At 51.6% G+C, this 72,089-nt stretch overlaps 1 pseudogene; it reads left to right on the top strand.

Moving 5' to 3' along the window:
- Nucleotides 1-20,096: 20,096 nt before the first annotated feature.
- On the top strand, nt 20,097-50,354 carry LOC144164779 (uncharacterized; annotated as a pseudogene).
- The last annotated feature ends 21,735 nt before the right edge of the window (nt 50,355-72,089 follow it).

Genomic DNA, 72,089 nt, shown 5'->3' with positions numbered 1-72,089 from the left:
TAATAAATTATCTTTATGACAGACACAGAGAGACAGACTGACAAACAGGCCAGCTTTGTCGCGCTTGAGTAGCCAAATAAAGACTATCGTCTTTAAAATTAGCTGCAAACAGACGCTGCCGCCACTGCTCCGCATGCTCGACTATTGCGCGACCATACCCCTCGCCGCCGCTGCCAGTCCGGGAAATAACAGATAAACACAAAACGAAAACCGGCTAGCGCCCGAGAAGCCGAAGAGGGAGGTCCCGCCGCGAGAAAGGGACAGGACAGGGGTGCTACGCATCGTTATGTTTATTTTCGTTAAGATCCCTGGCAAAATCAACACGGGTGTGACTTTAATCTCTCGTTTTTGTATGCGTGTGTGTGTGTGTTGTGCTAGAGCGCCCGACACTAATTTACTGCACCTGGCGACGTGGTGATGGCGGGGTTCATTCGCGCCGACGTCAACCTGCCCGCGGCAGACGTTAGGCGGGAAAGGCGCCACCCAGTGTGTTCCCCCTTTCCCATCGCGACGGCTGGAACAAATCTTGCCTGGGATGAACGACCCCCGGCAGACACGCAGCGATTACCGCCTGGAGACGGCGCCGCTGAGTCACCTTCCCTCTCCCTATCGGGGCGGCTCGGCTGACGCAACCGCTTCGCCTCCATTCGCCGGATTCAAACTGCGGCCAGTGATAGTTCCGATTGGAGGGATTCGAACTCCACGCAGCTGTAACGGAACCGCGGGGGTAGAAAACCAGCCCGGAAGCAGCGGCGGTGCGGTGGAATTTCATCGGACGCACTCAGTTGAGAATTGTATCGCCTTTTTCCGAGCCATGTAACGCTCTTGCTACCTTTGTATATATTGTATATAAATGCAGCCTCAAATCACCGTCGGGTCGACTATTTCATTCGTCACTCTGTTCTGCACCGCGTCGACAGCGGACTGAGCAGGGTAACGTCGCAACAATGGTGGTTGATCTGGGATGGTATAGTCCCAACAGTATTTGTGTTGGTGTTTGGATTGGGGGGGAGGCGTGGTATCGTTCGCAGTCGAGGGCGGCAGTGCACCCAGTTGCTGTCGGTGCTTGGCAGCCGTTATAGGCCTGTCCAACTGCTGTGCCATGCTTTATGAACTCGAAAACAAAGTTTGCAGACGCGTTATTTCGGAGGCGTGATAGCTTGCACTTAAGTCACTATATTTCCGTGTTGGTGCGTTGGTTGCACAGGGGAAATATGCAGCTCTTGTCTCGAGCAGCACTGATGAAGCTGAAGGCTATAGATCAAAAAGTGCTGTGGCGTCGTTCTGGGCAAGCAACATGCTTTACGAGATGTTTAAAGACGCGAGCTTAGGCTGAAAACCCAACGTCTGGCGTTGGCGTTCATCATATAAAAACGGCTCCTCCGAGGCCTTGCACAGTGTGAGCTGAAACTCGGCAGTAGTGGCTAGCGATGGATGGGTTCCCCGCCAGTACACAGCAGATGAAGGTAGGGGAAGAACATCCACCGAAATTCGCCGTCGTCGTCAGCTTCCACATTACAGTGGGGCATAAACGAGAAGCGGCGCATCGGGTTGCCATTCGAAAGCAAAGCCATTCAAAAGCAAAACGCTGCTCCAGGGGCAAGATGCCAGAGCTCTACAACAAAATATGCGATGCGAAACAAGGAGACGCACTCGCTCAACTGGGCGTTATGATGTCCGATTAACAACCCACAAACGTGCTCCGGTGTACTCGGATGTTGCATTTCTATTGCAGGGGCAAATTACAACCGCCGCGCCTGCACTGTGGGATTATATGCTTTTGTGTAAATGGTAGCATATTGTGACGGCCGCTAGGGGGCCGAGCAGTGCGAACGTACCTTCGCATGGGCTCCGTGTTTTTCCACCTCTCCTGGTGGAAATTTCCAATACAAGTGCCTTTCTGGTGTGGATCCCCTTTCCTAAGGACCATCCGCACCACCGGACACCACCCCCTGGACCACCGGTGTCTCCCTTAGTGAGTTTTCACCACTTTTGGACCAGTGCCAGCCGAGCGCCGCGCTAAGCCTAACGTCGAACGCCGGCCCGGCCACCGCCGGCGTGGTCGACCACTACGCCTACGCGTGCTCTGCGAGCACAAGGCCTCGTCGCCGTCGCACCGCTGCGGCTCGGGGCCTCGGTGGAGGCTCGGAAATGGCCGCTGCCATGGATACGAGCGGTGAACCCCACCACCACGAATTGGATTTACCGCGGCAAACGATCACCGTCGACCGATCTACCGGCCGCACCGTCGCCGCCTTGCGGGGAGGTGCTGCCGCGACGACGCGCCGCCGCCAGGCAACAGGGAACGGCATCGCAAGCGTCGCCGACTGGTGAGTCTGCCCTCAAGGCCTCCTCCAATTCCACTACCGCCAGAACGCACTTTGCCAAGAGCGTCAATGCCATGCTAGCGAAGTCGGCACGCATGCCCGCGAGCATACCGAGGAACGAGCACAAGATTATCGTCAGGCCGCGCGGCGAACTCCACGCCGGTCGCGTCAGGGCAACCGAACTCATGACGGAGATTATGGCAGCCACCGGAATTACGTGAGACGAAGCCCTACGAGACACCATTTGCCCGAACGTCCAGCAAAACATTATCGTCGTGAGCACGCCATGCGAGGTCCGCGCGGCGAAATACTCACACCTACAGGCGCTACGCGTGAGCGATCAGGAATACGAGGTCTACGCGTACCAAGCGGCCCCCGACGGCACCGCCAAGGGGGTGATACATGGCATAGCTAGGGAAGACACCCTAGAGGAGATCAGAGCCAACGTCGTCAACGAGTACGACCCGCTAGCGGTGGACGCACACCGCATCGGTAGCTCCTCGGCGGTCATTGTCCTCTTTCAAGGCCTGAAGGTGCCGTCGACGGTCAAGTACAGCGCAGTATTATTGCGGTGTAGCCTGTACAGACAACACCGCGAAGTGTGTACTACCTGCGGCAAGCTAGGACACCAAAGAGACGTGTGCTCGCAACCGCACGTACGGGTGTGCCTCGCGTGCGGCACGCGCGACCCAAGCGAGGGGCACGAGCTAGCGTGCAAACCGCACTGAAGGCTGTGCGGAGGGCCCCATTCAACCGGCGCGCCGGGCTGCACGAACAAATTCAAGACCCCGTATCTGGTGAAGCGCCGGCAGTGGGAACGCAGGGAGAAGGCCCCCGAGAACGACGACGGCAGTTTCCCGCCATTAAATCCCGCGAGAGGACGCGGGCGCAGCCGCAGTCGCGCCGAAGCGACACCAGCTGTTCCGCCGATCAAAGCGAAAGGGGGAGGAGCCGCAGCAGAAACGCGTCACGATCACGTGAGAGCGTGGCGTGGACTGCCGTAGTCAAAGCGACACCTGCTCGCCGCGGCCGCTCCAAAACGCCGCGGAGAGACGGCGAACATTGACGCCACGTCGCGAACGAGTCGCCAATCCCCACCAGAAAAGAGGATGAACGCGGAAATCGTGTCGCTGCGAAACGAAAACGCGCAACTGCGACAGCAATTAGCCGATATCAACGAGAAGCTGCAACGCCTCCTGGCCACACAGCAGCAACAGCCGCAAGCACAAGCCCACCCAAAGGGGGAGCAGGGACGGGTCCCACTTCCCCAGTCGCTTACGCCACGACACCGACCCCAACCGACGCCGCCAACACCGGCAAGCCCACAACCAACGGAGACAACCGTAAGCCTACCACCATCTTCCGAGACAGCCATGGAGGCCCAAGAATACGAGGAATCTCCGCGAACAAGATACGACGAGCAAGAGGCACGAACACAAGGTGGAATAAGTGTTGCCGTCCGGTTACGACGCTGCACCGAAATAATAGACCGCTTAGAGAAGAGAGTCGACGCTCTCGCGCATCGCATGAACGCCCGGTTCGCGGCAGTAGAGCGCCGCCTCGATGCGCTACAAGAGTTCTTATACAGGAAGCTAGGCCGCAGCGACGACGTGGCAGTAGGAGACCGCAGCCCAACCATCAACCCAAGGACATCGCCATGACCAGACAACCCCGGGCCAACTCGACGCTCACAATTCGGCAATGGAACGCCAACGGCTTCCACTGCCGGAAAGCAACGCTACTACAAATCATCCAGGGCGCCGAGAGGCCCCCGTACATCATAATGGTGCAAGAGACGCACACGGAGGACGCCCCGTCCCTCGCGGGTTACAGAGCACACGCAAGCCCCCCGAGTGCACGAGACTGCGGGAAGGGGGCGGCGCAGGGCATCTGCACCTTCGTGAAGAAAGGGATCCCGTTTGTGAAGCACGAGGGCCTCCTCGGCCGCAGTGCACCGGAATACTGCGCAACCGAAGTGGTGCTAGGGAAGAAGAGAGTCCATCCTCTTGGTGAACGTGTACAGCAATCCCGCGCATCTCCAGCAGAGATTCCGCACCATTCTGCACACGGCCCTGGCGATGGTGCCAAAGGACACGATCGCGATTTGCGGAGACTTTAACGCCCCCCACAAAGAGCTCGGGTACACCCGCACGACGCTGAAGGGCAAGGAGTTGCTGGACGAGGCGGCCGACGCGGGGTTCACCTTGCACACGGACCCCTCGTCCCCCACTCGCATCGCCACCTCGGTCACCAGAGACACGAACCCGGACCTCGCGTTCGTCCGCGTCGCCAACTCGGTCAGAGGCGGAGCAAAGTGGCGGAACACAGGCCAGAACATGGGTAGCGACCACTTCGTAATAGAGATCAAGCTGCCGACGTCCGCGCGACCCCGGGACGAGCGTCGCTGCCAGCAAAAGATCACAGACTAGAACCTCTTCCGCGCGCGCGCAGAGGAGGAGCCCCCGCAAGACATCGCGGACATCGAGAGCTGGACCGAAGACATCGTCCGCCTCGTAACGGACGCAACGACGGAGCTCGAAACGGACGAGGAACACCCCGGCATAGACAGCCGCCTGGAAAACATGTTGGAGGCCCGGCAGTCACTGCAGAAGTGATGGAGGGGAAGGAGAAACAATCACCGTCTCCGCAAGCGGATAGCCACGCTGGGACGCGAGATCGAGAAGTACAGCAGAAAACTCTGCGCCCAGCGCTGGCACGCGGTGTGTAACGAAGCGGACGGCCAGCTCCACAAGGGGAGAACGTGGCGGTTGCTCCGTCACCTCCTGGACGAGACCGGCATCAAGCGCTACCAGCAGCATCGCCTCGCGCAAGTCATGCACACGATCACCAAAGCGCTGGGAAGGGAAGAGACGTGCAGGCGCATCGACGCGAAGTACCTCCCGAGCACCCTGTTGGGAAATGACGATCCCACCGCTGGCACCACTGTTGGGAATGACTATCCCAGGGCGGTCGCCAAGGTTGTGACTCTCCTTCCTGCTCGTCACCGAGGTTGGGAATTAGCCATCCCGACGCTGTCTCCGCTGTTGCGACTTTGTCTTGCTCCGTCCGCTATCGACGCGGCGCAGAGCAGAGCGACGAAGTCCTCGAGCCGACGAAGAGTTGAAGTAACATTTATATACAGTATATACAGGGTAAGCAAAAGTTACATCATTCGCACAAAGGCGACAGCACCCTTTCACTCGGTGCTTCCGAAGAGACTGGTGCCGGAGAAAAGCCGCCGAGGAATGCCGACGATGAGAGCCTCCGGGCTTCTTTTATAGCCCGGGAGTTCGTTGTGGCCCCAAGAAGTTCGAAATGCTCCAATCAGGGCTCTCGCTGCCTGAAGTTTGAATTCCGACGAATGGTAGCGAAGCGGTGAGTCAGCTGCGCCGCCAATGGGGAAAGGGAGAGCGATGCCGCCGCCGTCTCCGTGACCTCGCCTCCGGGCGTAGCGACATGCCCTTGTTTGGGTCGTTCTCCGCTGAGAGATTCGGCCGCGCCGCAGCGTTTCGAGATGCAGGATTCGGCCGCGCCGCAGCGATGAAAGGGAGAGGCGTGACTCGGCCTCGCTGTCGGCGCGTCGCCTCGTGCAACGCCTTTGGGCCAGGCGCTCTGGCACAACAGCACCCCCGCCGCCAGACAATGCGCCGTGAAGACGAGCTGCCTCCACGTGGCTCGGATGCTGGGCGCGCTCGTTCGCCAGGCTCATCCAGGTACACCTCCAGTGCCCCAGGAAAAGGGCGACTCCACCAGGTCCCTCTCCATGAACGGGTACCGCCTGCCAGGTCTGGATCACCGGTACCTCGCCGTGCTGCCAGGTGTCTCGACCAGTTTCGTCCGGCTCCTTCGGTCTGTCCTCAGCACCGGTTGCTCATCGTTCTGGAGCTTGCAAAGAACCGACCGACAACAGGCAACACCCAGCGCAAGTAAGTACCCTCTGTCCTCCGTCAGAACACCAGACTCCAAAACTTGACAAACTCTCCTAGCTAAGTGTCTATCCCAAATTTGGACCCTCTACACCAAGAGACCCATGCGGGACGTAAAACTCTTAAAAGAAGAACTCACACTAAGTGTCAAACGTAACACACGACATTAAATGATAACTAAGGTTGATTACTTGAAATCACGCAGTGCGGAAATAATCAACTGAGGCAGCAAATGAGGGCAATAATTTTGCTCCCACCTACCTGCTACGCTAAAATCTACTCACGAAGAAACGAAACGAAAGACACGGGGAGGATGAACGCGGTCCTACTTAGAACGCCCGGCTTAGTGCGTCTGCGTTACCGGCTACAAAGCACGCAAACTTCTGCACTGCCCACACGACGCAGCCACATTCCTTTCCGTAAGTACTGTAAGCCTCTTCTTTGCAAGTTAGCTTGCGGCTGAAGTACAAAACTGGTTGTTCCCGGCCGTTCGCATCCTCTTGGCATAGTACAGCTTCCATGCCACGATCGCACTGAATAACGAACCTTTCGAAAAGCCGGGGACCGTTAGAACTGGCTCCTCGCTCAAGGCTCGTTTCAGCGCTCAAAACGCGTCCTCCTACTTTGTGTCCCATTCCACCCCAACTGGCTCTTCTGAGAGCGTCAGTCAAAGGACTAGCCAGTGTGGAGTAATCTCTCCGCTAAGTCTAGCCATATCCAGTCAAACCCGAAAAGTCCTTATCTCTGACTTGTTCGTTGGTCGGCGATAGCTTACGACTGCGGCCACTTTACGACTGACGGTCTTCGTCGGCCGCGCTACCACAACCACCTGCCTTGGTTACGTCACTTTGGCGCAACCTATGTGACATTGACTGTTTGACTGATAGTCCTGCTTCTTTGCGTCTGCTCAGCACGACTCGTGAGTTCTCTACGTGCTCCTACCATGTGCTAGAAATGCTGGCGACATCGTCGAGGTAATGGAGCGCACACTACGACAGGCCACAAAACACCCGATCCTTTAGTTTCGACTCAAGAGGCCACACGGCGCGCGTTTGAGACCGAAACTCAACATGACGGGACGGACTGTCCGAACGGGGAAACAAAGAACGCAGCGTTACAACTAGCTCTTCCCCAAAGGCTAGTTTCGTTATTCGAAGCGCGTTCTCTTTCCGCGGTCATGTACAAGCCTCGCAAAGCTGACGCCCGTTATCGCGCGCGGAGCTGACTTCAAGGCCAACACCGCGGCCGGCACGCATGCCTCGCAACCGCGTTTCCGCTCATAGCAGAAAGCTCTCAACTCCCGCTTTCGCCCTGAGCGCCTTCGTTCCACTGGCTTGGAATGCGGGTGAAAGTGCCCCACCTTGCTTTCAAGCAAGCCATCGAGAACTGGGGACAACGGAGAGTTCGCCCCGCAACGCGCGGCCACCTGGGTTTCCCCGCCGATGGGGATGGCGCAACCCGCTTCGGCCGTCGGCGGCTCCACTAAGCTTCTGCCAGAGCTTTCGGTCCGCTCACCGCTCAGCCTTCGTTGCTCGCTCGTCTCTCGTGTCCCGTTCGCAGGCTTAGCCACCACATCGCCCGCGTTAGAGCTCGCACCCGAAGGAACGCTTTCTGTTTCCGGGGGCTCTAGCGGCTTCGTCTGGCTAGCCTCGCTGTCCAAAGTTTCCCGAGAAACCTCGCTAGCTCGCGCACTGTGCTCGATCCTGTTGGAAGCCGTCTCTGAGGCCTCCTCTGATTCTGAGCGTTCTGCCGAGATCGTTGAACCCGAGACCGACACATGAACTCGATCAGCGGACTCGTACGGCCCTCTATCGGACGTCTCAGCAAGTGCGTTATCTACTTTAGGTACGCCATTGCTCTCCGAGACGGCGGTACAGTCTCTGTCAACTTCATTCGCTACGAGTCGACTGTATTTCTCTCTCGGCAGCGCTTCGACCTTGAGCTCGTCTTCGCGTAACGGCTGATCGGAAAACGGTGACAACGTACTCTCCGTGTCGCCCGCCTCCGTTTCTCCACCGAAGGGTTTCACGCAACCCACCTCAGCCGCTGGCGGTTCGACTAACCTACCGCGACAGTTTTCGGTCGGCTCGCAGTTCGGGCTAAGCTTCTCGGCGTCCTTTCGCTTCTCGCTCGCTGGGGAAGAGTCAACACTCTCCGAGAGCTTCCCTGCTTGCGAACTCGTGAGTGCCATGCACTGGCCACTGCTCGCGGACTGTGCGCGCGTTTCGAAATCTTTATTTCGAAGCGGCGTCTCTGCCTCCGCGCCGTTCTCGCTCTCTTGGCTCGCTTCTCTGTCCAAGAATACGAGTGCGGTCGCTTCGCGTTTGGCCTTGGACGCTTCGTCTTCCGGCCCTGACCTGTCCACAACAAACGGCGGCCGTTGGTCCTGACTTCTCGGACCGCTCGCCTGAACCGTTGGGCAAGTCACGCTAGGCGCCGGCGAACCCCGCCGGAGCTCCGACTCTAGCCTCATCAACTCGAGCCACTCGAGCTGCCTTTTGGCTTCCCGTTTCTGCCTCTCGGTTTCCCATTTCTGCCATTCGGCTTCTTCGCGCTCCCGGCGCTCTTTCTTTTCGGCCTCCTCGCGCTCACGGCGCTCTTTGATTTCAGCCCTGGCCTCATTGACTTCCTCAGCTGTTACGTTCTCCTTCCGCATGATCTCAAGGATCGCATGCTTCCGTTTCGCACGGCCTAAGTCAAGGCTCAGCTCCTCGCAAATTTCGATGAGTTCCTTCACTTTAAGGTCCTCCATCGTTTGCACTGGCCTCTTGCTGCTTGCCCGCGTTAGAATTCCCTTGCCGCTCCTATACTATCGAGCTACTAGTAAGGCACGCGCAAGTAATTCTCTACGCTCTTTTGTTTACCTCTCGGCACTAGCCTTGTTTTCAACGCACTTTCTCTAGGCTTGAAACAATCAAAGCTATACAGTGCTTCACCCAGCCCTTCTCTAAACTACCATAACCTGTGCTAGAGAAGTCTGGTGAACTGAGAGAAAACGTCGAGCGCTTACCACACCACGTAGTAGCCGTTGCCGGTCGATCCCGCAGCTGCCATCCAATGTTGGGAAATGCCGATCCCACCGCTGGCACCACTGTTGGGAATGACTATCCCAGGGCGGTCGCCAAGGTTGTGACTCTCCTTCCTGCTCGTCACCGAGGTTGGGAATTAGCCATCCCGACGCTGTCTCCGCTGTTGCGACTTTGCCTTGCTCCGTCCGCTATCGACGCGGCGCAGAGCAGAGCGACGAAGTCCTCGAGCCGACGAAGAGTTGAAGTAACATTTATATACAGTATATACAGGGTAAGCAAAAGTTACATCATTCGCACAAAGGCGACAGCACCCTTTCACTCGGTGCTTCCGAAGAGACTGGTGCCGGAGAAAAGCCGCCGAGGAATGCCGACGATGAGAGCCTCCGGGCTTCTTTTATAGCCCGGGAGTTCGTTGTGGCCCCAAGAAGTTCGAAATGCTCCAATCAGGGCTCTCGCTGCCTGAAGTTTGAATTCCGACGAATGGTAGCGAAGCGGTGAGTCAGCTGCGCCGCCAATGGGGAAAGGGAGAGCGATGCCGCCGCCGTCTCCGTGACCTCGCCTCCGGGCGTAGCGACATGCCCTTGTTTGGGTCGTTCTCCGCTGAGAGATTCGGCCGCGCCGCAGCGTTTCGAGATGCAGGATTCGGCCGCGCCGCAGCGATGAAAGGGAGAGGCGTGACTCGGCCTCGCTGTCGGCGCGTCGCCTCGTGCAACGCCTTTGGGCCAGGCGCTCTGGCACAACAACCCCCAGCGAACTCCACGGAGAGTGCGCGGGCGCGGACAATCCCGTTCTCGACCGCGACATCGAGGAGTGGGAGGTCAGGGCGGTGCTGCAGACTATCAACTGCAAGTCGGCGGCCGGGCTAGACCGGGTGACGAACAACGGAACCTCGGAACCTCGGCGACGGAGCCATCGCGTCCCTGACGGGGCACTTCAACCGCTGCTGGAGAGTGGGAGCGCTGCCGCGCCAGTGGAAAACGGCGAGAACAGTGCTGATACCGAAGCCGGGCAAGCCGCCCAGCATTGAGAATCTGCGCCCGATATCCCTAACGTCGTGCGTGGGGAAGATTCTCGAACACGTGCTGAACAACAGATGGCAACGCTACCTCGAGACGGAAGGGCTCTATCCCGACACCATGTTGGGTTTCCGGGAGAGGCTCAACACTCAAGACGCCATGATCCAGCTACAACACGACATCGTGGACATGTCCGTCTGCACCCAAGACAACAGGGCCTTGCTGGGGTTGGACTTGCAGAGCGCGTTCGACAAAGTCAAGCATTCCGCCATCCTGGAACAGGTCGGCAGGCTCGGCCAGGGCAGAAGATCCTACAACTATATCCGAGACTTTCTCTTGGAGCGGACCGTCGACATACACGCGGGAGACCTCCAGCTGCCGCCGAAGAAGCTCGGGAGCATCTTGAAGTGCAGAGGTGCGCTGCCTGACACGAAACGTAGGACAGGGTTAATACCACAAAAACAGACAAGGTGAGGCGCAAACGGCGTGGTATTTGTGGTAGGGTTTTTGTGGTATTAACCCTGTCCTACGTTTCGTGTCAGGCAGCGCACCTCTGCACTTCAAGATGCTAAAACACCAACTAGCCCACTCCCGAGCCTTGCTGAAGCTCGGGAGCACGGGAACCCCTCAGGGCTCCGTGATATCGCCGCTGCTCTTCAACCTCGTGATGATAGGGGTGGCGCGCAGACTCTCGGGGATCCCACAGGTCCGCCAGACCATCTACGCGGACGACATCACACTGTGGGTCCCCAGGGGTAGCAACGGCCACATCGAAGACGCCGAAGACGCCCTGCAGACGGCGGTGGACGCCATCGAAGACCACCTCGGCGGTACGGGCTTGCGGTGCTCGCCGCAAAAGTCGGAGCTGCTCATCGTCCCGCCGCCGGGCAAGTACCGCAAAAGGGAGGCCGAGGACTCGGCAAACATCAGAGTCAGAACGAGGGACGGCGCCATCATCCCTAAGGTCGCCACGCCCCGGGTCGTCGGCATGTACCTCGAGGCTGGCAGAAGCAACAAGACCACGGTCGACCGCCTCGTAACCAAGATCGGCGCGGCGGCCAGACTCGTCCGACGTGTGGCGACGCGGCACAGCGGAATGAAGGAGGCCAGCCTCCTCCGACTGCTCCAATCTTTTGCGATGAACCACGTCGCCTACGTCGGCGCGATCCAGTACTGGCTATGGCAGGAGCGGGACCGCATCAACGCAGCCATTTGCAAGGCTTACAAGACGGCCCTGGACTTGCTATGCAGCACCAGCACGGCCAGGCTACTCGAGCTGGGGGTGCACAACACCCTCGAGGAAATCAGCTAGGCCCAAACGACGGCGCAGCGCGAGCACCTCGCCTCCACGAGAACGGGCGGGCGCATCCTTGAGCGCCTCGGGATGGGACAAAAGACCACGGACTCGCATCGGCACGAGACGACGCAGCTCCAGCCAGAGGGGATGCAGCGGCTCCGGATCCTCCCGCTACCCCGCAACGTCCACCCAGACCGCAACAGCGGCCGCCGAAAAGCGAGGGCGCGCGCCCTCGCCGCGACGCACGCAAACGACGTGGACGCCGCCCGGTACCCCGACAGACCCGACGCCTACGTCGCGGTGGCGGTCCGCGCCACCACGGGTGAAGTGTACAGCGCCTGCAGCGTCCGCGCCCCGTCCGCCCGCCAGGAGGAGGAGATGGCGATCGCGGTGGCGCTGACAGACCCGCGATGCACCACGGTGCAGTCACTCGCGCTCGGCCATCGCGAACTACGCCAAGAAAAACGTGTGTGAAAGTGCAGTGCGCATTGTTAGGTGTCGTGCAGTGATCAGTGAAGCGGTGCCGGCCACCCACCTCCGGTGGTTTCCGGCGCACACGGAGATCAGAGACGTGGGCGGCGGTCTCCCCAACCGCAACGAGACGGCAGACGCCGCCGCGCGAGGACTGACCAACCGCGCGGCGGTGGCGACGGCGAGCCCGGCCGGCGGCCACCGAGCTGCCGGCGGCCCCCTCCCCCCCTCCTCCGAGCTCCGCGGCGAAGACCACCGAGAAAACGACGACGACGACGACGGGTGGTACCCGGAGCCCCTCCTCACGTACGGGGAGGTGCTGGAGTGGTACCGGCTCGGCCGCCACACCGCGCCACCGCCCCACCCGGGACTCACACGTTCGCAGGCAGTGCTGTTACGCCAGTTACAGACAGTATCGGTAATCACGCCGGCACTCGCACGCCACGTGTGCCCGGACGTCTACGTCAGTGATGTGTGCAGTGTATCTGAGCGCGAACGCGCAACTTTGGCACACATCCTGTGGGACTGTGCAGTGCATCCTGTAGAAGCAGCTGGCCTCTACGGCCGGTTGCCGGACACCATCGTCAGTGCCGCGAACTCACCGGACCTGACATCACAAAACCTTCGCCGTCCAGCAGCTCCAGGCTGCTCTCGCCAGGCAGAGGCGGAGAGAGGCGCCGACGGGGGGGGGAAAGGGCGAGTTCCCGAGTACCTTTCGCGCGCCGCTCTCGCCGACGCCGGTGGGGCCTAGTCCCGAGGGCGACGTAAACGCGTCGGGGGGAGGGAGCGGCTCTGCGTAGCCGGGATCTTGCTCCGTGCCGGGATCTCCCCTCTGCTGGCATTGAATGAAGTCTTTCTTTCTCTCGCTCTCTCTATGTGTGTAAATGGACTGCACGAGACGATAGCCCTACCGAACCTTAGCAAAAAGATTAAAAACGGAGCCTAATAAAGCCACGTGGGCGCACGTACATCAGCCAAATTATCGCTTGAATGCGCACAGCGGCATGGTGCGGATAATTTCGATGACACAAACAATGCAGTCGATTTGAGGCGAATGACGCAAATTAACCGCGACTGTTGAAATGAGCTGTTCGGCTCGCGAAATGACTACATAGCGTGACATTCGTCTACGGAAACTGCTGAATACCGGAAAAGGGCGCCTTGGGTGCGCGTAGTGCATGCATTGTTAGCAGCCCCCCCCCCCCCCCCGACTCCCCTAAAAGAACTTGAACGGTGCAAGTTGAACGAAGCAGCTACGCGTACCCAGGCCGCGTATTTGCAAACAAAAAATTGGCCGCGTATCTGCTCCTTTCGTTGCAAATGCCGTCAAAAGACGAGTCTTTATCAGCTTTTGCGAAGTAAATGCCTCCCTTCGCTTTCCTGCTCACCGCTCATGTTGTTCCTCTTGCGCCGCGCTCCCCCCAAGGTAAATATGCCAAAGGTTTGCTTAAATCATTTGAAATTTCCCGCGTTCCACTGCTCCAAACCGGGTGTCTCGATGCGAACGCTGCCGTACGGCGAAGACGCGCGTTAATCGAGGCGCCCTACTTCAACGTTTATAGAACCGCGTTTCCCGACTCCACGTGCGTTGCAAGCAGAACGTGGAACCTATCTAGTGGAACCTTGCGTAACTGTTGCCGGTTGATTTCTTAAAATGCCACCAGAAGCTATAGTGGCGCGGGTGACAGCAGGCGACAGCGGAGTGAATTCTTTTTCTGCAGTTGATGAAGTATTTATTTCGCAAAATCAAGCATGTTTGATTTTTTTATAAAGGAACACTGCAAATATTACTTCTGTGTTAATTTGTTGTCTCATATTTGCGTAATGTCTTGTTCTTCTTCAACAATGTTGACAAGTATGAACATTACACCGGACATAGACGGGTAGATGTAGCTGTGACTATATAAGACTATTGCGCAGGCATTGTTCTGCTTTGGCCGGGTGGCTGAATCGAGTCACAGACAGACAGACGGACAGACATACGCGCAGCTGCTCGCCATCCAGCGGCTCGAGGACGCCCTGGCTCGGCAAGAGCGAACGGGGGACAGTGGTTTTAGCAAAAAAACACAAGAAATACTGGGCGCACCTTAAAGGGGCCCTGAAAGGCATTTTGGGCACACAAAATGAACTAGCGCAATCGTTAGATTGGGTCGTCAACGTCATCTGTGCCAAGTATTACTCTTTTACGCGCAGCGGAAAGCTCACACTTTTGTTTCAAAGTTTGTCGCTTTTTTTTCACCCTTTCCTTCGTGTTTTTGGACGCCGCCATCTTCACATGTCTACATCATCGATTCCCCGATGTTCGTCATGAGCTAGACATCCTGCTATTGGGCGGCTTTTTCACGCACTTCCGGCAAAGAGATGAGTCGTTTGCTCAGCGTCGACTCGCCGGCTGATCTGCCAGCGTAGTGCCGGAGTGCTTGGACATTTTACGACAAACGAAACAAGTGTAAACAAACGCTTAACCGTTCGTATTGAATGCAACACGGCCATAACACGACATGAATATTCTCTTACCGGAGTACGTTCCATAAAGAAAGCGTTGAAGCCCCGTGGCACTTCTTTCGTGCAATCGCAGAGAACGCCCTGAGCCGAATGCCCGGGTTTGACGGATACATTTTTTTCCACTTCAAAACAATCCAGAGATGCGTTTCGAACGAACACAACGTCACAACATGCGTTGCAAGTCTGAACCGCGATTGACAGACGATGGGTTGCCTCCTCCTGCCCGTCGTAAATTCGGCACTCACCTCGCGCGCGGTTTGCGGGGACGAACAGCAAGTCACTTAACTCTGGCGCTCAAGCCGAGATGGCTTTTAGCCACGTACACTGCACATACCCCATGCGAGGTTGAGTCGTACATCGCTCGAGATAATCCAGACCATGGGAAGCACTATCCACCTGCAGAAGCACAACGTCGCATTTCATCGCGAAACAAAGGCGTCCACAACACACACACCATCGCCTCCTGTAATGCCAAACGCATCTCACACTTCCTAATGAGAGTGAGTGGTACGTCTGCAGTGCCCACATGTCGCGAGGTGGGGCCCCGAGCTGAACCGGGTCACGCAAGCGTAACTGACCTCTGGGGCGGTTTGTGGCTTGTTGCCAATGCAACCGATGTTTGAGATCGTCAAAGAAAGGCGCTCGCTCCAGCGCTAGAAAGCTCAGAGCCGCGCCGGAGCATGTTTTGCCAACGTTGCCGCTCTCCACCACGCGTCGCCCCAAGCTGAACTGGTCACATGATTGAAGCATTTTGTGCACGGGTTCTGTATCAGTTTAAAATGTCTTTTTCACATGGCGCCGGCAGGAATTACCACCACCGCAAAAGAAGACCCGGCACCAGAGGGGCCACATCTGATACGGCGCTTTTTGGATAAACAGTGCGCGGTGCATGAAAGGGACCGAGCGCAAGATCTTCCCCAGCGGCTGCGAGTTCGCCGCCGATTAAAAGTCACGTGCTCATCGACTGCCGAAAGCGCTTCATTATACGTGGCTCGTTCGGCTCCTGCTTTTTTGCAAAGTTTCCGGAGATTTTTCGATAGTGTTCCCCTGAACTTTCTGCATTTTTGGATTCGTGAAGTCAAGAGGAACACGCTGATACCCGACTTTTATGGGTGGGTGGACGTTCGTGACTTTTATGGCCGCTTTTCTAGCGACCACGCCGTGACTGTGGAAACGCTAACCGCGCTCGTGCGGCGAGGCATCGCTCGCCTGCCTTTTCTCGCCGGGAGCTTTTTTCACGGACTTTGTGATGGAGTGCGAGGTGGAAGGGGAGCCCTTAGCCCCCGAGAACTTTACTAAAGACTTCGGGTGGCAGCACGTTGTCTCCCGACGTTCTTCAGTGCGAAACTCGGCCATCAACCAGATTGGCGGCAATGCGAGCGGGCTTAAGCCTAACGCCGATTCGAACGCTATGGGCCGCGCCGACCGCGCCGACCTTAAAAGCAAGATCATTCTAGGGGGCAGGATGCCTCCGCTGCCCAAAGAAGAAGCGAAGATCGTCGTGCGGCCCCGGGGAGGCCTGTGTATCAGCAAGGTTGGACCTACTGTCGTCGCCGACGCCATATGGCAAGCTGCCGGGCTCGGTCTGGCGACGCGGGAAACTGACACGATGTGTCCCAACTTTCAACAAAATATCATGGTGATAAGCACACCCAGCAGGGACAACGCTGCATGCTACGTCGGCATCAAGGGCATCACCGTCACCGGTCAACGCTTCGAGGTGAGCGCTTACGAGGCAGCACCCCACTCCACGTGCAAGGGCGTCATTCGAGGCGTTCCTCTTAGCGACGGACCCGCGGAGATCGAAAAAAAGCTGGTCAATTCAAGAAACCCCGCGGCGCTCGGCGCCAAACGAATCAAGAAAACTACCACCGTAGTGGTCCTGTTCGACGGGTACAGGGTGCCTAATTTCGTCTCCTACGGCGGCAGAATGATCAGGTGCACTTTATTTCGCAAGCAAATGGACGTGTGCTACAGCTGCGGCCGCCTCGGGCACCGCTCCGATGTCTGCCCTTCGCCTAACGATGCCGTCTGCAGGGGATGTGGAGAAGCAAACCCCGACGCTCAGCACAGATGCTACCCCAAATGCAAGCTGTGCGGTGGCGGTCACCTTACGGCCGCCAAGGAGTGCAAGCGAAGATTCCAGACACCGTACCTGGTCAGGCGCAGACGGGGGGAACGCTCCCGCGCCGCGGAGAGTTCGAGACAGACCGTCACCTTCAACGACTACGATTTTCCGTCCATGGAGACCTCGAATCAAGCTCAGCAATCATCGTCTCAACGCCCATCCGCCCGCAGCCGCTCCCGGTCCAAGGGGAGATCCAGATATCGTAGCCGCTCCCGGGGCCGTAGCAGGAGCCGTTCCATCTCCAGGATCCGGTCCAGGTCGAGATCCCGAATCCGATCCAGTCCCAGGTCCCCATCCGGATCCAGGGGCCGTTCGGTTTCCAGAACCCAGCCAGCATCCGGACACCAGCCCGTCTCTACACGTGGCGGGAGGCAACCGTTCCTCGCTTGGGCCGATTTGGTGCGTCCCAACCCCGGCGCCAATACTGGGGCCGCTCCGGGCGCTCGTAACAACCCGCTCCCAGAGCAAGCTAGGGACGCGGAAGTCATTCGTTTACGCAAAGAGAACGACGACCTTAAGAAAATGATCAACAGGCTAGTTAATGAAATGGCAGAAATCAGAAAACTCGTTTCGAATACGTCGGGTAACGGTGAGGCAGTCAGGGCCACCGAGACTCCAGTCGCGGCTCCGGTAGACGGTACTGCAACATCCTCCAAACGCAGGGCAGTGGTTGATCACACATGCGAGTCGGGAGTGTTGACCGCAGAAGTTGGCGAGATTAAGAAAACGCTCACTGCGCTCGCAGACGGCCTCAAACAGGTCACCGCTGACGTCAGCCTTCTTAGCGACAGCGTTCGGCAAATTCAGGTTGCGCTCGGGGATCCCAACAGGGGCCTTGGAGCTCTCGCAGATCGCATCGACGCCAATGAGGCGCGAATGGCTTCACCTGCCACTGTCGTACATCCTCTAACCGTTCCCACCGTACTGAGGGAAGCTACGCTTAAGTATCCCACCAACGCGGTGACAGAATGTCCCATTTTTAGCGCAACCTTAACTGCCCCGCTAGGCGGTAGTCAGTTTGATCAGCCCCATAATGGATAGGTCCAAAGAAAGTTATCGCATTTGGCAATGGAACTGCAGGGGGTATTCTACCAAGAAAGCCCCTCTGCAACAGTTTTTCAGGTCTTTGGCGGTTAAACCTCAGGTAGTCGCACTCCAAGAAACATTAGTCTCCGCCGCATCGCTTCAAGGCTACAGAGCCGTATCGGGGCAGCCTGGTGGCCGTGGTATTTGTACTTTGATCGATAAAAGGCTAACTCATCTCACCCACGACCTCAAGCTGGCGAGCGGTAGACTCGAATACGTCATGGTGGAGGTACTGCTCGACGCGCCACAGCGGAATCTGCGAAAAAATAGCGTCTTCGTCCTCAATATCTATAGCAACCCTAGAGACTCGCGCCAACAGTTCAAGACCATCCTCAAAAAAGCGACCGACCTGACCGGCCCTCGACCCTTGGTCGTCGTAGGTGATTTCAACGCCCCGTACGGCCTCTGGGGTTATGTCTATGACACTACCAAAGGGCGCAACTTGTGGCAAGACGCCAACGAGATGGACCTTACTCTGGTAACAGACAAGGCTTTTCCCACACGCATCGGCAACTCCGCAACCCGAGACACTACACCCGACCTCGCCTTCGTCAAGAACGTGGAGGACGTGGGATGGGAGAACACGGCCATGGAGTTCGGCAGCGACCACTACATTCTCGAGACGCATTTCAAGGTCGCTCGGAGTAGGGTCAGGGAATTCACGTTCGTCGATTGGGACCATTTTCGCAAGATTCGGGAAGAACCCGGGAGAGCGAGTGCACCTGCCAGCCTCGAGGAATGGTGTGAAGGCATCCGCAACGACGCTTCCGCGGCCACCAAGAAAGTGGTAACCGATCTCGACGTCGAGCAAATGGATAGTAGGCTTTCCCACCTGATCGCGGCCAAAAATGCCCTGCTCCGCCGATGGAAAGGTCAAAGACTCAATCGCAGACTTCGAAAGAAGATTTCGGAGCTCAACAAGGTTATCGATGACTACTGCAAAGTGCTGTGCAAGCAGCAGTGGGACGAGCTCTGCGAATCAATCGACGGACAGATACGTAACGGCAAGTCCTGGGGCATGCTGAAGCACCTTCTCGACGTAAGCGGCCCCAAGTCAAACCAGAAGCACACATTGGCCCGGGCCCTTCACGAGGCCACATGGACTCACACGGGCGACGAACTAGTCTCCAAACTCCTTCAGAAGTACCTGCCCATCCGGCACAACGGGGATGTGGTGACGCAACTCCCGGACTACCGAGGCCCTCCTCGCCCCGTACTGGATGAAGACTTCTCCGTTGCCGAGGTCAGACAGGCCATCTTCGCGCTCAATCGCAAGTCTGCGCCGGGTCCCGATGGGGTCACTAACCGAATGCTGCGAAACCTTGACGCCCCATCGATTGCCTTTCTGACCAACAAGATCAACGAGGTCTGGAAGAATGGCGTTGTTCCTGCAGAATGGAAAATGGCCTGCACGGTGCTCATCCCAAAACCCGGCAAGGCCCCGAACATCGAGAACCTCAGGCCGATTTCTCTAACGTCTTGCGTCGGCAAGGTAATGGAGCACGTCGTCCTTAATAGGATTAACAGGTACCTCGAAGACAACGGGATTTACCCGTTCAACATGATTGGCTTCCGAGTCGGACTCTCGACGCAGGATGCCATGAAACTAATCAAGCATCAGATCGTGGATAGCCGTTCCAGGGACGTAAAGGCCCTGCTCGGCCTGGACCTCGAGAAGGCTTTTGATAACGTGCTCCACACCTTCATCGCCAAAGCAATTTCGGACCTGGGTCTCGGTTCCAGATTCCACAGGTACGTTATCTCTTTTCTAACTGACCGGAAGGCCACGCTTCGCATTGGAGACTTCCGCTCCGACGAAGTGCCCCTCGGAGGACGGGGAACTCCTCAGGGCGCCGTAATCTCCCCCATGCTATTTAACATCTGTATGATTGGCCTTTCGGAGAGGTTGGCACGAGTCGAGGGCGTCAAGCATACCATCTACGCTGACGACATCACCATCTGGTGCTCCGGCGGCTGCGAGGGAAGAGTTGAAGAAGCTATGCAGGAGGCGATCGATGTGACCGAGCAGTACCTCCGCCCCACCGGACTTCGTTGCTCCCCCGCGAAGTCGGAGCTTCTGCTTTACAGAAAGGAGAAGGGAGGCAGACCCAAAGACTAGAAGCCAGTCTCCGAAAGCAACATCACTCTTCGCACCAGTGACGGGGGGCTGATACCCAGGGTCGACGTCATTGGGGTCCTGGGCATGTTTGTCGAATTCAATGGCGGGAATGGAACGGCTCTCCGCAAAATCATTGCAAAGACGGAAAACGCTTTCCAGCTCGTTCGAAGAATTGCAAACCGACACCGGGGCATGAAGGAGGACAATCTCCTCAGGCTGATCAATGCCTTCGTACTGTGCCACTTCACGTACACGATTTCCATGCACAACTGGCTCAGAGCGGAACGAGACAAGCTCAACGCTCTCATCCGTAAAGTAGTCAAAAGGGCTCTCGGATTGCCCATCTGGACTCATACAGAGGATCTCCTCAAGCTGGGGTTACACAACACCGCCGAGGAGATTGCCGAAGCCCAAGAACGCGCACAACTCGCTCGCCTGAACACCACAGCAGCAGGCAAACGCATCCTCGAAGAGCTAGGCTACCCTTCAGCAGGATCCTCGAGGAGCAGTACCCCGATCCCTAGGTGCATTCGAGAGAAGTTCATAGTGGCCCCCGTGCCCCGAAACATGCATCCTGTCAACAACGAGGGCAGACGCAAGGCAAAAGCAGCAGCGATCCTCAAACAGATCAAGCAAAAAAACATTATAGCAAGCTTCGTTGACGCTGCGGAGTACAGCAATGGGAAGACCTTTGCCGTCGCTGTGGTCGACTCCAGCGGAAATATTTGTAACTGCGCTTCCATTCGCACATCAGACCCCCAAGTCGCTGAGCAAGTCGCCATCGCCCTCGCCCTGCTAGACGGTCGTGGGTCAGAGATCTACAGTGACTCCAAAACGGCAGTGAGGGCTTTTCAGAATGGCCGCATAGCTGAGCAAGCTGCTCGCCTTCTTAGCGTTTGGCGTACAGATGCTCTCACGCATCATTCAATTCACTGGTTCCCCGCTCATGTAGGATCTCTTGCGGGTGCTCCCCCGAACCTCAATGAGTCTGCTAACGAGGCTGCGCGCGACCTCACTGACCGCGCTTCCTCTGTAAGGAGAGCTGACTCGCCTCCCCCTTAAGGCCACAGGGATGCTCCCGCTACTTATAACGATGTCACGAAATTTTTCTACATGTCTAGAAGGGTCTTTCCACCCCCTCACCCCAAGTTGAATAGGGCGCAAGCCGTTTCCCTTAGACTATTACAGACCTGCACATATCCGTGTTTGGCAGTTCTACACGAAGTTTACCCCGACGTATATCGCGACGACGCCTGCCCGTCCTGCGGACAGACCTCTACTCTAGCTCACATGCTCTGGGAGTGCGGGTCCGCACACCCCAAGTTCAGCAAGGAGGAGTGGGACTCTCTTCTGCGTAGCCCCGCTCTAGACAAGCAAATCCTGGCAGTCCAGCGTGCCCGCGACCGGACCGGTGGGCTAGACCTGCCGATCCCGACGTGGGACTAGCCGGGTGCGCGACGAGCTCGCGTCATCGCCGGACCCTCAATAAAGTTCTTTCACTCACTCACTCACTCACTCACTCAAAGTCACGTGCTGCACTGCAGCAACGCACACCGCGAAAGGGCAAGGCCAGGCCACCGCACACATGCGGCCAGATTTTTCGTTCGCTTATCCACCCTTGAGCGGAGTGCGGAATTCATGGTGACAACAAAACTTGCCCGTAGCAGACGGCAGTCGGAGGAGCGTAATGCGGAAGTACGTCACCGCTGACTAGCGCAGCATCATGGGAGGGAGTGCTCGCGCGCCGTCAACAGTTGAAAAGAGGAGGAAACGCGGCGCGAAGATAATGCGCGGTTTTTGACTTACGATTTCTCAGCTTATACTCATCGCTTTAACAAAATTCTTGCGGGAGGAGATTGCTAATACATTGTCTTATTTGGTTACATGTACATCCATGCATCGGCGGAAGGTATTTCACGACCCCTTTAACAATTTTTGCATAATCTTGAATCAAATTAAGCGTGCATTGCATTCAGCGGATGAGAAACCGACAAAATGGAAAACGAAAAACCAGACGTTGGCGCGCAAACCAAAACCTGCTTCGTGTATGCAACGTACGTGTGGTTTTTATTCCCACTGTCCTCGTTTCTCGTCGAAGTATGCAGCACACGCTAATTCAAATTACGATGCTATGTTCCCATACATTCTGTCCGAATTTTGAAGCGTTTCATTGTTGTTCCTTTTGTGTAGGAGCCAGTAACATTGCTCAAGCCTGATCGAACCAGTGGTGTGTACTTCCCGAAGCGCAGTCTTGGATGTGTGACGTGCAGTGCCTCGAAGGTATGTATGCATGTGTTTGATAGGCGCGTCAATCTCGCGAGTATGCCGTGTGGGCGCATCAGAGTTCTAGCTCTTCGTACAAGTAAGTTGCATTGCGTTGGGGGAGATGAATGGGAAACGCACGATCGCTTCGGTACAGAGAACGTAAGGATATGACGGCAAAAAGAAAAGCGTTGAACCGGGAGCCAAAAAAAAGAAGGAACAGCGAGAGAGAAAAGGTATAAAAATGACGGCGGCGGAATCAGCATCCGAGGTGCTGTGAAGGTTACGCGGTATTTTGGGCCCATTATAAGGAAGCACCAGGAGCAACTGTCGGTAAAGTGTACATTGAAAGTGAGGGAAAGAAGCTGCACATGCGACAAATAGTATGTGGCAGCGCATAAAGCCATTAAAAATTTGAAAGCCCACAAATAACGTGTTCAGACAGGAGGGACACACACAAGCACTTACTCGCAACTGCTATTTTACTGAAAAACAAAATTTATACACGAAAACAAATCATAGATTAGAGAAATATGGTGCCGATCAGCGCGTGTTCCTGCCTGTGTAGAGTGATAGACAATTTGCTGACGCACTTGTCACTATGTTCACTGATAATGAAGGCCTCAACCAGTTCCATGACTATCTGATCATTATGCCTGTACAACACCGCAGTCTCATCAAACAAAGGGTGACACCCACACTTTTTATAGTGCGCAGGAAGATTTGCGCTCATTGAATTCGTTATCGTGGACAAATACTCACTCAGATAGACGCTTAGACAGCGTCCTGCCTGGCCCTCATACAAGGACTTAGAATGCAACTAAATTCTTTAGACCATGCAAATCGTATGGTTTACAGTGCCCATGGTTAACAGAGCACTCGTTCCTCCCTTTTTGGATGATCCTTGTTATTAACAATGCGGGAGAGGTTGCCCACTTTTGCTTTTGCGAAAATAACACATAGTACGATTTGCTGTGTGTTGTAGTGGGATGTCCAGTGTGTTCTTATTTCGCGTCGCCATCTTTTACGCATTTTCTTTTTCAAAGATGTATTCTTGGCTCACCCAACTCTCGGTTGTGCTGACACAGTATTCAATCTTGTTCCTGCAGCATCTGCGTAGGAAGGGCTTCCACTGAAAAAAAAGACCCTAGAGGGCAAACCTTGGTATACATCCTTTCTGAGTACCCATGGAAAGCTGGTGAATGCCTCCAGAGGTGGCTCTTTTTCTGGTCCACTCGAAATTACCAGCACACAGCCTGCGTCTGCTCGCAGGCCACCCTGGTACTGTGACAACCAAATATGTAGCTGGGACCTAGTGCCCTAGTCTCGACTGCACAAATTAGCGGGGAATTGGGAAGTCTTTTCTGATTGGCTTTCAGTTTTGGTCACGTGATTCTGGGTGACAAAGCGGTTGTGTGTGCTGCCGTCATCTTGACGTTTCATGACGTTTACGGGCACCAGTTCTAAAGTTTGACTTATTTCTCTTTACTGAAAGCGCATAATTTTTGGCCGGAAATAAAAACCTAGACTAAATGCACCGGACATGACAACGTAAGCCTGTCCTTGCTATTCAACAACAATACTGCTCGTAATACACACCCTCTCAGTGATTGGCTGAGAAGGCATGACGTAATTTAAACAGTTGGTAGGAACGATTGCGTCACACACTGGCAACTTCAGCCTGCGTAAAAGTGACTTAATGTTACGTAACCGCTTGAAAATGGCGCCTGCTTTTGCCGCGAAATAGGGCAAAACATTTCCCCGACCTTCGGCGCCGCGAAATGTCTGCGAATGCGCAGCAGGCGCAGTTTCGCATGACGCGCGGTTTAGAGCATGTTTTATATGAAAACAAAGAGTAGTTTTGACTGTTTACAATTCAACGATCACGGAGCATACAAATAACGTGCAGTATTTTGCTTTTATGTTTGGCAATAAAATAAAAATTATTTGTTTGGCGCAACCGCAACACAAGTCTCTCATGGCAAAGAGAACCCAATGCATAGTAGTGTTCAGGCTCCTCTTAGTAAGCTGCTGGGTCACATGATCGAGCTCAAGAGAAAAATAACAAAGAAAAGTGACCGTTTTGTTCATTATTGCGCTTATTGAAGTCGAGCTTGACGAATGAGTGAATCGGCGACATCGGTACGCTCCGAACTTATCAGGCGTAGCGCTTCGCTACCCTTATGTGTCATGCAAGCGATTATCGCGGCTGTCTTTTTCTGTGATCACGCCATGAACTTGTAACATAGCAGCAGATGATAGCGTGGCGGCGGTGGCGGCCGGGATGGTGATAACGCAACAAAGCTTGCATAGAAGCAGAGAGCCCCACGATGTTACTAAAAGCGATTGAAAGAAATAAATATATACGGTAAAAAAATTGTGTGATGTTCTTTAGCTTGACATCCGCCTTTCGATCGCTTTTGGATCAACGTTACTCGTTCGCCTTGTGGAGTTGAGGCCAATTTTTACCGGTAGAAATGTGTTTCCCTTGCCCACCTCAGCTACCATCTAAATTTTTATAATACAGGCTAAGGGTTTTTCTATCTTTTATTGGCAATATTTGATACCTTAGTAGCAATCTTTATGAGTGAAGCGTCAAATTACACTGATTGTTTTCATAGCTATACGTGCAATACGTCACTGATTGCTTACGTTGTGCTTACGCAAAAAAACATGGCGAATTGCCTGGGAATTTGCGAGTTCGGAATAAGGCCCCTAGTTACTGACGGGAAGACCTAATAAAAAATCAACTACCCATCTGTTGAAACAACAAAGAAAATTGGATGTGAAGCTTTCCAAAACCAAGTCCAACACCAAATTAACCAGTCCAGTACCGAGCACCTGTTTCTTTTCGGGACTGTTTGCTGCACTGCAAGTGCACTGTCTAGAGCTTTACTGATCCAGGCAATCCATGACCTTCCACAGTGCACAACCATGGTCGCTGTTAGACGGAGGTGGGCATTTTCTACGTAGTTTTGCACATCCATACAAATCCAATTTGCTTCGACTGTGCTTGAATGGCGCGATGGGACAGGCGCCCGCTTCATAACACGAGGACTCAGGTTTCGTTCAGATCACAAGAAGCGTTTTAATGTTTTTTTTTATTCCACGCGTGGTCGTCATCATCTGATATAGCTGCCTTTCCTGCAGTGCATTTTGGGTGGACTACAGACACATCAGGGAGAGATGCCGGAAGCTTTACTTTAGTAAATAAAGCTGTACCAAGCACAGTATGTGCGTGAAGCTTAAGCATTGTACATGAGCCAAGCCAGTGAGGAGTGGTTATAGGTTAGATCCTTGTCAAGAAAGATCGCAAAAAATGTGGTTGATCCCTCTTCAATAGAACCGGCAAAACACGAAAGTGAAATGGGCCTTCACAGGAGCACTTGAATGTTTATTGTGCATCGATATGAACTTGCACATCGCAAGTTCATATCATATTGCCGCGAACCATACATTGGGTTTGTTTATTTGTGTTTTGCTTTTACCGCCCGGCTGCGCCGGTCTGTGTTATCTCTGCGCCAAGGGAAGCGCGTGTTCCATTCTTTCTTTCTGTGCCGCATGTGTTATCTGTTGTGATAGGGAGAGCATTCCGATCTAACGTGAACAGCCCAGAATAATCTTCTTGGATCTACTATGTTCTCGATGCGAATCGACGTTTCGAGAACCACGCGCGCCAAAAGATAAAAAGCCTGCAGTGCGGACGCCGGGCATTCGATTCGACTACACTCGCCTGTGCAAGTCACTTTGTTAACCGCTGCTTCGCCACCTCTGTATTCTTTTGAGTTGTTAGGGGAGCACAAGTTCGCTCCAATAAACGTGTTTCTCATTCAACACAACTGCATCGTCCTTGTCTTCGTGACATCTGGTGGAGGTGCTGGGTACGCACCCTTCATGCCCACTACAACCTCGAAAAGCCGCCAAGCCAGTCCAACAAGAGCCAGCCCCCGCCTGCAAGATTTACCGCCCGAGTTCGGTTTGATGCCAGAAGGGCCCAAGAAAAGCAACGCTGCAACCAACACCATGGTGCAAGAAACAACGTCGCCAATCGTCCTGGAGCAGCCCCGGGAACCGCCATCGTTCCGAGCAGCCCCCGCAGAAGACCCAGAAGAATGGTTGGAGAAACTGGAGCGCGTCCGGAAATTCAACAGGTGGGACAACGCAGAAACGTTCCGGCACGTTTTCTTTTACTTGGAAGATTCGGCTCGCGCTTGGTTCGAGAACCACGAGAGCTCCTTGACAAACTGGGCTCAGTTCAAAAGCGAGTTTACTAAGACCTTCACTACCGTCGTGCGGAAAGAAAGAGCCGCCCTTTTGTTGGAAACGCGCACGCAACACCCCAACGAAGGTGTCGTGATCTTCGTTGAGGAGATGAAGCAGCCATTTCGCCGCGCGGACCCCGAAATGACGGAAGAAAAGAAGTTGCGCTTCCTAATGCGCGGAGTGAAGGAGGAACTGTTCGCTGGACTTGTCCGAAATCCGCCCAAAACCGTCGCCGAATTCGTGACCGAAGCCAGCACCATTGAGAAAGCCCTCGAAATGCGTGCTAAGCAGCATGACCGCAACTTTGTTGGCGCGGCCAATGCGAACGACTTTGGCAGCACGCGGATCCCGGCCTACAGCCTACGCGAGACTATCCGCGCAATAGTGAGAGAGGAGCTGCAGAAACTTCTCCCAACGCCGCCGCAGCCCCAAGTCGCTTCCCTCACCGACGTGATTAGAGAAGAAGTGCAACAAGCGTTGGGAACTTCTACGCCATTCGAGGTACCCCGAGAGCCACAAGCTATGACATAATCTGCGGCCGTTCGTCGACCCCGCCCTGCTCCAACACGCCGTCAAGAGGCCCCGCCGTACCGCCGCCCACTGTCACCCGCCCGACCCCCGGTAGCCCGAAACCAGACGCCGAGGAAGACGGACGTATGGCGAACTCCCGATAACCGTCCTCTGTGCTACCACTGCGGAGAGGCCGACCACATTTACCGTCGCTGCCCATACAAGAGAATCGGACTGCGTGGTTTCTCCGTCGACGCACCTCGCCCTCTACCTGGCCAACGACCACGTGAGATCGACGAGTATCTATCTGAAACCAGCCGTGGCCCAGCGCGTTTCAACCGTTCGCCGTCGCCCTACCCCTACCAATCGCCGAACCGCCGTAGCAACGCTGACTTCGCCCGTGGAAGGTCCCCCAGCCAACGCGGGGGAAACTAAAGGCGGCAACTTCTGGAGGTGAAGTTGCTCTACGGCGAAAAACTAGAAACCCTCCAACGACGCAAGGACGCGCCGAAGACAGTGATTCACGACATGCCCTCATCCCGACGACCCGACCTAACCCTGACGAGACTCCCGAACACGACGACAGCCACACGGCGCGACGCGTACCCGACCTGACCGAGACGTCCGTTGAGAAGACGACGACAACGACGATGCACAGTGCCCGACCATCAAAACGTACAAGCAGAGATACGACGCCCCGACGAACCCGGAACTCGAGGACGACTGCATCTGACGTCAAGGTGTCCATCGACGGCTTTGACGTAGTCGCCCTCGTAGACACGGGAGCTGACTATTCGGTAATGAGCGGACCATTTGCGTCTAAACTGAAGAAAGTTATGACCAGATGGGACGGTCCGCACATACGCACAGCAGGAGGCCACCTCGTGACGCCAAGTGGAACGTGCACATCGCGCGTCACCATAGACGGCACAACGTACCCTGCGGCGTTCGTCGTTCTGCCTAACTGCTCCCGCGACGTGATTCTCGGAATGGACTTTTTGACGGACAACGGCGCAATAATTGATCTGCAGACCAAGTCGATAACATTTTCCTCCAATCACTCCACGACGCCGCAGCCGAACCCCGATCACCGTGCTGCTGTCACGATCGCCGACGATCACATCACCCTGCCACCCCGCGCAAGCTTGATGATCGCCGTCTACTGTGAGGATGCTGCTTCTGACATCGACGCTATCGTAGAGAGTGATCGAAGGTTGCTTCTCGACCGCGGTGTCTCCGTCGCAAGAGGCATTGCGCACTTTAAGCAACGCCAATCTCACGTTTTGGTCACTAATTTCACCGAAGAGTACCACCATTTAAACAAGGGAGCTGCAATTGCGTTCCTCGAAAAAACGCAAAAAGCAAGTGATGTGATCGCAGTCGCCGACTTTGAACGCACACCCGTAGAAACATTCAAGCTCCCGCAGCCATTCGACGTGAATCCGGCGCTACCGCAAGAACAACGGAAAAAATATTGGCTTTGCTGCGTCGCTATAGCGAATATTTTTCGTCGAGCGCAAAACTACGTCAGACCCCTCTAGCGAAGCACCGAATAATAACCGAAGATGGAGCCCGACCTACCCGACAGTCACAGTACCGCGTCTCTTCACACGAACGGGAAGCCATCCGGACTCAAGTCGACGACATGCTGAGCGATGACATTATACAGCCATCGAAAAGCCCCTGGGCTGCGCCCGTGGTACTCGTAAAGAAAAAAGACGGCACATTAAGGTTTTGCGTTGACTACCGGCGACTGAACAAAATCACGAAAAAGGACGTGTACCCCCTCCCCCGAATCGACGACGCCCTCGACCACCTCTGCCACGCGAAGTACTTCTCATCGATGGACCTGAAGACCGGCTACTGGCAAATTGAAGTGGACGAGAGAGACCGAGAGAAGACTGCATTTATAACCCCAGACGGCCTATACGAGTTCAAGGTGATGCCGTTTGAGCTGTGCACAGCACCAGCGACGTTTCAAAGAGTCATGGACACTGTGCTAGCTGGCCTTAAGTGGCACACCTGCCTCGTATACCTCGACGACGTAGTGGTATTCGCCCGGACTTTCGACGAACACCTTGCAAGGTTGGAGTCTGTACTCGAGGCCATTCGTACGTCGGGGTTGACGCTGAAGCCTGAAAAGTGCCGTTTCGCATACGGGGAACTCAAGTTCTTGGGCCACGTCGTCAACGCCGCGGGAGTCCTACCTGACCCGGCAAAAACTTCAGCCATTGCGAACTTCCCAAGGCCGAAAGACAAGAAGGGCGTGCGGAGATTTCTCGGGCTGTGCGCATACTACCGGCGCTTCGTCGCAAACTTCGCACGCATTGCAGAGCCACTCACGCGCTTGACGAAAGATAGCACCCCTTTCAGCTGGGAAAACGACCAAGAAAAAGCATTCGGCGAGCTGCAAAAACGCCTGCAAAGCCCGCCCGTGCTCACTCATTTCGACGGAAATGCCGAAACGGAAATGCATACAGACGCCAGTGATATAGGCTTGGGTGCCGTCCTTGTCCAAAAGCAAAGCGGCGGCGAAAGGGTAATCGCCTATGCTAGCCGTGGTCTGTCGAAGGAGGAGAAAAACTATTCTGCCTCTGAGAAAGAGTGCCTGGCTATTATATGGGCGATTTCAAAATTTCGCCCATACGTGTATGGAAGGCCATTCAAGGTTGTAACAGACCACCATGCGCTGTGTTGGCTCGCCAATTTGAAGGACCCCTCTGGCCGCTTGGGCGGTGGAGCTTGCGCATGCAGGAGTTCGACGTTACAGTCGTTTATAAATCCGGCAGGAAACACTCCGACGCCGACTGCCTGTCCCGCGCCCCCGTCGACCCACCACCACAAGACTCTGATGAAGACAGCGCGTTCTTCGGGATCGTGACGGAGAGCGACCTAGCCGCCCAGCAGCGTGCCGACCCCGACTTACGCGTCATAATCGAGTACCTCGAGGGATGCAACGTTGCCGTTCCTAGGACCTTCAAACGCAGCTTACCAGCATTCAGCCTGAGAAACTCCGTCCTTGTGAAGAAGAATTTCAGCCCCGGAACAAGAGCGAATTACCTTCTCGTCATCCCCGCGGACCTTCGTGACGAAATTTTGGAAGCGTGCCACGACGACCCGTCTTCCGGACATCTGGGCACAGCCCGCACTATTGGAAAAATCAAGGCGAGGTACTACTGGCCCGGCCTTAGCTCTGATGTCACCCACTACGTCTGGAGCTGCCGTGACTGCCAGCGACGAAAAACGCCGTCGACAAGACCCGCCGGACTTCTGCAACCGATCGCCGTCCCATCGAGACCATTTCAACAGATTGGAATGGACCTTTTAAGCCCGTTCCCTACGTCACGATCACAGAACAAGTGGATTGTCGTAGCGACAGACTACATGACGCGCTACGCAGAGACCGCCGCTCTTCCGAGGGGGACTGCACAAGAAGTGGCGAAGTTCTTTATAAGCCAAGTTGTGCTGCGACATGGAGCCCCGGAAGTCCTAATCACAGACCGCGGAACGGCATTTACTGCGGAGCTGATGCAAGGAGTATTACGCTACAGCAACACGGATCACCGAAGAACGACGGCGTACCACCCCCAAACGAACGGACTAACAGAACGTCTGAACAAGACAATCGCAGATATGCTGTCAATGTACGTTGACGTTGAACATAAGACTTGTGACGAAGTGCTCCCGTGTGTCACGTTTGCGTACAACACGGCTATCCAGGAGACGACACAGCTGACGCCGTTCGAGCTTGTCTACGGTAGAAGGCCGACTACGATGCTCGACGCCATGCTTCCGCACGTAGAAGACGACGACCTCAACGCCGACGTCCACGGATATCTTCAACGTGCGGAGGAGGCCCGCCAGCTCGCTCGAGTTCGTATAACGGACCAGCAGCTGGTGGATGCGGGCCGCTACAACCTCCGACGCCGAGACGCCGAGTACCAACCAGGGGATCGTGTGTGGGTTTGGACTCCCATCCGACGACGCGGACTCAGTGAGAAGCTCCTGCGACGGTATTTCGGGCCCTACCAGATTCTACGACGTGTTGGCCAACTTACCTACGAAGTGAACCCCGATGGTGACTCCGGCACATCACGACGACGCACGCGGCCTGAAGTCGTCCACGTGGTTCGCTTAAAACCTTTCTACGGACGATGACGAACATTTATTTTCATTTGTTCGGACTGTCGCTTATGTTAGCATCGGGTCGATGCACTCTTAGAGGGGGGGGGGGGTAATGCCGCGAACCATACATTGGGTTTGTTTATTTGTGTTTTGCTTTTACCGCCCGGCTGCGCCGGTCTGTGTTATCTCTGCGCCAAGGGAAGCGCGTGTTCCATTCTTTCTTTCTGTGCCGCATGTGTTATCTGTTGTGATAGGGAGAGCATTCCGATCTAACGTGAACATCCCAGAATAATCTTCTTGGATCTACTATTTTCTCGATGCGAATCGACTTTCGAGAACCACGCGCGCCAAAAGATAAAAAGCCTGCAGTGCGGACGCCGGGGCATTCGATTCGACGACACTCGCCTGTGCAAGTCACTTTGTTGACCGCTGCTTCGCCGCCTCTGTATTCTTTTGAGTTGTTAGGGGAGCACAAGTTCGCTCCAATAAACGTGTTTCTCATTCAACACAACTGCATCGTCCTTGTCTTCGTGACAATATCGTTCAAACGCATAAACGTTAGACATTAGATTGCACGCGCCGGAGCATTGCGTAAATTCGACTGAAACCACAGGTGATCGCAAACCATCTGTGCGAACGAAACCTAACGGGTTGTCAGCGAATCGTTTGGTGAACGGTCCGCTGCAGCGAAAGGGGCAGCGGACCGTGTCCCGAGCGTGACGTTCGCAAGTCAGCCTCGTTGCTTCACAGGCTTCCCCGCAGCTTACGCCCTTACGCTGCGCGTCCTCCGTACACGTAGGCGCTGGTGTCGAGGCACCAACTGTCGGAGCTCATCAGCGTCATCATGCACTACTTCACTTCGCCTGTCTTAGACGGGAGCACCATCTGAAGGAAATGATATAAGGCGCGTTTGTCATCCCATTGAAGAATCTGTTCATAGCGCAGTCGCGAGCGCGTTTTGTAACTCCCGTTGGGGCGAAACAGTTCGCGGCTCAAATCCCGGTACAGCCGCGTCAAACTTTTTCTGGCGATGTCATTTCCTTGACGGATATGACGTCGTGAAGTCTTGGTGGACCCCGGAATAAAACACTTTCGTGTTAAAAGTTCAATGCGAATCACTCAGCTTGTAAACTTGTTAAATCTAAACTTTACACATTATTATACAAGTATTTCATGCTCAGCTAAGGAATGGTGGATAGATGGGGGTAACAACTGGCCAAAAGGGCCGCTAGCATGCAGTTCGTGTGTCTATATAAATATCTTAAAAAGTACTGGTATGAAATTTTCGTGTTACGTTTCTCACTGCTATGGGTGCCTAGCAACCCAGAAATCAATGTTGAATTCCAATGGCAGATCCGTAGCGGTCACTGTGCTCCACTGCGAAGCGCGCCGACTGCGCGAAGAGCAGGTACTCCGAAGCTGCTTTTGGAGTGCAGCCGCTCCTGCCGGAGCAAAGTGCCAAACCGTGACGGGAACAGGAAATAACCAACATTCTTTGCGTCGCGCCTTCAAGACGTCGTCCGGTTCCCGCGGGCGCGTTCATCTGGGTCTGCGCGGCTGGAGAAGGCACGGAAGGCGAGCGGGACGCTCTGTCCGGCCAACAACAGATCGAGGTCGTGACGTCACAGTCAAAAGTCACGTGGCAAACACGTTTTCGTCACTTCCTGGGCCGTGGGAGTTTTGTTTGTTTTTACTTTTATCACATGTAAAGGGACTGTGCATAGCATTAAGAAGCCATGCACTGCGGTAAGGATTTTTACCCAAGGCTTCAGCCAAAGCATGTTTAGGCGATTGCCAAAAGCATTGTCTGTGAGTGGTACGGTCGCTTCGCCGTTCTTTTTTTATTGTTGTTATTGCGCCATTTTGCCCCTGGGAATTTTTTCTGTGCCCGAGTTGGTTTCTTTCCACGTAGATGATACCCGCGTGATACGTTGTCGTGGCCGGTTACTTAAATCAAGTAAGTGTATCGTCGAAGTGTCCCTCGGCATCGCGTTGTCTGTTTCTTTTAGCCAGCTCACGAATGAAGCCCTCACCATGAGCCCTCGCCAGTGAAACGGCGACAACACGACGACACCGATTTTTTCCCTAACAATAGAGGGCGAAGTCCATATCCTACAAGAAAACAAGTCACGTTGCCGTCAGCAACAACATGCAGCAAAAGAGTTCACCAAGCGAGGATATGCCGTTCTGTGATGCAGTGAATTCAGTGATGTGGAAATGATTGTGTGCATTGGGGTGCCACGCTGGACGTACCACATTCGGCTTGTTATTGCAGTGACGATGATGATGGTTGCATTTTAATGGCGCAAGGCCAACTGGGGCAAAGAGCGCAAAAAAAAGGTTAGCTACCACAGATTAAAGTCAATACTAAAAGTGAATAGCACCAGAAGAAAAAACAAACAAAGACAATGAGGATGGCTGGTGTAGAGGGCCAGGTTGTGATTATGCATGATACGATATGAGATTCAGAAATTTAACTTCTGTTAAATTTCTGAATCTGCATCTGAAATTTCTGAATCTGTTGAATTTCTGAATTGCAGTGACAGGCAGAAACGCAAACGAGACGTGGTCGAGATCACTGTGTTTCGGTACATCTACGAATTCCACGGTGACAGAGAGAGAGAGAGAGAACGCCTTTAATGAAAGCTGAAGAGGTCAGTCCCATTAACGGAGAATTTGTTTTATGGTAAAGGCGAGAATAGTCATTGCACTTAGCTTGCTATCGCCCTTGATGTCTGCGCTCTTGATGGCTGAGTGCGATGCTTGCACGGGCGGCAATTTCTTGCAGGCAGCTGTATAATGCGGGCTTCAAAATACAAGTGCCTTACATACATACTATTAGATATTGCATACATACTATTTTACATTGCCTAACTGGTGAAAACAGCAAACTTTAAATCGTAAATCAGCGGGAAGCTGAAGGCATGTAAATTTCGATAACTGCACGTCGCAGGCCTTACAGCTACAGCAAGTGGTGAGCCTGTCTTATATGCACCTCCTGCAGTTGTAACTGCCCTACCTGGCCTAATTGTACCCAGTGATGGTACAGGACAAGAATATTAATAGATAAGCCAATTGCAGTGTCGTGGTATTTTATCGTCCCTCTGTTTTCTTAGTGAAGGAACACACCCAGCTCAGTATCATCACAAACTTAATAAATCACAGCAAAGCGAAGTTCACCCAGCTGTGAGTGGTCATAGCGCTGTATTCTTATTTTTATGGCGACCCTTCTGTTATATCGCGGCGGAAGCCGCAGAAGAATGACGAAGCGACCACTGTCGTCGACGATCACCAACCAAAAAACTGAACTTTTATTCAGAGGCATGCATATATATACAGAGGTCACCTGGTGGCAAGTAAAGACAACATAAACCAAATCGAAACCGAAACACTACATATTCCCCTCCTTAAAAGACCAATGTTAGTAATTGTTGTGGATTAGTATTAGTACGAAAATACACAATATTTACAAATATTTACAACCACACATGGCATGTGCGCTTCACAATAATGTCTGATGTACAACTATGCAGCATACATTCGACGACAGCTATATAACAAAAAAACACACAATTGCAGAACCACTGAAACGTCTCAACAAAGTCCACGTAGCACTCAAGTTGTGTCACTGCACCAGTCTACACACAAACACACCAGCTACACACGGTCCCCGTATCGATCCGGAGGTCTTCTGTTCCTCGGTGGCTGGACCCGACGTTGAGGTACTGGGTGCTTCGACGCAGCTGGCGCTGAAGCTTGTAGCGTGGGCGTAGCTGGTGAAGCTTCGGACTGAGCGATTGAGGAGCGATCCTCGGGTCGCTCAGGCGACCAAGGCGGGGTTGCAGGTTCGGAGGCAGCGTTATGATGCGGATTCCACGCGGCTGATGGCGCAGGTACCTTAGATAACTTCGAAGCGTTCCAAGTTCGTCCATCGTCAAGCCGGAACGTTGATGGGCCTTGTAGGTGGACAACCTTCTGTGGGTGGCTAAACGCGAGGTCGCCCTTAGCAGATATTCCGGGTTTCTTAATTCGCACAAAATCACCAACTGACACTGTTGTCTTCTTCGCGGCCCTGCGACGGTCTGTGTACTCTTTGCTGTACCCTTGTTTGCTCTTCACGCGTTGGCGTAGACGACAGAGTTCGGAAGCAGGATCGCTGAAGAAAGTTGGTGATGGGTGGCCCACAACGTCAAGACGTGTTCTCGGTAGCCGCCCGTGTAGGAGAACGGATGGTGCAACACCCGTAGTGGCATGTGGCGTGCAGCGATATATAGCCAAATAGTCTGTTACCGCTTGACGAAGCGGACGTTGCTCTAACATTGCAACCTGTACGAAATCCTTGAAGACACGGTTGAACCGCTCTACAAGTCCGTTCGCTTGAGGGTAGTAAATGGAAGAGTGCACGAGACGGATGGCGCGATTATTGAGGAACTTTGTGAACTCCGCAGAGGCAAACTGGGGCCCATTGTCGCATACTATCACGTCCGGGTAACCCTCACGGGAGAACACCGAAAGCAAAAAGTTTATGACGGTGCGGGATGACACTTCACTGCAGAATTGAACTTCTGGCCATTTCGAAAAGTAGTCGATGAGTGTAATGGCGTATCTGCAGTCGTGCGGTGCTCTCTGCAGAGGGCCGACGATGTCAACGGCCAGCTTCTCCCATGGGCGTTCTGGCAAGGGTACTGGCTGCAAAGGAGTAGCAGCAGTCTTCGCACTTTTGTCAGCCATCTGACATATTCTGCAGTTCTGGATGGAAAGTTCCACCTGTCTATCCATGCCTGGCCACCAGAACCTTTCTCTTAGTCGAGCTTTTGTCCGAACTATACCCGGGTGAGCTTCGTGGGCAGCAGCGATTACATGCGGCGTGAGAGACAAAGGAACGACGATTCGTTCTCCGCGCAGGAGCAAGTTGTCAACGACCGACAATTCTCCGCGCACCAAGAAGAAAGGCTGAAGTTCGCTTGAGAGCGTCTTATGTGCAGGCCAAGATGTGGCGACATAAGTCGCGACTAGCTTCAAGTTGCAGTCTTCACGAGGGGCCTGTTGAAACTGCTCCTTGGTGAGGCAAGGTAATTCAACAAAGGACAACCTCCTCGAATGACGCATCTTCCTGCGGAGACGGAACTGGAAGGCGAGAAAGGGCATCCGCTACCTGGTTTTCGGACCCTTTCCGATACTCTACAGTATAGTTATAGCGAAGTAGCCGTTCCGACCAGCGTGCGATGCGAAGGGGGCGGCGGCCAGTACCTTGCGAAGAGAGGAGAGAGACCAAGGCTTGGTGGTCTGTGCGCAACGTGAAATGCCGTCCCCACAAGTACGTATGCCAGTGCTCGCATGCCCAAACGCACGCAAGCGCTTCACGCTCTCCCACTCCGTATTTCCTCTCCGCAGGTGAAAGCGTTCGCGAAGCAAAGGAAACAGTTCGCAACCTGTGGCCATCGACCTGCTGGAGAACAGCACCCAGTCCGCAATCGGACGCATCAGTGGACACTACGACCGGAAGGGACGCATCGAACATCTGCAGAACTTGGCTGGACGAGAGCAGAAACTTTATTTTGGCGAAACTGGCATCTACCGCATCAGTCCAAATGAATGGTTGGTTCTTTCGGAGAAGAGCTCGCATAGGTTCTACCACATCAGCAAGACTGGGAACAAACTTGGCGTAATACTCGACCAGACCAAGAAAAGAACGGAGACTAGTAGCATCAGTTGGCGCAGGAGTATTTATAATGAAAGAAATTTTTTCCGGCAGTGGAGAAATGCCTTGCGCAGTGATCTTGTGTCCCAAGAAGGAAAGTTCTTGTACGCCAAACACGCACTTGTCGTTTAACTTGAGCCCGGCTTCCTTAATGCGCCGTAGTACAGCGATCAGGTTGGTCAAGTGTTCCTTTTCATTTCTCCCAAACACAATGATGTCATCGATATAGAAGAGAACACCAGAGCATCCTTGAAGGATTTTGGACATCATTTGTTGAAATGCAGCGGGGGCGGACGCCAACCCGAAGCACACGCGTTTAAAGCGTTAGAGACCATCGTGAGTAATGAAAGCGGTCAAATCACGGCTTTCAGGATCGAGCAAAACCTGGTGGTAGGCTGATGCGAGGTCAAGCTTCGAAAAATGAGTTGCCCCAACTAGACTGTGGAGGAGTTCTTCGGTGTGTGGAAGAGGAAAGCTATCCGTCACTATGGCCTTATTAGGCTCCCGCAAGTCGACACAAACACGAATGCCTCCATCCTTCTTTTGAACAACAACAATCGGAGAGACCCATTCTGACGCATTAATGCGCTCTATCACATCCAACTGCCCGAGCCGACGAAGTTCTTCCGATACCGGAGCTCGGAGTGAAAGGGGAAGGCGGCGAAGTTTTGCTACAGTAGACGGAACTGATAGCCGAACTTTGACACGATGCACAAAACCCTTGGCTAGGCCGAGGCTGGTGTCGAAAAGACACGCAAACTCATTGCACAACTCTGCTGGAAGGCATGCAGTTGAAATTGTTTCCTGGCCTGGGGCTTGTACGTCGGTAGCACTGGTAGTTGACGCGGTAGTCTCAAGGCAGCGGAGGGACGAGCCGTCAATCTGGAGCTGAAGGGCCTTAATGGCGTCAATACCTAGCAGCGATGTGCCTTGCGAAACAACGTAGAACAGAACCGACGCTTCGCGTTCCTTGTATACAACCTTCGATAAAAAGCATCCTCGCACGGGGATAGCTTGTTTCGAGTAATCTAGCAGCTTCACACGGGGCGCGAGCAGCAGCGCATGCCCGGCAAAATGCCTATCGAAAAGATCACCCGCCAGAATGGAAACCGAGGAGCCCGAGTCGATAAGAAATGTTAACGGCGCATGCCCGACTGTTACCTCGACGTGAATACCGGCACGGCTGGATGCGGTCACCGACAGAATGCTCACAGCTTCGTCGGGCAAATTCTGGTCGCTAAGCTCGCGGACAGGAACGTCCTGTTGCTTCTTTTTGCATACTGAACTAAAGTGCCCAATGAGCCCACAATTATAGCAACGCTGACCTTTCGCTGGGCAGCGGGATGACGCGGCACGATGCTGGCGCGAACCACAACGGTAGCAGTAAGAAGAAGAGGTGGGTGGGCGCGTACATGAAGCAGGTTGGTGGGTGTCGGGATGCGGGCGCGTTCCGGTACGAGGTGCAGGCAGAGGCGTGTCGCTACGCGAAGGACGGGGGCAGTGTTCATTTCGACTGCGGTCGTGCGGCGTTGAGCGAGAGCTTTTTGATATACGCTGCACGGTGCCTGAAGCTATTTCTCGAAGGTCCTCACTAGCCTGTTCGATTTGTGACGCTAATTGTATTGCTCGGAAGAACGAGAGGGTGGAGCCCTCAAGAAGAAGGCGTTCGCGAATGTGCTGGGACGAGACCCCTTCCACGAACTGGTCACGAAGCGAGTCTTCAGGTGAAGCAAAAGAACATGCAGCGGCGAGCGCACGTAGTGCCGCAACGTACTCCTGGACAGACTGCCCTGGTTGCTGAATGCGACGGCGAAAGCGGTGCCTTTCTACGACGACATTACTTGAGCTTGTGAAATGTTGCTTTAAAGTCGCTACAGCTTCGTCGTAAACAGAAGGCTGAACGGCGGCGGCCTTGCTAGCTTCAGTAAGTTTGTCGTCGGCGGTTGACTCACCGGTCTGGGAGGCATCCGTTGGAAGCGGTAGACTGGAGAAGACACGTTGACCCTCAACGCCGAGGCTGTGTAACAGCAGGGCCTTGCGACGTTCGGGCGGAAATTCGGACGCTCCGGATGCCAGTAGGTAGTTTTCGAAAATGTGGTGCCATTGCGTCCACGGAAGAGGAGGGCGGCCGGGTTCAGGCAGGAACGGGGGCGGCGGAGCAAGCCCGATGCAGCTCATGGCGTCGAAAAAGTGCAGGCGTGGTTACGCCCCCCGAAAAAGACGCATCCTCGTCGCCATTGTTATATCGCGGCGGAAGCCGCAGAAGGATGACGAAGCGACCACTGTCGTCGACGATCACCAACCAAAAAACTGAACTTTTATTCAGAGGCATGCATATATATACAGAGGTCACCTGGTGGCAAGTAAAGACAACATAAACCAAATCGAAACCGAAACTGAAACACTACACCTTCCCTAACCAAAACACCTTTTCCCATGGCGTTATACACCCATGACTACTATTTCCGAGAGCGACTTTGGGTTGCCCATAGAAGCAGCCATTCCACTGAGAGAAGGAAGAGTGACCTATGCAAGCCATCCCCATCAAGATGCCAATAGTCTCCTGCACTCATGCTATTGTCACTCCAATCGGCTTTGGAACTCTCAGCTGTGCATTGTGCTGTCAAAACTGCAAATGCTCAACGCAGGAAGAAACATGTACACTAGCTAAATCAGCGCAGTAACGCACCGGGGCAGGAAGATGATTTGAGTATTCCAGCATATTCATGGTCAATATGTTCAATATTTCTATCCGGTGATTGCAGAGACACAGCCTGAATGCGTCTAACCACTTTGCCAACCACATTTCCCCCTCACCATAACAGACTCCTTGCCAAATTACTGCCTTCAGGTCCTTCTGCTTTCTTAAGACTAAAAAATCTCTGCCCTCAAAGTTGCCGATGCATCTGCTCCCTTCCTTGCACTGTTTCCGAGAGGAGGAAGTTTCTGTCCAAAGGCTTCTAGTTGGAGTGGCCCTCACACTTTTTCAATCTGGACACATGTGATCCCCTGTCCACAGAAATCCATATGCATGAGTCACTAAGTTGTGAATTTTCACAATGTCTTTGCACATTGATAGCAGGTATAGGTTCTAAAGAGTTGACTGTGATGGTATGTTTGGGGGCATACGTAAAACGAACTCGACAAGCCTGAAAAGGCATTTTAGGGCAACAAAAAGCCAATATGAACAAGAATCTAAAAATAGGCCCTTATAGGCACTATCAACCGTTGATTAATTATATTCCTGTAGTTCGTGCTTATATGTTGAACAAAGGTTACAGAGACTCGACGAAACAAATGGGAATTTCGCATAAAGTACCGATCTCTAGTTATAGTTTGTACATCAGGGCATGAGCTGCGTCACAAATATTATCATGTGCCTGTGCATAACTGTTTTGGGTGATATAATTTGCTTTTTTTACTGATGTTCGCATGGTTTCTGTATATACACGATTGTACTTTACGAGTAATACTTAGTTGCACTTGTTCCTGTCATCCTTTGTGTCTTGTCAAAATTCTGCCTGTATATATGCGAGTGTATTTGACCAATAAATCCTAGTTGGAAGTAGCACTTGGTCATGTCATCCTTCTTTGTCTCATCCAAATTTTGCACTTTACACGTGTAAAGTCGCCCAAAAGTTCACGTTGGTCAGCTACATGACAGATCCAGTACATCACCCACTAAAATTCTGCATGGCTTCACCTAATAATTAGGCCGTAAGCTACAAGTGAGACTAACACTAACCATCCAGAGTTAACATCTATGGAGAAAAAGCGAGTATTATATAATGCACAAAAGAAATGGGAAAAGATACGAGGCTGTTTGGGCACAACTTTTTATTGCAATTGAATTTCCTGTAAAAAAGTTAGTGTTGGGTGCAACAACGCCTCAGAACAAAAGTTGGCTTCAATGTTTGTTTCAGTGAAGTTTTTTCTGAGCCGACATAACAAGCACAGAGTTAGGTAACGGCACTGTATATGAAAACTATCATGCATGGTGGTGCGGCTCCTATACTCAATAAAGTGCAAAGGCTTTATTAGAAGAGAAAAACTGCATGCAGTGACCTTAGGGAAAGTAAATATCTTCATTCAGTGGTTTCTGCTTCACCTAATGGGAATGCACTGTGCCCTTATAACTGCTGAAGGTGGTACAAAAACAATTCAGCTACTACCAACACATCCACTGAAAAAAAAAGTGCTGGTGATCCCTTTTACATTACTGTGTCTGACGTGTTTGAGGAGTTTGCAGCACATTGTGGCAAATTTTAATTTTTGTCCCCAGTGCAAATTACAAAAGGCACAAATTGCGGCTCGTTGAATATTATGGGTAGCTTTTGAATGGACTATGTATTAGGTGTGGGCGATTGATCGATCAACTTTCCGGTGAATGCTTTAGTTGCGATTAATTTTTTATTCGGTCGAAGTCTTGTGAGCAAACCGAAACAGGAGTACCGCGTTGAAAGTGTGTGCATGCCGAGGACCATATTTGCGTTCAAATAACCTGCCTGACGTTACAACAGAAAACAATGCAAGTATGCTCAGAGATGATAGCAATTAAAACTGCTGGGATGGAGAAGCATTTTATAATTATTAATTTTATTATTATTATTATTATTGTATGGATTCCATTAAAATATTATGTTTGGCCATTTTTCTTTCGAAACCAACACTTCCGATTAATTGATTAATTAACAGATCCAAGCTAGCCAGTTAATCAAATTAAACCTATTACCCGCCGCCCAACCCTATGTATGCAACCTGCATCTTGAGTTTATTCAAAGGTCAGACAGTGTACATCATTACTACAATACTGTTCTATGAGGAACAACACTACCAGCACACAGGAATTAGAATACCCAGGGGTAGATTTCACAAACAGGCAGCCAGAATGCAAAGGAAGCCAAGTAAACCAGGAGAGGCCATCCACTTAATAAACAGCCATCGGTTCCGTTCTTGTGCATGATGGATAAAGCCTGCCACTTGACCTTATTTCAACTGTGGTATCAAAACAGCTTGTCCGAGTTAGTGCTGCTGCTTCCTTTTTTTTCTGCCATGCTATAGGCACTCGGTACGAAATGAAATAATATTTGATACCACTACAAAATGTCTGAACTAAAAGCCCGCAACCCTCCTAGTTGTATTTATTATAGGAGCTTCTGTGGAGACCAGGGCTGCGAAGATATGAAATTCTGCTTTTAAAGCTGTTTTATTGGAATAACTTTTAATAGGAACAAATATTTTCAAATTAAAGTGCTCTCCTAAAGCACCTTTTTCTCCGAAATGTGTTTTGTTGAGTTGGTGTATGATATTGACAAAATAAAAAAAATATCAGCGCTACATCAACAGCTTATGAAAAGAACGGATGACAAATACGCCAGCTGCTTGCCTTTCTCGTCCGTTGTTCTTGTAGTGCTCATATTTTTTCAACTCCTTCATTGAACCGCAACGAGGAGGCGGACCGGGCGGCACGCGCGTTCACCAGCCGCGGCGCGAGCCCGAGCCCCCAACTTGCGGCGGAGGAAAACGGCGAGGTGGTTCCACTCACCACCTACAAGGACACCCTGGAGTGGTACCGGACTAACCGCCGGACGCTACCCCCACCCCACCCTAAGCTGACGCGACGCGAAGCAGTGGTGTTTAGGCAGCTGCAAACACGTGCGCTGATGACGCCAGTAATAGCCAAACACATATGCCCGGAGGTGTACCCCAGTGATGTGTGTGTGATGTGCAAGAAGGACAGGGTCACGGCGGCCCACATCCTGTGGGACTGCAGAAGACACCCGAGCGAGGCCAGTGCAGCAGAGACGTTCCCGCCGTACCTTGTCAGTGCGGCGGCGTGCAAAGACTACGTCATACAACACATGGCCGTCCAGCAAGTGTCGGACGCCCTCAAGCTTCAACACGCGAAAGTGTCACCCCCACCCGGGGGTAGGCATGAGTAGGTGACGGAAGCCGAGTGGCCGGCTGACACGACGTGAGGCCGCGTCGCGTTTGCAGGACAAATAAAGATGTTTTCTCTCTCTCTCTCTCTCCTCATGTTCTTTAGCCGCACGTCACAGGTGCATTGCGGCAAAGCCTGTCAGCGCTAGCGGTGAAAGCGGCGCTAGTTAGCGGTGGTCGATCGGTAATCCAAACTTTTTATGGGCCTGGTACTGGTACCACAGCGGAGTTATGGTGGAGTCAGTGACTGCCGAACAGGCAACATGTGCAACACGCTTGAAGCAGATACGCGGCGCGTTCATCAACCAACAGCTCGACGCTACACTTAACAATCATATAAGCAACCGTCCACGACGTTGACTCTCGGCTACGTTGACACAAACTCGGGCATCAAACAAACGCCAAAGCGAACCTACCGCTGCGGAAGGGCGTACGCACCTGAACAATAGTGATAAAAACACCTTACCGCAGCGCATAGCTTCTTAATGCATTGCGCAGTGCCTTCGCGATAAAAGTAAAAAAAAAGCCCATGGTCCAGGAAGTGACGAAAATGTCTTTATCACGTGACTTTTGGCTGTGACGTCACGCCCTCGGTCTGTTGTTGGCCAGACAGACCGTCCCAAAGCGAGCACTGGCCGGAAGCGCAGACGTCGGCGACGTTGGCGACCTCACGCGGCAAACGTAAGCGCCCTAGTGAGTTCCTGCCGACTCCGCAGATTTCGGCGGAGCAACTTTTCTTGCTCCACGGAGCGATCTCGGCTGCGACGGTGCTCCCGATCTGCCATTGGAACAGTATTTGGTTGCTCCCGATCTTCCATCAGAATGCGTCTGCTCCAGACAGAGCAGAAAAGTTGCTCCGAAAGTGCTCCGGATCTGCCATTGGAATTAAACAATAGAAGGGAACATTGGATGGTTAACCGCACGGTAAATAATTATTTTGAGTCTTGTTTAGTCGTGGCAGTTTCGGCTTCGACAAAGCGAACACCAAGGCGGCGGCCATGAGAGAGTGGCAGTCTTGATGTCACTTCTCGTTGCATCATGGTCAGACTGGACGTGCGCGTTGAGTGAGTGAGCACGCCCAAGCTGGCCGTGGTCGCACGCGCCTAGGCCGCACGAGATCAGTTCGAAACTGTGACAGGATACACAAGGCTGTGCAGAATTCGCCATCAGCAGCCGATGTGCTGGTTAAGTCACTGTAGCCCTGATGTCGGCAGGTTGGGGCGAAATGCATGGCGAGGCACTCCAAGCGTCTTGCTTACGGCAGTCTCAACAGGGTATTCATTCTGAGCTTTCTGACGCATCCAGTGATTACAATTGTTTTAAAATATGTTTTACTGAACGGTTGCTATCCAAATCTTTAGATACAAAGGAAAATTTTCGCTAGTTATCGCAGCTTTGATGTTTAATGTCAGTACTCCATTAAGTAGAGCCTAATCAAGTTATGAACGTTTAATAGTGGGTCTACTCCTTAAGGTATTTTTTTAGTTGTTTGAAGCTGACCTTTTGAATTGGGGGTAAAGGGAGGCCGTAATAATCTGGCCGCGAATTTCCGGCCATCAGTATTTCTAAGTCGTTCTTCAAAACATTTTTTCCTCAGCACTTTTCCTCAGAGCCGCAGACGAAGGCCATAGAACCGCCGAATTTATCAAGAATCAAGTGTCGAATTTCGCTTCCAAGAAGCCAGCGTACAGTGAATCAATTCTGAGGGAGTGCGTGCTCTGGAAAGCGTGCTCCAACAAAGGTTACGAGTATGTAAGAACAAGAGGCCTGTTCAAGTTGCCTTGTCGTGCCACACTACAGAAGTACATCGGGCACTCAACAGATAAAATAGGCGTCACATCACTCATAGCAGAACGCCTCCGCGCGGAGTTTCAAGCGCTACAAGTCGAATAAGAAATCTTCTGCTCCCTAATCATAGATGAAATGGCGAACAGCAGAAACTTATGTATGATCGCCAACTTGATAAGGTTTTCGTCCTCGTTGACATGGGTCCGGAACAGCAATTATGTGCAACACCTGAAGTGTCAAACAGGTTATTGTTCTTCATACTCCGAGTGCTATCAACTGCCTATGTAATACCAGTTGGGTACTTCTTTACCCGATGCCTCAGAAGTGAGCAACTTCGTTCTATGTCAATGAATGCCATGAAGGCAGTCGATGATGTGGGTTTCCGTTGACAAGGATTGTTACCGACAATCACCACTCAAATGTTGCGCTCTTAAAGAGCCTTTCCCAGGACAGAACGCTTGTGCATGTAGTGCCACATCCATTGAGACAAGGTGATCCTCTTTTTTTGTCTTTTGATCCGAATCACCTCATCAAGAACCTCAGAAATAATCTTGTGGAAAGAGAGATGATGGATGGAGGTAATCTAATTCAAGGTGGACGGTACTTGAAGAGGCTACTCAGCATTCAGTCACAGCTATTCGTAAAGCCAGTGCGGTTCCTAACACAGTCACACGTTGAACCGTACAAACTAGAAAAGATGGAAGTGGCAAGGGCTACCCAAGTTTTTTCCCCAGTTGTAATAGCAACGCTTGAGTTCCTACAAGAAAACCCGCAATGCCACCCTGATGCGACAGAATTGCAGGACTGTTTGCCCACCATCTCATTCATGAAAATGGTGTCGAAGTGGTATGACCTTCACAATATTGGCGCTTTGAAGCCGCGCTGTCAAAGTGAAGAACCATTCTACTTGATCGACGACGACCGTCTTTCGTGGCTAGAAGTAGACTTCGTCACGTATATCGAGGAAATCTAGCTTTCTGTTGCACAACAAAAAATAAAACGACGAAAGAAACATGCGAGGCAACGATAATGACAACGAGGTTGTGGGGTTCTACATTTCACACACTAGTGATTTCCCACCCCGCAGCCATCCGCACTCAGCAAACATTCCTTGCGAGCGCAGGCTGCGGACGGGTTCGTTGTTTGCGGAGACAGACAAAGGCAGGAGGCGGCGAGGGCAAAACATCAATGGCAGCATTTATTGCAAAGTGCAAATCAAATACACTGCATGCAGACTGATCGTAGGCCATAACGGTAACATTGGGAGCGAGGCATTAAACAACGCTAGAGATCGAGATGGTTCGACTCACCGATTGCATACCGGAGCAGCGGAGCGCTGCTCGTGCGAGCGCGGGTGCAGTCTCCCAGCTCGTCCGGACGCGTCCTTTGTGGCGCGTTCCCCAGGTCAGGACCAGCGCGCCGAAACGTCCGCGCGCTACCGGATCCCCAAGACAAGAGAGCGTCCCCTCGTCATGCTACGTCCCACCAGACTTCGCCTTACGGTGGCGCTAGTATCGAGGAAGAACTGGTTCTCGGGTAAGGCAAAGGGGAAAAGGGTCAACGCTTCCACCAGGGCGGAAACAAACCGTCCGGTCGCTGGCGCCCTCCCGTATGGTTCCCGTCGCGTGAGCGAGGCGCGTGTGCACGCCGGCCGCAACGGGAAGCTAGCCAGAAAAGGGGTTCGCGTGAAAGTCGCGATCCCCACATCCCTCCCTCCTAAATTCCTTGCGTACGCCGGTGAGAGCTGACTACAGGACTAGAGGCGACGAAAAGTTCGTTCGTCGATTAAATCGTTAGTCACTGCATCGTGTTGCCTACGCCGGCTTCCACTCGTCCAATGCCACCGCTGGTAGTGTACCAGCAGGCCCGGTCGTCGCCCGCTGATGTCTGCAGGCGGGTAGCTCCGGGAAGAATCGCACCAGCCAACCCAAGCAAGCGTTGCTCAAGTGGCGGCACATCCGTGATGGCCCGTGGCCGCCGAGCGACCAGACTGCCGACTCTCTCAGCCAGGCTGGTGACGGCATGCCGCACCGCACCCCTTCAGCAGGCTCGGCAGCTCGCCCGGAACAGTAGACAGCAGCATAAACACGCTCCGTCATGTGGTCCAAGCCGGGGTGGCTTAGCTGCACAAAGAAACTCCCCGCACCTTCAGTGTACGGCAGAAAAAATAGCTCTCCGATCGCACCGCCTTTGTGGCGCGATCCTAACGACAACTGCCGAGTTGTCAGCATTGCCATCGCTCTGTTAATGTCAACAAAGCCCAATAAATAGTCCAAACCCTACAATGTATAGGGCAGGAAAAAACAGGCTGCAGTAGCCCTTTGATCCCATCGATCATGTGGTTCGATGTCGAATATCACAACTGCCAAGGCTTCGGCATAATTACCAGGTTGTTAGCGTCAACAAAGCACGCCAAATTGTCCTAACCCTGCAGCGTGCAGGGTAGGGAAAATACGAACTCGATTGCATCGATAACGTGACACAATCCGATGGTTCAGCTGCTAAGTTTCTCAGCAATGCAACCGCTCTGGAAATGTCCACAGAGCTAGAACCTGTTCTAACCCTATACGGTACAGGGCACAAAGAACACACACGGTCGCATCGACCGCCCGGCGCGATGCTTAACCACACAAATGCGAAAGCAGTATTTGCTCGCATCAGTAACACTTCATTCATACACATGAACGCGGAAACAGTATTTGCTCCCAACGACAGCCCTATGTTCACACACATGAACACCGCTTGCGTAAAAATGCTGAAATACGTTTCAACACACTGGCGCTTAGTTTACGTGAACAGAGCTTGGTCTCTCGAGCCGAACAAGAGGGCTCCTGCGGCGTTACAATCAGCGGGCGCAAAGTTTGCCTCGCGTAATTCTCCCCGTCAGTGGAAGAGGGATAAGGCCCCCCTTCAGTCCCGTCGCCCGCGTGGCGCGACAACAAAAACAACTACGCTGCGGAAAGCAGTTTTTCAAGCAGCGAGGGGTCAAAGCAAGTCTTTCCTGAGGCGGGAGAGATTCCTTTCTCTCGCGCGAGGCGATCAACAAAAGAGGGGGAGCGCTCCATGCGCCCTCGCATTGTTCCCAAGGTCGTGCCTTCTCCGGGAGGACCGGCTGTGAAAGCCTTCGGGTCACTCACTTCGGCAAAAGACCCGCATCCAAAAACACAACAAAATAAAACAGACCAAACGAAAGAAACCCTGAACGTGCCCGTACGTGCAGCCGTGAGGAGACATCTGCTTTTTAGGGTCCTACACGCTCGCTGCAACACAAGCAGCTTATGAGCGAGCGGCGCCTACCGCATTCCGCAGTATCGGAGCGCCCATGCCAGGCTGCAATACCAGCTAGCCTTTTGCGGCACACGTGGCCCAGCCACACGGCTCCCAGAGCCTCGACTCCCGGAGTCGACAAAACAAAAAGAAAAACTCGGACCCAAATTGCAGCTTCCGTACACTCTCACTTCGGGCTGACACAACGGCGCGGGCTCCCGGCCTCGCATGGATGCAAACTCGGAAACCCTCGTTTCCATAAACAACAACGTCCCGACAAAAAGTCGGAGACCACGTGTTAACTGGCCGCGATGTCCTGCCATACACACGATTGCTGCAAACTCGGCGCTTAACAAATTAAAAACGCCGCAGCAATAAATAATTCGCCTCACTCTCAGGAAAGTTGGCCTCTGCTAATAACTCGCTCTAATCAGTTAGGCCTGAAGTCTGTTGTCTGTGCTCGGATCGTCCGACGCCAGAACAAAGGATGCTGCCGTGCCTCCTGCTCGTCTCCGCAAACAAGGCCTCACGTTGGGGCGCCAGATGTGGGGTTCTACATTTCACACACTAGTGATTTCCCACCCCGCAGCCATCCGCACTCAGCAAACATTCCTTGCGAGCGCAGGCTGCGGACGGGTCCGTTGTTTGCGGAGACAGACAAAGGCAGGAGGCGGCGAGGGCAAAACATCAATGGCAGCATTTATTGCAAAGTGCAAATCAAATACACTGCATGCAGACTGATCGTAGGCCATAACGGTAACATTGGGAGCGAGGCATTAAACAACGCTAGAGATCGAGATGGTTCGACTCACCGATTGCATACCGGAGCAGCGGAGCGCTGCTCGTGCGAGCGCGGGTGCAGTCTCCCAGCTCGTCCGGACGCGTCCTTTGTGGCGCGTTCCCCAGGTCAGGACCAGCGCGCCGAAACGTCCGCGCGCTACCGGATCCCCAAGACAAGAGAGCGTCCCCTCGTCATGCTACGTCCCACCAGACTTCGCCTTACGGTGGCGCTAGTATCGAGGAAGAACTGGTTCTCGGGTAAGGCAAAGGGGAAAAGGGTCAACGCTTCCACCAGGGCGGAAACAAACCGTCCGGCCGCTGGCGCCCTCCCGTATGGTTCCCGTCGCGTGAGCGAGGCGCGTGTGCACGCCGGCCGCAACGGGAAGCTAGCCAGAAAAGGGGTTCGCGTGAAAGTCGCGATCCCCACAAGGTCAACTGTGGCATTGATTCAACATCTATTAGACAACAAGTAGGTTTCCCTTTTTTCACCTTTATAGCTTTTATCGCAGTTACGTATATGTGTACGACTTAGGTATCAAACAAACTTTTTTCCAGCTTTCGCTACGTCTTGACCCGTGCCTTGAACAGCTACCCCGTGGAGTCCCTCTTCAGTTGCTTTCGACAGTTTAACAGAGGCAACGACAGAGTTGATGCAAGAACCGCGGTCTTGAGAGCCGAAAAGCTGTTAAAGGTATATTTGGTGCCCGTTGGAGAGCACACCCATGTAACCTACGCACTTTTTTCCCCAGGTTGGAATCCTCCGAGCTGCTAAGAGTGGAAACGCTCCCCATAGCTCCGAAACAAATGCACCTCTAAAACTCAAAGCCCGAGAAGCCAACACCGCGGCCGTGCCACTTGCGGTCATCCTCGGTACTAAGCGGCTTTCCTGTGAGCTGGAAGTTTTAAATGTTTCGCTGGCTGTACCGGATGACCTCGAACTAGCACGCCTATCATAACTGGCCGGCTACATCGCGCGTGCATGTGAGGAGAAGGGAAGGACGGTTATTTTTAAGCTTTGCATTATTTACTGCATTCTTTCGAACGCGGCGCTAGCCCGTCAGCCAGTCGTAAACAATGTTCACTTCACTTTCGCCTTCCTCGAATGTTAGCCATAATATGTGAATCAGCAGTTCTCCCTCTTTCTCATTATTTTCTCCTTTTGCCCTCCCTTTCGGCATTAAAAACGAAGGGCAGAGTTCCAGGCTGACCTGGAGTGAGGAAAAACTCAGGTCAGCCCGCAGACAGGGTTCCGGCCCGAATCAGGACGCGGGTCCCGCCCCGCCGGTGTGCGACCACTGTAAGGGTCCACACCAGATATACGTGTATACCACTCTTTTTTGCCGCGGGATGATCCATTCCCCACTGTTACGAAATTTCGATAATATTTTTCTTTAGCTAAGCGAAATAACAAAGCAGCCTACATACTCCGTCGCATAGTACTTTTGGGGCAAATTTTACTTGGCTTGATTTTATTATTTGCAGTTGCCCTGTGAATCATGCAAGGTTCTCCTGCGAGAGCCGAAACCGTGTGGCAGCATCTACGATTCAGTAAGGAAAATTGATAACGGACAACTTCGGTATCCCAACATGATGATCGTGAAAATTTGCAAACTCACATGCGACTTTGTCAGTGAAGTGATGAAAGACACTGAAGTTCGAAGAAGTGGAAATCTGTGTAAACTTCTTCACTCAGCCCTCCTCCCACATTTTGTTATTTGCCCTGCACTACGGTGTGGTTCGAGCAGCCCTCAGCACACGAACCACCTCGGTGATGTTTTTTTTTAAGAAAAGCTGCTTTGACCACTACTAGCTAACTGGGCAGGGAATGTGAGTGCCACTGTGCAACGTCTGGTAAGGCTGGCACACAAACCCCTCTCCAGAAAAGTTGTACGCCTTTGAGGACCATGGCAACTCCACTTTTTTTTACTTTATAATGCAAGCAAAATTGTTCTGCTGTATTAGAAAATTTACTGATCTTTTAGAGATTGTAGAGCTTCAGTTAATAAACGCACGTTTCATTGTAAGCACAATACCCAGCATTTTCATTATTTCCACATGCACAGGAAAGAAGACATAATGTCCCATTACCCGCCGCGGTGGCTCAGTGGCTAAGGCGTTGCGCTGCTGAGCACGAGGTCGCGGGTTCGTTTCCCGGCCGCGGTGGCCGCTTTTCTGATGGAGGCGAAAAGCAAAAACGCCCGTGTGTACGAGATTTCGGCGCACGTTAAAGATCCCCAGGTGGTCAAAATTAATCCGGAGCCCTCCACTACGGCGCGCCTCATCGCCTGCGTTGCGTCGGCGCGTTAAACCCCACAATGATCATCATAATTTCCCATTCAACTAACGTCGAACGGAAAATATGCAGAAGGATGCTAATTTAGAGTTATTACAGCTACTAAAATACTGTAGAATGAATTGAAAGCTTATGTAATGCACTGTCGCGCCAGCGGATAAAGGCAAACATAAAATCATGGCCTTTATTCAAAAGTGATTTTAACGAGAAGCTAAAACGTTGTGCTATATTTAAATACCATAAAAGGGGTCTGTGAAAGTTCTTTCAAGTCCTTTTGTAAAATAATATGACATACGTGTATTAACCCTGTGGCCTGAGGACGGCGCAAACCTGTCATAAGCATGAATTTAAAGTTTACTGCCGCCGGGGCGGGCTGGCTTAGTCGAGGCCACTCCGTCTCCTTTAGTAGCGATAAACCATTTGCCACAAGGGAATAGGTCCCGTTGTGGCGTAGAACAAAGCACTGAGCGGATAACAAATTCAAAGTGTCCGCTTGCAACACGAAGAGTCGCGAGCGCCTTTAAAACATCACGGGAATTCGCGCGCGCATCGCTACTCCGCCGCTGTTCACTGTCCTTGACCGGTGGCGCCGCGGTGGCAGGCCAATGCTCTCCCGCTGTTTCCGGCGTACGCAGCAGGCCGCACCTTGTGCGCTTTGATCCAGCGGCCGTGTGTGTGTGTGCGTGTGTGCACACACACACACACACACACACACACGGCCGCTGTGTGTGTGTGCACACACACAGTGTGCACACACACACACACAGTGTGTGTGTGTGTGCACACACACACACGGCTGTGTGTGTGTGTGCGCGCGCGCACGCGCACGCACGCACGCACACACACACACACACACACACACACACACACACACACACACACACACACACACACACACACACACACACACACACACACACACACACACACACACACACACACACACACACACACACACACACACACACACACACACACACACACACACACACACACACACACACACACACACACACACACACACACACACACACACACACACACACACACACACACACACACACACACACACACACACACACACACACACACACACACACACACACACACACACACACACACACACACACACACACACACACACACACACACACACACACACACACACACACACACACACACACACACACACACACACACACACACACACACACACACACACACACACACACACACACACACACACACACACACACACACACACACACACACACACACACACACACACACACACACACACACACACACACACACACACACACACACACACACACACACACACACACACACACACACACACACACACACACACACACACACACACACACACACACACACACACACACACACACACACACACACACACACACACACACACACACACACACGCACGCACGCACGCACGCACGCACGCACGCACGCACGCACGCACGCACGCACGCACGCACGCACGCACGCACGCACGCACGCACACACACACACACACAAACAAAAACACGACAAAGAGAAAAATTACTACATTTGGTAAATGTGATCAATTTCTGCATGACGATTATGAGAAGTACGTGGGGCGGCCGGAAGACTGTTCCAGCGGGATCCCAGGCAGCACAGGACCGTTCGGCCTAACTCAAGCCGATGTACTTTGGCCAGGGATTTTCTATCCGGCCTTTTTCCGGCAGACCTGTTCGGGCGGTGTTCAAATGTGGGCCTTTTGGCCGTATACGGCCGTACTCCTATGGCGATCCAACGACCAGTCTCCGTCGGCCAGTCGACCGGCTTACGTTCATACGGCCAAATTCCCACCGTAGGGCTCCGGCCATGCAAAAGCAACCCGTGTGCGGCCGATGTACGGCAACCGGAGGAAAGCCGAGATGCGGCCGTTGGCCTCCAGCCGGTTTAAAGGTGTCGGAACTTCAAGTTCAGCCATGCTACGGGCATTGGAGTTCAGCCACAGTACGTTAAGTGTACTGACGCCGCTGGGAGACCACTGCATGTAGCGCAAGCCGATGACTCAGACGCACTGTGCAGCAGCACAAACCCACCATTTTGGGTCCATTGCTCCCACATCAAGACGAGCCCGCGCGACGTCACCAGCCATCCAGCCTCCAGCGCAGCCCAGCTTATTGATCAGTCTCAGTTGACAGCAAAATTCATTTATTATACCCTGGTTACAACTTTTCGTTCCTTTAATTGCTGTGCCACTTTTACCGTCGGGTACAGAAAATATTAATTTCACTGCTATAGCTGGAATAGCTGTATTGCCCAGGTCCTGATATCTCCTGTGCGGTGCAGCCGTAAAAAAGGGGGAGGGGGCGGAGGGAGCTTACTTCCGTGGGTTGAATTTCACAAAGATGAAAGTGTCGCTTTTAATCAATTTCTTTTAGGACAATTTTCCCCGACACTTCCTTGATCTGACTGAGCCAACTTTTGTTACAACAGTTGCTTGACCAGTTAATGCTTATATAAAACCACCACGAATGCCTTTACAACGCTTTTTCGTACTCTACAAAGCATTCAGCAAGATTCCATATAATCTCCTTCACACACAAAGTATGTCTAGGTTTTGTTCATTTCTGTTTGAAAGAAATTTTATGATCTATCAGCTTTTTTGATGAGCTTTCACATGGCTGATTCTAGCAGAGATCGAACAAAGTACCTTCATTTTCAATCTGTGTCTAATGTTGTTTTCATGAGTTACGTGCATAGCACTTAATAGTTCAAAAGAACTTAATTTCTCTCTGATGTCGTACTTCGTAAGAAAAATGTAGACGTGTTGCGAATGCCGCCTTGCTTCTGGTGGCTGCACTTCTATCCCACTTTGTTTTTATGGCGTAAGACAAGAGTTTCATAATTTGTTTCAAACCAATAACATAGCAACGGTAATATGCATACAACAAGCCTTGCCTACGGTTACAAATAAAACAATCAATATTTCATTGGTCGAGTTTCAATGAGTAAGGCTCTCGGCCTATCGGAGCTGAACTTGCGGTTCAGCCCTATGTATACACAACTCCCTCGAGCTTTAGAGTGTAACATGGCCTTTTTCGCACGTGCCTCGAAAACAGCACCAGCCGATCTTTGCGCTCTAACCGTTCCAGTGCCCACGTTTTCACACTTTCAGGAGCGCCAATCGCTGCGTGTTAGTCCTTTTTGGTTACGGCAATTGACACTCCGGGTAAATACGTTTTGCACCCTGCTGTTCCCATGTGTCAAAGGATGCCAAAAAGAAGCACTTTTCACCGGGTCTCTGTTTACTTTATTTATTTATTTTATACCTGCTTCCCCTTTGCATGCACTACATCAGGGGATGCATAAAAGAAAGCATCAAATGTGAGACCAAATAACAAAATAATTCAACAAAGCGCTGTGAAAATCGTCATTGAAACAATGAATACAATCGTAGGTGGAAGATAATTCTACACTCGTATTGATCTAGAAAAAATGAATTGCGCAAGGTGTCAACTTAAAAAAAACGTAAACAATTTACTTCACGATTGTGATCCCACTTAGGGATATATCTTAGGGATATAGTATCGTATATATCTGTACACGGCTGGATACTTATTTGTTTAGTGTTTTTTGTACATTATTTCTTATGTATACAATGTTTGTACAATTTGAACATCTTTGAACATCCAGAAGTACCACTTCCCTCAATAATGCCCTCTCGGCTATGAGGGTACCTGAAATAAATAAATAAATAAATAAATAAATAAATAAATAAATAAATAAATAAATAAATAAATAAATAAATGTAGAATGGCGCTTGTATACGATTCTCCTTATCGATTCCGGTTTCCGAATGATAGCTATTATAAAAAAATTTCAAACTGCGGTTTCGTCTGCGTTTTTTTACGTCTGCTTTTAAGCTGACTTTTGCTTTTTCTCACACTGTGTTGACTACCACAATTACCTCAAAATAATCGCACTGCCATTCTGTACGTTTTCGAGCGTATCGACCAGCTGTTTGGTGTACTTATCCGAGCAAACACATGCGTACTCCAACATTGAGCGCACACGACTGGTGAAATACGGTTGTTCTTTTGAGTTACATACAGGTTCGCTGAAATTTCGTCTCAGAAAACCCAAAATACGTGCAGTCTTAACTTTTATGCATTAAAGGTAACTAGTTCACCTCAAACCACTCGTTATATAAACTCCTAGTTATTTATGTTCCCTGGCTGTTCTTAAAGCAGCTTCATTTACGCTATACGTATTCAACTAGTATGAACGTTTTATTGTAAAGGGGACGTGAACAAACGTTCTAACATTCAACGACATTTCTGAATTGGCACACTAGATGCTATTACATTTGAATGATGATTCAGGTATTCAGAATCATGTTCATTCTATACAGTCCTGTAAACTACACAGTCATTCGCGAACATTTTGAACAAAGATTTGAGGCCAATCGTAATATCATTTATATATAACAGAAACAAAAGAGGGCCCGCAACTGAGCCCTCGGGAATCCCTGAGTCCTTGGGAACATATCCGAAAGAACAACCGTTGAGAACGACCGACTGTTGTCTGAGAGAGGGGTACTGGGTTAGCCATGCAGTAACCGATTCATTCAGTCTGTAGCCTCGCACTTTACTAACAATTTCACATAGAACAACGTCGAATGCCGGTTTGAAATCCAAGAAAAGACAGTCAACCACCTTACCCTTATCGATTTCTAGAGCTAAATCTTACGTGAACTCAACAAGCTGAGTTGAGAAAAAAAACCTTGACGAAATCCGTGCTGGCTAGGATGCTGTAGATTATTTTTGAGCAAACGCGTCATATCGCAAGTGTAGCTGAGCTCACCTTCATACACCGAAACTAAATGAAAATCTAGGCTTCGTCATTGACAAGGCTCTGTATTTATCGGAAATTTTAAATAACGCTTGCTTTTAATCAGGCAGTCGAAAAATCAGACGAAGTAACGTAGTGCAGGACACGATGTTTAGCCTACAAAATTCCCAAGCTTAGATGTGATCAATATAATTCAACATTGTGTTTTTGCATTATTAGTGTCACAACACAAGAACTGGCGGTAACTTGCGCTTTTGCGCGCCCTTGCCTTTCTTTGGTGGGGAGTCCTTCATAATGCGCTGGTTAAGCTCCTGCGTGGTGGCAGCTTGCTCGACGCCCTTGTAGGCCAGTTAATTTCCGAACCACGGCCGTATCCAGTCGGACAACTCTGACGCGTCGATGTCTACAATGCTGTCTGTTTGTTGAGGGGGCGAATACCGTCGAGCTGGTGCGTCGAAGAGGCCGGCGGGCGAGGCGTGGTGGCGCTGCGGCTGGCGAGGCTTCGCTGACCCGTCGGTGCGGCACAGTCTTCTTGTGGCAATAAATGTTATTCCAATGGCCTAAAATATTAACTGGTAAGGTACCGCGTGTCCTTGCCCCTTGCCGGTTCACCTATTACCACTCACAACTGCTTGATAAACGAAGTTAGTTCCTTTAAAGCGTAGAAACACCGAGCGGATGAAAAACGCGTCTGAATCGCTCGACTCCCTAACGGCTTTTTCAAAACGCCAGTTTCTAGAATTCGTGCATGGGTTCTCGGCTCCCAGACGCGTGCCGTTGTTCGGCTGTACACCGCTTACTGAAGTAACGACGGATAACTTGAGACTTTACATCGGCTGATCTCCAGCTGAACACTGGTTGCCAAATATTTTGTGGCCGTTCGCTTGCATACATTCGGCCGAAGATCGCTAACCGAATCAAAAACGTACATTCTGGGGCCGTACGTAGGCCGGTCTCTTTTAGAACACGGATTGCCCGAAGAAAACGAATATTCTGCACCGGACGCGTGGTTCACCGCGTTGACTGCGAATGCATGGCAGCCGCACTCCGGCCGCTCTCCTTCCGAACACCAACTGCCACAAGTATACGAATATTTGGTGTTCGGTCGCGTGCCGCGCTTCGGCTGAACACCGTTTCTCAAAGGGAAAACGGATTCCCTATGGCGTTCCGTTGGCTGTTCTTTTTCTGTACATCGGGCGCCGAAAGTAAATTGAATATCTGGCAGCCAGATACCTGCCGCTGTGTGTCTGAAGACGGGCGGCCAGAGAAATGCCGAAGTGCTGGAAGCCGAATTTTGGCTGTTTAACGGCTGAACAGTGGCTGCCAGAACCTGGATGCTCGCCGGACATGCCAGAAAGCGGCCATAGATGGGCCGGTCTTGGTCCGCACTTTCCGTGCTGCCTGGGATATTGCTCCCGCGAAAAATAATATTCGCGAGTATTTGTGTGCACGAGCAATGGGGCAAATCTTAAAATGGTGGTATATGGCCTTACACGTCATGGTAAAATGGGAGTAAGATAAGTCGATGTGTCCAGGCACATTTTGCACTTACAAATACAGTAAACCCCGTTGATGCGGATTTCACGGTACCGGAAGAATGACCGAATCATCGCGAGTATAGTCATAACAACTTAAAAATGCTTTCAACATCACCAAACTTCTATTTTTTCAAGTCGGTGATTGTCCTTTGCTGAAGCAAAAATGGTACAAACGGCCCCGGAAAAAATGGTCCCGAAACCTATGGTCCCGGAACTTATAGTCCCGAAACAAATGGTCCGAACTTCAAAATAGGAACAAATGGTCCCGGAACTTATGGTCCCGGAACTTATGGCCCGAAACAAATGTTCAAATGATTCCGGAACAAATGGTCCCGGGCATCTCTTCCGGCAAATAATTCCACAAAAACTTACGTTCGCTTTTTATTGAAATTTGTTGCATCTTGCTGGAGACTTGTATCGCCTTCTCTAACAAAAACTGTCAGTAAACCATCAGTTATTTTAGCATGCATTTTTGTGCAAATGCAAATGCATTGCGTAACACAGTTTTTGTCGTTTTGTGTGTTTTCGTCGTTATTTTCCAGCTTTTCATTTCATTCTTCGCTTGTTGCAGATGTTTGAAGATGCATTATTTTGTTTAGTTTGCAATATTTCCTATTTCTTTTGTATTGTATTTGTCAAAATTCCGTCCTACAATTTTACGCTATTGTGAAAATAAACCGTTACATCCGTTAATTATATTTTTTTGAACGAATGCAATGCGTTGCAATGTCCCAGTTATGGCGTACTCGGTAAAGAATAATCAAAATTAAAATAATGAAATATTATTCTTCCCAACCGCGGGAGAGCGGAATTGTGCTCATTATGCGTTTGAATATGCAGATGGTAAAGCAGGCGTGGGACATAAATCATGAGTAGTTTACCTTATATTGCTTTCACCATTCAAAGATATTTCCGCGACATTTCTGCTCAACCGCCGTCTGTTCTTCGGCAAGTTTACCCTGTTTTCAACTTTTTTTATTTAACCGTTCGTCACAGCATACCAAGGGGGAAATTGAAAGGAAAACCGGAAAAAAAGAAGTACGGTGAGAAGAGGGCGGCTTTATGATCTACAGAATACTTAAAGGCAGGCCTCAGAACGAAGGTTCATCGCTTTCTTATGGGCAAGAACTTCAATACTACTAGGCGTTTTCCATAGTTTTCCCTGTCCCCGCCACTAATACAGGCACGGCCACACTCCACTCTCCCCAACGTTACTAGATAGGTTCAGTCTCCCTTCCTGCTCAGAAAGATAATTTTTGAGTCCGGACGTGTTCCTAGAAGGAGCACGTGTCGCGAGACGCCGCGAGTAAGAGGGGTTCGGTGACAGGAAGAGTTCCGAGACATGGGCATGCCTGATCGCGACTAGAAAGCTTGTGCAGCATCGGCTGGGCCATCGGTCCAACGCGACTGTCACGACATTCAGCCCATTGACAATTTCTTCTAAAGAGGGCAACGAGGGCCAGCTCGAGCAAAAGAAATATTCTACCGAAGCCAGGTACTTACACCCCGTCCCCCGTCCTTCCTATTTGATCTCTGCATTTTAAGGGCGTCGCAAAACGGCCAGTCTGGCGGCGGCACATCAACTTGCAGCATTCGTTGGCTTTTCATTGAACCATGAGAAGTGACTGTCTTTGCTTCTCGCAATTTCTGGGAAAGTAAAGCCGTCAGAAAGACGCGTGAAAACATGTTTGTCTATTTGCGCGAATAAACAGCATATATTTGTGCTCAAATGCAATTTCGAACTATAAAGTTTGTTGTTGATGGTGGGTGACCAGTTTCTATGAGCCCACCTGCTCACGCCGGCAAAATTAACAAAGCATTCCAGCCAGCAGTCTTCTAAACCTTGCAGCAAGATAGGAGGCGTAATAATAGCTACATTGCGTATCTTCGGAGAAAAACAAAAGTATTTAAGCTGAAAGTTGCAAAATTGTCAAGGTACAAAATCTTGATTAGTGCCACTTCACTTGATCCGAACTGCAGACATTAGAGAGTTTAGCAGTACGTATGCTCCGGCCGTTCCGTTCGTTACGTTGCTACCGGGATTACCGGGACCCGACTGCGCATGCGCCATTTGTTCCGTACGCGGCCGGCGTCTCTCCCGGCGCTATGCTTCCGTGTTACCGTATCCAGAGCCCGCAACCGGCTTGCGTTGCTCTGGTCGGCTCGGGTGTTAGGAACTTTAGGCTTAGCGTTCTGGCAAATATTTGATCGCCGCTATCTGTGCAACTGCGAATGACACTCCGTAACACATTTCACCACACTATCATCCCCTTTCTCGCTAGTGAAACTTTATTTGAGCTACAACTGCCGTGAGCGATCGGTGACCGAGACATCTGCGTGGCCTGTTTCGATGCTTCCGCGCAGGTATCGCCATCTCTCGGCCGCTCGGCGCACCGCGCGCCGCGGCATCCACGGCCGGTCAGCATAGGCTTGCATCGCGGCAGATATCTGATCGCCGCTTTTAAAATAAGCCCTGAGAACAATCCCTAGCACAATTTTTCACCACACTAACACCTACTTTCTCGCAGGTTGAACTTCGTTTTAGCGATCAGTTTGATTCGGAAGAGCAGCGACAAGCGGTTGCTCCCGTGGGCTGCGTGGGCTGCGCCGGTTCGAGCCGCTGAGTGTGCCGAGCTGGCAGGCGCTACCGGCGTGTGCGCGGACTGTTTCCGATGCAAGAAACGCTTCACGATTGCCTGCTTTATCCATTTCTTGCGTACAAACGCGCGGAATCTACAAATTCAGCTCAGCGATCGTCGTAGTTGACCATGGAGCAAAAACAGTGGGCAGAGCGGCGCCGACGAGGCATCGCACACCCGCATCGGGCCATGTGTCTCAAATTCACGCGTACGACTAGTCGTGGTGACAGTCGTAACGATCAGTCGCATACGAATCGCGTGTACCAATCGTACATGTGTCTAGCGCTTCAATCGGGCAAGGTCAAGCCCATTCCTCCACGTGAACGGCGCGCGACCACGTCGTCACCTGCGCTCGCTCTGGTGCCGTCGCCGCCGCCGCCGCCCCAGCCTCACAATGCGTCCGACGGAGCGCGATTTATTTTAGATTTGCAATGCTTTAGGGGAAACTGCGTTGTTTATTTACGTATTTTTAGCGGCGTGTGGATTTTTGCACGTACTCGGCTAATCAGCCGTCACACGGAACGAACGGTACGACGCTACGGAGTGCTAAAACACGTTTTCCGTCTCACTCCACGGAAAGAACCCGGTACGTACGTGCGCATGCGCAGCCGGGTCCCGGTAAACCCGGTAGCAACGTAACGAACGTAACGAACGTAACGAACGGACTGCTAAAACTCTCTATTGAACCATTTCAGATGGAGAGAAACGTAACTCAGCTTAAACGCAATAAACCATTCACCTGGTAGAAATCTTTTCTGAAGTAGCGATAAATCGGCGAGCGTGATCCACTAGTGCAGCTTTACGTTGTCTAATATTCAGCGGTACCGGCCCATTCACATTTTTGATACTTCACATACCCTAAATAATAATGTCACTGTAAATTGGCTCCCTGCACAGGCTCAAGGGGGACTCGCTTCTCAAGCTTTAATAAATAAAGGAACACAAGCAAAGCAAGCACGGGACAAGATAAACGTACGATGACAAATTTGTATGCAATATTTACCTCAAGTAAATTCAGCCGTAGCAAATATATTATGTCTAGACAGATGCAAAATAGGCTGTGCACAAATACAAACATTTAAATATAAATACACTTACCCTCTCCCTCCTTCTCTCATACAGGCGCTCATGCATAGGGAAAGTAGTGGTGGAATCATTTTTTCCTTGTTTGAAGTTGGGACCATTTGTTTCGGAACAATTAGTTACGGAACTATTTGTTACAAGGCCATTTGTTCCGGGATAATTTTTTCCGCGACCGTTGTCGGCCAGACTGATGGCCACATCGATGGGAATTCTGCCTTTCACTTCGTTCTGGACCAGTCACCAGTGCCACGTGTTTTTTCTTTGTGCCTCTGAGATGTACACAACCTCGTACAAACCCCCTTGCGATCTCGAAGATTTTAGGTGCGCGTTCGATTTCTGCTACGAATCCGAAATAGCTGACACGCGGCCATAGCGGAATGCGTTGCTGGTTCCCAAACTGAATTCGGCAGGAGTCTAAAGTAACCAAATTTCAGCCAAATCTGAGCAAAATTAATGAGAAATTTAACTACAAAGAATTTTGGACTGGACAAGATTCGGATTTCGAATTAACCGACATTCTGATTTAAAGGCGGCCGAATTAAAGGGGTTTTGCTGTATCGGAAAGGAATCGAAACCTCTAGCTTTCATTCATGATTTGAGAGTTGGGATTGTTTTGTTCTGCATGACTGTGTGTGTGTGTGTGTGTGCGAGGGGGGAAGGTTGACTCTTCCATAGAAGTTATAGATAAGCGTAACCGCTTGGCTTGGAATTTGCTGAAATTTGTTAACATATCTTGTTTTTTTTGTATCCGGGTTCCAGGCCACGGAAGCGTAATGAAGGCGAGATCTGGTCAGAGACTATAAGCCAAAAATTTTATGCTAGGCATTATCGTTTGAAGTGTGCATCATTTAGAAAAGCAGTTAGTTATCTGCAAGTAGGCGAATATTTACGTCCTCGTTAACACAGATTGTTACGTGATTAATATAAATGGGGAAGTATCTGACCGAGTCCACTTCGTTGGGGGCAGTGGAAGTGACAGTGAGGGAATCAGTGTATTAGTAAACGAGATAAAAAATTGTCCTCGGTAAATTCATTTGCTATTTTCAATTTGTCCCGGGTGGCTTTTTCACCGATGTGAATGCAATCAAGTGTTTGTTCTGTTTTTTCAGTTAAGGTGGCGTCAAAATTTACATACATCGGTTTCCACGAAGTGCGAAAAATTAACAGTGTTCGAATGAGAAGTCTTCCGGTGACGGATGGACTCGTCTCCGTCTACGCCTCATAGAATGAAAGCCAAAGCTAGTGCATTAATGCCCACTCTAGCAGTAGAGTTCGTTGGCTTTTGTCGTGACTGTATAAGTCGCCGCACTGTGCAAGTATTTGTGGTGGTCACAAATAACTGTCTTTGGAGTGTTAAGGCCCAACCACATGCAGCGCACTTTCAGCGTTTTCGCGTGCCGACGTTGCCCCGCGTCAACGCGCCTGTCGCCAAAATGCGTCGCCAAAAATGCATGGCGACGCGAAATGACGCGCGAGCGAAGCCGGTGTCTCTGCTCGCCAGATATCGGCATCGACGCAGCGCCAGAAAGCATATGAATGCGGGCGGCAGCGTCCGGCTTTTCTGTGCGTCTCGTGGTTGGGGTCATTCCTATTAGCAGAAAACAATCCATTTATTTTTAACCTGCGGTAATCGGCTGCATTGAGACACATTGCAAGTCATTTCTGTTCTGAAGCGCTCATTCATTTGCGGCTAGTTTGGCATTTATCGGAGAGATCGGGGATTTGCGATAGCTCTTTGTGAGCTAAAAGAGGGATTTTTGACTACATCGCTTGTAGCATTAGCATGAATGGCCCTGTCTGCAAGATCGGTGCGTGACGCGCTAGCGTTAGCAGCGCCGGGATTCTAGCGGCGCATTCCATTCCATTCGCGGCTTGCGTAGGGGAGACCGAGGATGCGCGATAGCTTTTCTTGGCCCAAATAAGGGACCTTCGGTTGCATCGCTTGTAGCACGAGCATTATTGGCCTCGCCTTAGAGGTAGGTGTGTAAGAAACAAGCCTTATCACTGCCCAAATTTCTTCAACACGGCCAAAACAAAACATACCCGACAATATTCGTTGGCAGCCTATCTTAGTACACCGATTCCTTCACCTCCGCTATGTGTCCTGGCGTGGTCGAAAGATGGAGAGTTGGGCTGGTTGCGCTTTCGTTTTGAAAGTCCATGTTGTAATCTTGCAAAACCTCCGTTTTTTCCTTTCTTTTTTTTTTGCTGTGAGCGTTTGATCAGCTTTTTTTTTTTTTGCAGAGTAAACAATGGATGCCAGAGTAGCTTGCCTCTTAATCTACAACTGACGTTCGACCCTAGCCTCAGTAGCAAGGCAGCGCTGAAATGTGTTTTGCTTACGCTTATATGAATCAGTCCGTACATAACATCGAGGTAGTGTACCAAGTTGCTAGTAAATAAATTGTTCGACGTGTGCTTTGTTTATCAAGCTCTCTTATTTGTTCAGATTTGACGGTGATAACGCGAAACACTATTTGCAGGAATTCAAAATTGGCCCGCAAGCATTCGTAGCAATGAATAAGGTAAGGCAAGTGTATTTTTATGGCAGATCTAGGGTTCTAATTACTGCATTTAGGCAATCGGAAATAACTCCTCATAAACGGTCAAAAATAACTTTAAGAGAATGGCAGAGTTAGTACAAACGTGCCCACCAACGCACGTCGACGCAGCGGCTGACGCGTGACTTCGCCGCTCTCATGCGGTGCTAGAATTCAGACCACGCACTGAAGCCGCCCCCTCCTCAGCCCTGAATACGTCACTGCACATGTTTACTAAAAAAATAGCACGTAGCCGATCCGCGATATGACCTCGTAAGTGTAGTTGCATTGTGTACTTCGAAAGTAAGAAAACTTCTAAAAGTGCAATAACCGCAGCCGGCATGATGATGATGATTGCTATTGGTTTCCCCTTTGAAGCGGGGTGATGACATGTCATCTTACCGAAGAGGACTAACATAACCATGTTTTACACTCTTGGTTTAATACTAGCGCTGCTTAGGGCAGGCACTAAAGATTATTGGGCCCGAAATACTTTCTTTTCCCCGTTACAGGTGGTAACTGGCAAAAAAAAACTGGCATCATTGGCATCTTTTACTGGATTTTTTGTTTTCCCGTACAAAGCCCTGGCGAGATCGGTGGAATGCGCGGGCTAGCACGAAACACTAATAGGCGTGGGCGTGAAACCCCCTTCGGCGGGTGGGTGGACAGGTGCTCGTCTTTTTTCCTTTCCTCTACTAGTAGCAATGCCTTTGAAGGCAGGAAACCGAGGAAACGTGTTGTGCGAGTGGGTGAGGAGGGATTGAGGGGCTGATGGGGAGCAGGGATTTATAGCATCCCCTCAAGGCCCCCTTACACCCCCCAGGATATCGACACCCTCCCCAAAAAGATTGCACTACCACAAGCACCCTGCCCAGGGATTTATACACACACCCCAGGACAATTTCTACCCCCCCCCCTAAAATCTAAATTCTGGATAAACCCCGGATAGGGAGGCCTCATCCTTTACGTGGAAGAGATTCGCTGCGAGCACCGAGCCGCCAGTGTGACTGTGAATGTCATGACGACCTCAGCCAGTAGGTAGGATCCCCTATTTGTCTGTATTGTGGGAGCTGTGTAAAATATGTGCACTTTTTATTGGGTTAGCTCATTTTTGTATTTTTTTTCTTTCTATTCTTCGGTTTTTAAAATTCGGTTGGACCATTTACTTTATTATCTATCTCATTTTACCTCTCTCTATTTACAATCTTCATTTACGCTATTATCACGATTAAGCGTGTCAGCTCCGACCATACAGAAGCCGGGTTCTGCCAAGGCCGCATAACCACCCGCTGGCCTAAAATAACGCAGAATTGAGAACAAGAACATACGTAATAAATTCATATGAATTTCGTGCCTGGAACCTTAACGCCAACATGCGCGCAATTTCCCCCGGGGGTGAAGCGAAAAACAAGAACGAACCCGGGCCCGAGCCCACGCCGCGGCGCCATCGCGGAGGGGTTTGTAACCAGAGCCGGCTGACAGATCCGCGGCCTTTACGGGCCCTAATACGTTTGTAGTACCCGCGAAAGCAGGATACGAGCTAATCTACACAGCCGCTGCTGGAAGCGCACGCATGCCTCTTCCGTACGCGCGAATGTGATTTAAAAAAAGCAACACAGTAAACAAAGCGAATGCCGCGCATGCACGCCTCAAACGCCCGCGTATTTGGTGCGGCGAGTCGGGCACAGAGGAATCGGCCGCGACGGCACGACACAAAGAAAGCGAGGGACGGAGGGGGCAAAAAGGAAGACTGAAAAAAGGAAAAAAAGGCTTTGTACATTAGGCGAAGGTGTCACATAAACTGGCGACCACCTGTCATCGCTCTTTTAGCGGATAGGTCATTCCTGGACTGGCAACCATGGTACAACGGCCGAAAACTTTGCGGGTACGCCAGCCGAAATACTACCCATTTTTCCCATTCCACACCGCCACACCCCGTAGAAGAATGCCACGTCAGTGAACTATTCCTACTCCCAAGTCGAAGAAACAAGTTCATACACTGTCTGACGGCCAGCCTCCCATCGACTTTCAATTCCGCGAAACAGGCACTCCTGGTGAGAACCAGCTTCCACTACAGGAGGTTGTTTTAGAAGACGACGAGAATCTGTCTAAGCCACGCACTTCTGCCAGCCACTGCGAGTGCAAAAAAAAAAAAAAATACACAACGCACACCCGAACACACACTCGATTTCAAAAAAGATGCTGTTGTTGGTGCTTGAGGCTCAGCTAACCGCAACCAAAAAGCGGGAGGAGAAGCTTAAGGTTGACGTAGTGAGCACTAAACAGGCACTGGCAATGCAGGCCTTCCAGTTAAGCCAGGCACGTGCTGAACTCGCTAATGTCCAGTCAGAGTTAGCACATGTAAGAGATAAGCTCAAAGCAAAGCGCCTGGAGTTCAACATGCTTCAAGATGAGCTAGTCACTGACCACCATTGCTTCCAAAATTTGAAGGAGGAGTTTGAGCCATTCGGAATTGAAAAATTCCAGCAAAGTAATGACGACATCCAATTTTACACTAGACTGCCTGACTACGAGACTTTAGTAGACTTGCTCGAGTGCCTGGACACTGGCGACAAAGGCGAAAATATAACACGCCCCCACAACACCAGCACCCCACAGAACAAAGGTTATAGGGGCCGACCACAAAAAGTCAGCATACAGAACCGGTTGTTTATGGTTTTCATAAAGCTCCAGCTTGGCGTCTTTCACCAACATCTTGGACATTTCTGTGCTTTTTCCACGAACACAGTGTCTAGGCCATTTTTCGTTTGTGTGCATTTTATCTACCTCCAGCTGGGAGAGCTGACTTTATGGCTGATGTCCGTTCTGCCGGGGAGACGGCACTCTCGCGCACATTATTGGGGAGTGCAAAAAACTCAAGACACCCCCTACACCCATCCCCCTTCCCCCAATTCTAACCCGCTCGAGCAATGGGAGACCTCACTGTCCAGCTCTGACCTCGCCATTCAGCAAGAGCTGGTGGCTCGAGGAGAAGAATTACTGGACACAAATGGGTCCCGCGAATAGGGAACCACCCCATCTGGTGCCTGCGCGCACCATTCTTTATTTGAAGCTCACTCACTCATGGCTGTCGCGGACAGCTGTTGCCTCGGGCTTTTGTGGAGAAGTACGCATCCGCGCGCATCTTGCTTGGTGCGACAGAAATAAGGTGCGAAGAGCCAACGTCATTTGTGAAGCAGTCTCGCCTAAACTATAATTATAAATCAACACACACATTTAAGGACCTGGTTGGAGTGGCTCCTCATGGGTACGGTGCGTTTGTTTATGAGGTCTTTGCGTTATTCACATCACACAGGGAATGTGTGATACAAAGTGGTTTTCTGGAGCGAGAGTTCCGAGGAAGGAGACTTCGTTATGGCTGACAAGGACTTCCGAATTGATGACCTTGTGGAGGAAATAGGTGCGAAGCTGAGCCTTCCACCCTTCCTTCGGCGCGAGAAATTCATAGCCGAGGAGACCCGAGAAACCCAGGACATTGCTGCACTTAGGGTACATGTGGAAAGGCGGATCCAGCGTATCAGGTGCTACCACACATGTGATCGTCCAGTTCCTATTTCGTTGGCTAATTGGATGTGTATGATCTGTGCTACCTTGAGCAACTGGCAGTCGCCTATAATGCAAGAGTCTGAATCCAGGTAGCTGCAGTGTGCATTACAAATGCCCATTAAGGATTTCTGTTTATGCACTGCTCAGTGGACCAACACGCATTAGCCATTGAGTTCCTGACTCTAGTTTGAGGTATAAAGTTGCTTTTTCAGATAATTGTTAGTGTTTGTTAGAGAACCAATATATATTATTTGGCGTTTAATTCGCTGACGCTACACCTGAGCAAAGAAGCTCACCATTGTGGAGGGCTTGGGATTAATTGGGCCACCTGGGGATTTTGAATGAGCGGGGAAATCTTGACAGTTGGGCAATTTCAGTTTTTGCCTCCGTCTGAAAAGTCGCCACTGTAGCTGGGAATCGGACCAGCGTTCTTATGATCAGCAGTACATCGCACTGAGCCACTTTGGCGGGAGATTCAACTGGCCTATTGGAAAATTTATTCCTTAGACACAAACTCCACTTATCAAGAGTGCGGCCCTTCCCGTATTTGTTGCTAGACTATCTGGCAAGAAGAGAAAAGAAAAAAGAAAGGAAAGGCCGGGAGGTCAACCAGGTGTAGAGCCCGGTTTGCTACCCTGCACTGGGGGAATAGGGCTCAGGGAATGAAAAGGGGGGGAGAAGAGGAAGAGATAGGAGTGGGAAAGCGTGCACTCTAGTCCCGTTTCGGGCACTATAGTCTTTCAAGCAAGTTCGTTTCACTCAGGAAACGTAAAAGGGCTTTCGTCGCCTTCTGCGAGGTCGATGGTGAAGACCGATGACTAAGAATAGTTTCCACCGTAAATGGTCGACTGTCCAATCGGCTCAGCGCGGTGGCAAGCATGCTCCTCTCCGACGAGTATTCGGGGCTGCGACACAGCACATGTTCTATAGTCTCTTCCGCCCCGCAGGCGTCACAGTGGGCGCTGCTGGCCATCCCGATGAAGAAGGAGTAGGCTTTCGTGAAGGTCACTCCCAACCACAGTCTACAAAGTAAAGTTGACTGGGGTCGAGACAGCCCATACGGAATACGGCGCTGAAGAAGGGGATCCTGAATATACAGACGGGGATTCGAAAAGTCCGGTGTGTTCCATTGCTGCATGGTAATCTTGCGTGCAAGGGAGCGAAGCGTCCTGGCGGCATCGGTCCTTGAAAGCGGAAGTAGAATGGTGCGGTCGCTCTCATGGCCTGTACGGGCAGCTTCATCCGCCAGCACGTTACCGATGACTCCGCAGTGACCTGGAAGCCACTGCAAAATTACGTCATGGCCGGCTGTGATGACTTGATGGAATTTTTCTCTAATCTCTGTCACCAGTTGGTGTAGGGGGCCGTAGCGCAGGGCTGCGCGTAGGCTCTGTAAGGCAGCCTTGGAATCCGAAAAGGTCGCCCAATTTTGAGGAGTAGCTCCGATGATATGATCAAGAGCCTCACGAATGGGTCTTGTCATCATTGGCCCTTCAACAGCTTACGCTGCTGTTACTGCATGAACGGTACAACGACCAGAAACATGTGTACACAGATGGCTCAGTAACGTCATCCAGTTCGGCAGGTGCAGTGTTTGTGCCAGCAGATTTTGCAACAACTCGATTCCGTATTGGCCATACCACGAGCTCGACAGCTATAGACTATCTGGCAAGCTGGTTGCAGCAAGACAAGGGGAGGTGTGGTGGAGTCTGTACACAGTGCAATAAAGTTCCGTCACATTGCAAGTTGTTTTTGTTGATTGCACGAGTAGTCTACTTTCCATATCAAGTGACACGCATGTTACAGACATTGAGTATATTATTGGTTCCTTGTTAAGATGTGCCTAATGAGGAAACGCAATACCCATTCTCTCATGGACACTTTAAACTAAGAAAAGGGTAAACACGCACTAAATTAACAGTATACTGCCCAGCTGCAGAAGTGATAATTTTTTGGCACTGCCACCCGCCGGGGTGGCTCAGTGGCTAAGGCGCGTTGCGCTGCTGAGCGCAAGGTCGCGGGTTCGATTCCCGGCCGCGGCGGCCGCTTTTCTGATGGAGGCGAAAAGCAAAAACGCCCGTGTGTACGATATTTCAGCGCACATTAAAGATCCCCAGGTGGTCAAATATTATCCGGAGCCCACCACTACGGCGCGCCTCATCGCCTGCGTTGCGTCGGCGTGTTAAACCCTACAATCAATCAATCAATTTTGGCACTGCCACGGGGCAACCTCCACTGCTGCGGCAAATGAGTGCACGCCATGTGCTGGCGTGCTTCTTGGAAGCCCTTCGACTGCAGAAGGACAACTGTCCGCAGCCTGCCCATCAGGTGGCTGTAAGCAACCATTCCAGCAGGGCATTCACAGTTCCCATCGACCACTTCCCCGTGCTGGCCAACTGCGGCTATCACGCTTTACGCTGTGGTGGCGTTCCGCTCGGACAAACACGAGTCCACGGCTGGAAAGAGATATATATATATATATGGCGGCGCTAGTTGACCGGCCTCAGAGCTCTTGTAAATATAAACCCCCGCTTTAAAGTCGAGAGAGAAGCCGCTGTGGGGATAGCGTAATGGCGAACGCACCGCACCGGTTATGCGGAGATGTGGGTTCGAGTCCCGCTCCCGGAAAAACGGCGGATTTTTTCTCGACTTATATTTTCGCTTATTTATCAATGAATCAAAGAAACGTGACAAGCACACGTCATTCGGCCCTATTAAATATTTCGAAAAAAGCCGAATAGCACTGGCAATGACGACTGCAACCTTGATATGTATCTTTACCGAGTCCCTCGTCCCGTATCTCTCTGTTCTGCTACATGCATTACGAGGCACTGGATCCAGCAGTTCGGATATGCCAATTGCTAACCCCGACCTCCGACCGCGTTCTGCGTGGCGGCCGCTGGGAAAGAAGACGTTCTACGTCTCCCGCGGTAGTCGAGGGGCGGCGCTAGTTGACCGGCCTATTTATCAATGAATCAATATATATATATATATATATATATATATACATATATATATATATATATATATATATATATATATATATATATATATATATATATATATATATATATATATATATATATATATATATATATATATATATATATATATATATATATATATATATATATATATATATATATATAGCCCTTACTGCAGCAGGAAGACGCTAGATCAAGTGGGGGAAGCGGGACTAGAAGGTGGGATGTTTCTAGCTTGGGACAGTTCAAACTGAAGCTGGTTGGCTCCTTACGAAGGCGGAAGAGTTCACGTCCGATTAGGAGAGCAGGCTCACGGCTCTAAACTGTTCGCCCTAGACCGCTTTGTAGAGAGTAGTGCGCAATTAAAGTCAGCGTGCTGGGTTCCAGTGTTCGAGGGTCAATGTATGAGGAGGATGCATTTGGAGGAAAAGAAGCGTTCACAATGGGACGAGTTATCTTAACTTGCATGTGCTACAAATGATACAACCGATACAAACCCAGAAGCTGCAACATGCACCCCTAACCATACATCGTTTGTTAGTAATGGTATGTCTTAAAGGCCAACTGCACTCAAAATTTCGACCGCGCGAAATCACTGTTCCTGCATAGTATGACTAAAAAGACCGCGATGTACGAAGCGCGAGCTGTGCGGACCGGGCGACGCGGCCGCCTCGGCCAGCCAGGAGGAGAGTGTGAGCGCGCGCGTGCGGGGGTGTGGCAGGCGCGCGGAAAAGCGAGCGCTTGTCCCGCGAGCACGACTCCATGGAGGAAAAAAAAAAGCTTAGGAGAGGCCCCCAGCTATCCCCGCTCATTGGCAAAAGTGTGGAGGAAGTCACGTGTTTTTGGCGGCCATTGGAAGTCGCGTTAGCAACGGCGTCCTAGCAACGGCCCGCCCGCCGTCCGCCAGTCATGGAGGAAAGGCAGCGCCTGCCTTGTCGTCCGATTACGGAGATGTCTGCTTCGCTTTGCTGCGCTGTGGTCTTGCGGAACTCGAAAAGGATGCTGCGAGTTGCGACAGCTGCGCCGATGTGAATATGTCATTTAATTTCTACTTGCAAGTGCACCTTGTACCGCGTCCGCGTCAAGCTTTTGCTCCGGTCGCGATCACGACGCACCTATTGAAGTGCAGATATCGTGAACGCGCCGTCCCGTCGTACGCGCGGACACCCGTCAAGTAGATTTGCGGGAAGCTATACACGGTGTGCAGTGCGTAGGCGACTTGCGACCGAACGATTCGCAACTTGCAGTGCGTAGGCGACTTGCAACCGAACGATTCGCAACTGAATTTTTTGGTTATCGCCGGTGCATGTAGTTTGTTAGGCCGGCGATGCGGGGTAGTGCCTTTGCAATTGTTACAAGGTAGATTCCCGGTTGATATAATTCCATCGTCCTATTACCTTGGTAGGTGTCCGTCTGTTGACTGGAAGAGTGCTGGATCTGGAATCTGTATCTTTTTTGTGGTCTCGCTCTGGATTTCGCTTTTCAACGCTTCACACTGCGAGGTTAGTGTATGAACGTTTTCAGCTTATATCACCTTGAATTTATTGACACTGAGACAAGTTGAAACTTGGCGAAAAAAATTTTATTGACGCCACCCACCCTCTTCTTTTTTTTTTGCTCGATAAAACGTTTTGCCTCCTCCGCCTGCTCCTCCCCCTCCTTCGCAAAAAGTCTATCGAAGGCACGCGAACAACGGTAAAAACATTCCACAATTTTTTAGCTTGAAATCTGCATGAAGTGATGCTTACTTATATATATATATATATAGAACGGCCGTTTAATCGAATAGTCATCTCTGGGATTGCCAGTGAAACTGCAACGCAAACTTGGGCACTCTCCAGTGCGGTATCCGCACGGCGTTCGCCCACTGTTTGCGGCGTTCTCCATCGCTTGGGAACCTATAAACGGCGGCGATTGCAAACAAAGGCTAAATGGACACCAATGTACAGCAATACTAGTCAGCGGAATGTTGCATTCACCGGTGGAAAGTGACGCCCAATTCCTTGGGTACCGATCGCGACTTGCAGCCTGGCACCGAGCATTGCGGC

Source organism: Haemaphysalis longicornis, unplaced genomic scaffold, assembly GCF_048455015.1.
Source record: "Haemaphysalis longicornis isolate Haplotype H1 unplaced genomic scaffold, Haemaphysalis longicornis Haplotype H1 scaffold_139, whole genome shotgun sequence".
In the NCBI taxonomy this organism is placed as follows: Eukaryota; Metazoa; Arthropoda; class Arachnida; order Ixodida; family Ixodidae; genus Haemaphysalis; species Haemaphysalis longicornis.
This window is presented reverse-complemented; position numbering and strand designations above follow the sequence as displayed.